This window comes from Coregonus clupeaformis, chromosome 6, assembly GCF_020615455.1.
Source record: "Coregonus clupeaformis isolate EN_2021a chromosome 6, ASM2061545v1, whole genome shotgun sequence".
Lineage (NCBI taxonomy): Eukaryota > Metazoa > Chordata > Actinopteri > Salmoniformes > Salmonidae > Coregonus > Coregonus clupeaformis.
This window is the reverse complement of record NC_059197.1, coordinates 5,583,388-5,638,419: the sequence shown is the minus strand read 5'-3', so window position 1 is coordinate 5,638,419 and position 55,032 is coordinate 5,583,388. Positions and strand designations below refer to the sequence as shown.

Below are 55,032 nucleotides of genomic sequence, written 5' to 3'. Positions count from 1 at the left end.
TACATACTCAGCTGATACATACGGCCTTTGTCCACCACTCACTGAAACATTCCTTCAAGTATTACTCCTAATAAACCATGACATTAAATTGGTAGGGTTTGTGGTAGTCAGCTGTTCATATAAATATATAATCAGGTATGTTTTTAATCAAGCAAGTCCTACTCCAATTGATCACCTCTAAGATGATTCCAGTCAGTCAGATCCACAGAATGGAGGGTGAAACAAAGAACAGGATGATGGATTAAATAAAGAGAACACAGATGAGTCAACCAGTTACTTTATTTTATGTTCAGGTAAAAACATGAACCTGATGCAGTAAATTATTGCAGATCTTAGAAACCAGCACATGAACGATTGGGCCAGGAGAGCATAGAGTGGGGCCCTCCCCTGGCCACAGACTGCAGGTGCACACCACGGTTTGTTCCAAGCCAGCAGCCAAAAAATAAACTACAGCAAGAAAAAAAATAGAAAATTAAAAAAGGTAAAGCAGACATCCCCACCTCAAACCGGGCGTGAAACTGCATATAAACTCTTATTCCATAAATGAACTTGAAACGCTATCTGGCCATGAAATGAGTCCAGCCAAATGTGTGCGCTCAGCTACAATAGGGATTTGGGGTGGCGGCTCCGAGCTAGGCCTAGCCAATCAGTCTGCCCAGAGCGCACTCCCTCAGCCTCCCTCAGGGTCCAGCTGAGACACACTACTACTCCATCAAAGTGAGGGCAAAAATAAAAGTTTACTTATCCAACACATTGGATAACTCTTATAATATTTGAGCTGAAGCTCTTTGTAATTGTAGGCCAGAACACAATTTCAACTTGGGAAAAATAAAAAAAGATTAGGTACTACGCTCTCATCACTACCCGCAGTCAAACAACTGCAACTCCCGTTTCCCAAAAATGTTTACGCAAAAACACACAGAGAGGGGGAAAAAGCAGAACCAAAATGCAACACAAACTGGGGCCGTATAATACAGGAGAACAGAATGCAAACAGACAAAGGGGAAAGGAGACATGAGAACAAAGAGCTATTCTATCAAATGTGTAGAATGAGCAAAGTCTGCAAATTTTTCTGTACAAATTATCTTTGGAGCTAAAGTGAACCTAGCTTGCTCAATTGACCTTCCCTCCCCACCACAGTGACGTCATTCACCACTCTGGAGAGGAAACATACCTTTAAATATCACACAGCAACACATTTAAAATGTCACCCACGTTTTTTTTCTTTTTAAACATTACTCTACTGATAATATTTTTGCAGTTTTATTTTTTTTAAAGTTCTGCGAGTCATGTAACACCTTTTTTTTGTAGGAGAGACAGGGGCAGCAAATATATATCTCAAGTCCTTTTTTAATTTCTGCAAGCTGCGTTCTCTAACAAGAAGGCTGTACACATTTTGCCTTGATGTAGGTGATTACAAAAAGAATAAACTAGAAGGAAGTCATGATTTCGTCAGTTTGCTGTAGAAGGCATTTTGAATGGGAGAGGGAGACCGCGAGATCAGGACAGGTGGAAGGACTGCTGGCCCTCGCGGGCCGCAATCAACAGTTTCTTGCGCATGATCTCAATGCTGGAGTAGTCGGGCAGCTTCAGGTAGTTGACGCAGGTCATAACCGACGGCAGGAAGTCGTCCGGGTTCTCCGTCGACTCAAAAGTCTTCCGCACGATGGTCAGCGGTGGGTTCAGACTACGGAAACCTGGAGGAGAGAGCAGTGGCATGCTCAGAATCTGATCAAAACTGAGCCATGGTTGGATTCGTCTGTCGACATACTTAACATGCCTTTGCCTCGTCCCATTCTCTGTACTTGAGGTCTACGGTCTTAATGTGTATTTGTGTGTAGGGTGAGCGGTGTCCCGTTCATTTCTTTACTAAGTGCATGAGGGCGCGACATGACTGCAGTTAAAGTGCATCGCACTCGGAAAACACGTCACCCAAAGTGTGGGTTGTTCAAACCTCAAATCTGAGAACGGGACCACGCAACTTTGAGGCACAACAATTCTTCAAGTGTGTATGGTGAGTGAGTGTGTATATGTATGTACAGTTGAAGTCGGAAGTTTACATACAGTGGGGGAAAAAAGTATTTAGTCATCCACCAATTGTGCAAGTTCTCCCACTTAAAAAGATGAGAGGCCTGTAATTTTCATCATAGGTACACGTCAACTATGACAGACAAATTGAGAATTTTTTTCTCCAAAAAATCACATTGTAGGATTTTTTATGAATTTATTTGCAAATTATGGTGGAAAATAAGTATTTGGTCAATAACAAAAGTTTCTCAATACTTTGTTGGCAATGACACGGGTCAAACGTTTTCTGTAAGTCTTCACAAGGTTTTCACACACTGTTGCTGGTATTTTGGCCCATTCCTCCATGCAGATCTCCTCTAGAGCAGTGATGTTTTGGGGCTGTCGCTGGGCAACACGGACTTTCAACTCCCTCCAAAGATTTTCTATGGGGTTGAGATCTGGAGACTGGCTAGGCCACTCCAGGACCTTGAAATGCTTCTTACGAAGCCACTCCTTCGTTGCCCGGGCGGTGTGTTTGGGATCATTGTCATGCTGAAAGACCCAGCCACGTTTCATCTTCAATGCCCTTGCTTCCCCTTGAGGTTTTCACTCAAAATCTCACGATACATGGCCCCATTCATTCTTTCCTTTACACGGATCAGTCGTCCTGGTCCCTTTGCAGAAAAGCAGCCCCAAAGCATGATGTTTCCACCCCCATGCTTCACAGTAGGTATGGTGTTCTTTGGATGCAACTCAGCATTCTTTGTCCTCCAAACACGACGAGTTGAGTTTTTACCAAAAAGTTCTATTTTGGTTTCATCTGACCATATGACATTCTCCCAATCCTCTTCTGGATCATCCAAATGCACTCTAGCAAACTTCAGACGGGCCTGGACATGTACTGGCTTAAGCAGGGGGACACGTCTGGCACTGCAGGATTTGAGTCCCTGGCGGCGTAGTGTGTTACTGATGGTAGGCTTTGTTACTTTGGTCCCAGCTCTCTGCAGGTCATTCACTAGGTCCCCCCCGTGTGGTTCTGGGATTTTTGCTCACCGTTCTTGTGATCATTTTGACCCCACGGGGTGAGATCTTGCGTGGAGCCCCAGATCGAGGGAGATTATCAGTGGTCTTGTATGTCTTCCATTTCCTAATAATTGCTCCCACAGTTGATTTCTTCAAACCAAGCTGCTTACCCATTGGAGATTCAGTCTTCCCAGCCTGGTGCAGGTCTACAATTTTGTTTCTGGTGTCCTTTGACAGGTCTTTGGTCTTGGCCATAGTGGAGTGTGACTGTGAGGTTGTGGACAGGTGTCTTTTATACTGATAACAAGTTCAAACAGGTGCCATTAATACAGGTAACGAGTGGAGGACAGAGGAGCCTTTTAAAGAAGAAGTTACAGGTCTGTGAGAGCCAGAAATCTTGCTTGTTTGTAGGTGACCAAATACTTATTTGCCACCATAATTTGCTAATAAATTCATTAAAAATCCTACAATGTGATTTTCTGGAAAAGAAAATCTCAATTTGTCTGTCATAGTTGACGTGTACCTATGATGAAAATTACAGGCCTCTCTCATTTTTTTAAGTGGGAGAACTTGCACAATTGGTGGCTGACTAAATACTTTTTTTCCCCACTGTACACCTTAGCCAAATACATTTAAACTCAGTTTTTCACAATTCCTGACATTAAATCCTAGTAAAAAGTATATCTTAGGTCAGTTAGGATCACCACTTTATTTTAAGAATGTGAAATGTCAGAATAATAGTAGAGAGAATGATTTAAGCTTTTATTTCTTTCATCACATTCCCAGTGGGTCAGACGTTTACATACACTCAATTAGTATTTGTAAGCATTGCCTTTAAAATTGTTTAACTTGGGTCAAACGTTTTGAGTAGCATTCCACAAGCTTCCCACAATAAGTTGGGTGAATTTTGGCCCATTCCTCCTGACAGAGCTGGTGTAACCGAGTCAGGTTTGTAGGCCTCCTTGCTCACACAATTTTTCAGTTCTGTCCACACATGTTCTATAGGATTGAGGTCAGGGCTTTGTGATGGCCACTCCAATACCTTGACTTTGTTGTCCTTAAGCCATTTTGCCACAACTTTGGAAGTATGTTTGGGGTCATTGTCCATTTGGAAGACCCATTTGCGACCAAGCTTTAACTTCCTGACTGATGTCTTAAGATGTTGCTTCAATATATCCACAATTTTCCTTCCTCATGATGCCATCTATTTTGTGAAGTGCACCAGTCCCCCCTGCAGCAAAGCACCCCCACAGCATGATGCTGCCACCCTCGTGCTTCACGGTTGGGATGGTGTTCTTCGGCTTGCAAGCCTTCCCCTTTTTCCTCCAAACATAACAATGGTCATTATGGCCAAACAGTTCTATTTTTGTTTAATCAGACCAGAGGACATTTCTCCAAAAAGTACAATCTTTGTCCCCATGTGCAGTTGCAAACCGTAGTCTGGCTTTTTTTATGGTGGTTTTGGAGCAGTGGCTTCTACCTTGCTGAGCGGCCTTTCAGGTTATGTCGATTTAGGACTCGTTTAACTGTGGATATAGATACTTCTGTACCCGTTTCCTCCAGCATCTACAGGCGTTTAGAAATTGCTCCCAAGGATGAACCAGACTTTTTCTGAGGTCTTGGCTGATTTCTTTTGATTTTCCCATGATGTCAAGCAAAGATGCACTGAGTTTGAAGGTAGGCCTTGAAATACATCCACAGGTACACCTCCAATTGACACAAATGATGTCAATCAGAAGCTTCTAAAGCCATGACATCATTTTCTGGAATTTTCCAAGCTGTTTAAAGGCACAGTCAACTTAGTGTATGTAAACTTCTGACCCATTGGAATTGTGACACAGTGAATTCTAATTGAAATAATCTGTCTGTAAACAATTGTTGGAAATATTACTTGTGTCATGCACAAAGTAGATGTCCTAACCAACTTGTCAAAACTATAGTTTGTTAACAAGAAATTTGTGGAGTGGTTGAAAAACGAGTTTTAATGACTCCAACCTAAGTGTATGTAAACTTCCGACTTCAACTGTTTGTATGTATGACAACTCACCTCCAACAGGCAGCCTGGGGCTTCCTGTGACAAACTGCAGGAAGAGTCTCTGCTGCTCTGCGTCAAAACTGCTGAGCACATCAAACAGGAACCTCACAGCACGACTGTGGAGAGAAACATAACATCAAACCACTGCACTCTGACAAGTCCTAAACATGACACTCAATGTAGGTCTGGTCAGAGCTCTTGGGGGTGGAGTAGCTCACCTGTCATGCGTGTAGCCGTGGTCGGGACGACAGCACTCCATCAGGGTCTTGACATCCCAGGTCTCGGACTTGCTGCCACAAAGCAGCTGATCCAACTACAGGCGGATGGGAGAGCACAGAGGGGGTTAGCAACGTGACATCCTGAAGACAAACAGAACAGCTAAATAAATAGTTGTTTCTTGGGATTAGCGATAAACAGTACTCACCTCTTCAGGGTAGAAATACTGCAAGTGATGCAGAGGGAAGACAGACTCGAACCCTTCCCTGAAAGACTCAAATTGCCGGGACACGCCTTCGTTCATCGTCCAGTAGACCACCAGCTGTGGAGAGAAGGGGACCAACGGTCAGCTCCATAAGAGGTGGACACTGGTGTGTGGAGAGTCTATATGTAGGAGCTCTGTGTGTTTGTCTGTAAAGTCCAACCCACCCTGAGGTACTCCTCCAGGTTGTAAATGGTGACGGGGATGTCCTTGCCCCCCTTCTTCAGCTCGATGTTGGGGAAACCGGGCAGGGTGAAGTCCAGGCCCAGGTCCTCCACAGAGCAGCCATTCATGTTGAGACTCTCCAGAGCCTGCTGCAGGTTCTCCCTCGTCTAGGAGACACACACAAGGAGGAAACAAGCCTTTTATTAATATGGGGAACGTAACATGGTGGAGCATCAATCTGAAAAGGTAGGGGACATAATGGTTGAACTCAGAAGTTAGGCTGGGTTTACACTCCAAGTACTATCCTTAGCAAATCATCACTGACACTTGGGTAAAGTTGTAAATTCTGACACGCATTATATTTCCGTGCGGACTGCGGAGTCCTTTGCGCAGTGCGTGGGGAGAGTCACAAAGCGGATGTCTAGTGGAGTGTAAATCAAGCCTTACTATAGATACCACTACGAACGCCATCGCTGAGAAAGATCTCCGTAAGAGCGTCCAAGTTCTCAACACCAAAGACAAATTGTAATGACTACGAGGTTAGATGCGTCTGGGGAGGTTGTGTATTGGGCTGACCTGGGAGCGGTCCTGCTCCAGCCTCTTCTTCTGGCGGATGATGTCCTCCAGGTGCTGGATGGACTTGGCCACACCCGGGTCGATGTTGACCAGGTCGTGGGAGCTGATGGACGTCTCGTGCCGCAGCATCCACTTGTAGAAGGGCAGCCCTAGGGGCAGGTCCAGCTGGGAGGGAGTGGAGAGGAGACAGAGGTGTTAGAGTAGCAGAGGGCTCCCTACTGAGAGGTTCAGGTGAATGTAAAACTATGCTTGAAAGGTGAGAGCATATAGGAGGGCTGTAGAAGAGGGGAGTTAAAATCACCCAACTTTATTCCTGCAAACCAAGCAAACGGGGCTTAAGTGAAGTAATGCAAGTGTAAAAACCGCTCCAAAAGGACTAAATAGAAAGGCTAGAAGCATTAGCATTGGAGACTACACAGAGACTGGTCCACTGGTCAGAGGTACAACAAAGTGTTAATGTTTACCAGTCTGAAGTCCATTATGGCCTTGGCCATCAGCTTGCCCAGGAAGCGGAACTTCATCTTGATTTTGGCGATGTGCGCCGGTTTGGTTGTCCTGCCGAAGGGAACGGCAAACAGCCCTCGGGAGCTGAACATGTACTTGGTCCCTTCTTGGCTTCCTGGGAGAGGGAAAACAAGATGGTGGAGAAGAGAGGAAATTTAGGGAGAGGAAGAGTTGTTCCAATATAGGTCTCAAAGACAAGTCCTCTTCAGGAATCCCTATCTCAGCATGATGTGACTAAACAGTTGCCACCCAGGCACATCTTGGAAAACTGTAGGAGTGCTTCTATATCTAAAATAAATCACATTTCTGTCCAAATAACGGTAGTTGATTTGTTGCAGAAATTGCTTCTAAAACGTTTTTAGGAGCTCCTATTTAGAGGCAAATCTGGGGAAGAGGGTTGGAGTAAAAAGTTACCTTTGGGGTTGGACAGGGTGACCTCCTCACCCCTCCACAGCCCGAGGTCGGCCCTCTGCAGCTCCTGGGAGACCAGGGCGTAGAACTCCAGGGTGGGACCCAGCCCTGTGCCCACCTGACAGAAGGACAGGGGGGAGGAAGGGAGAGAGCGAGACAGCGAGTAAGATGAGAGAGAAAAGGAAAAGAGGGAGGGAGAGAGAAAGAAATAGAGGGAGGAGAGATGAGCTTCTATCCAGATAAGTCTAGGGTCATGTTCAAAATCAACCCCCCCAGACGACTCCGGGTTCTGTGGTACCTTACTTTTTATGAGAGGGAAGAACTTAAAATAGAGGTGATTGAATAGTGCTCTGTAATGAGGGTGTGAATGCGTGTACTGTACCTCGTTCTCATACTGGATCTCCAGCATGGCTCTGGAGCTGCCTAGGTCCTGCATCACTGACTCCGCCTGCTTCAGCAGCTCCTCACGGTTTATCGTTCGCTAGAGACAGAGGGGGACGAGCAGAAAGGTGGAGTTAGTGAAAAGACAAACAGGAGTCGGTAGGGTACAAAAAGCAGATGAGCTGGCTGGATAATTAATTGGGGACGTCCACTCTTCTATTCCAGAAAGGCATTTGAAATGCATCCATTGACCTGATTATGTGACATTACACCAACATCATTCTAACATATTCAACACCTTTTTCCTGTCGAGGCGGGGCGCAACGCGGCTGTCCTGAGAATCTGATTGGTTGATCTCGGGGTTGGTGTCGAGGAGGCGCTGCATGGCCCGGTCGCGGTCAAACGCCGTTACATAGAAGAGCATCTGCCGTGTGTCGAACGGGAAGAAGAAGGGACTGGGGAGGAGGGAGAGGAGTGACAATAAAATAATTGGTCAAAATGCATGGCATATATACACTCACCGGACAGTTTATTAGGTACACCCATCTATACAGAACAAAAATATAAAATGCAACACGTAAAGTGTTGGTCCCATGTTTATGAGGTGAAAATTAAAAGATCCCAAAAAATTTCCGCATATCTGTATACCCAGTCATATTTAATCCATAGATTAAGGCCTAATTTATTTATTTAAATTGACTGATTTCCTTACATGAACTGTAACTAACTAAAAACGTTGTAATTGTTGCATGTTGCGTTTATATTTTTTATTCAGTGTAGTACCGGATCGGACCCCATTTTGCCTCCAGAACAGCCTGAATTCTGCGGGGCATTCTACAAGGTGTCGGAAACGTTCCACAGGGATGTTGGTCCACGCTGACATCACGCAGTTGCTGCAGATTGGACATTCATGCTGCAAACAGCCCGTTCCATCTCATCCTAAAGATGTTCTATTGGGTTGAGGTCTGGGGACTGCGCAGGCCACTCAAGAAAACTAAACTTGCTTTCATGTTCCAGGCTGTTTTTCTACCCCTCAATTGTCCAGTGTTGGTGATCGCGTGGCCACTGGAGCCACTTCTCGTTTTTAGCTGATAGGAGGGGAACACGGTGTGGTCGTCTGCTGCAATAGCCCATCTGTAACAAGGATCGACGAGTTGTGCATTCTGAGATGCCGTTCTGCACCGTTATTGGTCTGTTTGTGGCCCGCCTGTTAGTTTGCACGATTCTTGCCATTCTCCTTCGACCTTTCTCATCAGGTTTTCGCCCACATCCTGACTGGATGTTTTTTTGTTTGTCGCACCATTCTCGGTAAACCCTAGACACTGACGGGTGTGAAAAGCCTAGGAGTGCGGCAGTTTCTGAGATACTGGATCCGGCGTGCCTGGCACTGATGATCATACCACGCTCAGTCGCTTAGGTCACTAGTTTAGCCCATTCTAACATTCAATCGAACAGTAACTGAATGCCTCGATGCCTGCTTTACATAGCTAGCCACGTGACTCACTGTCTGTAGGAACGATCCATTTTCGTGGAAGGGGTGTTTTACCTAATAAAATAGTGTATATATTCAGTTGTTATTTTGTGGGGTTAATCTTGTGCCTATTAGAGAAAATTGGAATTGAAGTTTCAGTTTACTTCCTGAATTTAAATTGTCCCCAACCCTCGTCTAGACATGCAGTTTGAGGACATTACATTAGTGAATACTAGGCCAAATATTCAGAAAAACTAAAGCTAGGCAGGTTTTTGTGTGTTCTGAACCAATGGATGTTTATGAGCTGAAAAGTAGTCTGATGAGTTACCAGGTCTTGCCGAGCTCTGTGAGCCAGGTGGGGATGTTGCCGGTCATGATGACCAGAGGGTCCTGCAGCTGTCGGTTGGCCTTGGCTGTCAGCTTACTGTTGATGAACTCACTGGTGGGGATGATCTCCTTAGACACAGCATTCTGAAAATAACAACAACCTCAGTCTACTGGAACTACAACAACAACGGAGTGCCTCTGCCTCTCTGAAGCAAAGGGAGACAAAGACACAGGCGGCTAGGTTCTGTTTGAATGCAAAAAGGACAGTTATTTTGGGCAACTGTGTGCACTAACAGGGCTGTCTAGCTAGCAGACAGTTATAGTCATGGTACACTCTGGTTTACCTCCTACAAGCCCACAAAGACTATAAAGATATAATTAGCATTAAGTAGAACATGCATGACACAGACAGTGGAATATGTTGGAGGCAGACCTACAGGCTTGTGTCACAAATGGCAACTTATTCCCTACATGGTGCACTAGCTTTGACCAGAGTCGTATTGGCCCTGGTCAAAAGTAGTGCACTATAAAAGGTTATAGAGTGCTATGTGGGACTCAACCAGTATGTTGTTCAGTTAGTGAAGTTAGAGCCAGTATCTGCGAGGTGGAGAGAGGATAGGACAGGCTACTCACGTCGTAAAGGTAGAACCAGTAACTACTAATGGAGTGCAGCACCCTCAGCAGCAGGTTGACGTCCAGAGACGGGTCATCAAAGGTGATGCTCTCCGGGGGCTCCGACATGAGGTACATCTCCAAGGGGCTGGCCACGCTGGGACACACGCCGTCTGGGAGGGGAGAGACCGCAAGTCAGGGTCATATTCATTAGTGCACACGGTAGCAAAACAGTTTGTAACGTTTGTAAACATTTCTTATTGGACAAGGGCAGGTAGTCCCTTCCTGTTTCAATAATTTTCTCATGTTTTGTGCCCAATGAATACGACCCAGATATGTAGTAGCTAAACTGACATGGCAAAATGTATAGTATGAGATAAGGATGTGAATGGGCAGATTTAGTGTAGGTGATACAATGGTCAAATCTCCTATGGAGTGCACAACTTTCAAAGTAATACGGTGTGGAGAATAGGGTGACATTTAAGACTGTCAAAGCCCTTTGGCCAGGGGGTTGGTGCAAAAGCACTTTGGGACAACAGCTAATGTAAAAAAAGCTTTAGAAATACATTTGATTAATTGATTAGACAGCCAATATATGTGGGTTTGTTTTAACAGGTCATCTCAGGTCACATTCATTCAGATGGTCAAAAAAAAGCCAATTGACCATTCGATAATATTGTTTTGGGGAAATATTTAACCCCTTACTTTTGTTTCCACAAAACTACCTCCATACATTTGTAATGGTTTACCTTCAGATGAATGGGTTACCACCGCAGATGCGGAAGGCGGACATAGGCAGATATGGTGGATTGAGAGCCAACCCAGGCCAAAAAACATCTCTCTAGCTTAAACTGACGGATTTCGATGGGGATTTTTTAGATTGAAGTTACTTATATTGACGCACGGGTGAGTCAAAGACTTAAGGATCATTGTGAGGGGTTTTCTCCAGTGGTTTGAAAAAGGGGAATTGGGCTTCTCGCGAAAATGGTTGCAACAGTAACCAAGGGGGGCAGGGCTTAGCGAAAGGTCCACTAACAACTTGTTTCAAGCAGGAGAAGCAGGTCAGATCACTTCCTCTCCACTGTAATGAGTACTTTAGAGTTGCACTACAAAAGAAACAAGCAGAACTGGTCTTTCTCAGTCGCCAGGCTAGTAGACAACACAGACTCCCACCCATCTGATTCACTGGAACCAGCTGGCTACAACAAAACGGACGCTGTGGTCTGGCTAATCAACCTGAGCTAGGCCCATCTCCCGGCTATCTCCCGGCTATCTACCTCTCTATCAACCGGACGGGACCACATAGTATTGACACGGAGCCCCGCCGATCCTACACGACTGGTCTGCCGACGAAATCGTCTGATGTGGTTACGACGTAACCACGAAGATTCCATCCATCTGCTAGCCCTGGCCCGTTAGCACACGCTTACTCACTAAACTGAACTAGCTACTGGACTAGCTACTTGCTATTAGCCACAGCTAGCAGTGTTTCACGCAGAACATTTGATTTTTTATTTGATTTTTTAAAAAAAAATTTTCCGCGGGATTAATTTTTAATCACTGGACTTTGATCACCGGATATTCGTCCAGTCAGCACTGTGCGTTATCGACCCAGAACATATCAGTTTTTCCGCCGGAATCACTGGAACTTTAACTCCGGATTCTTCGCTACCAGCTGGCTACAACAAAACGGACGTAGCACACGCTAGCCGTAGCATCTTACTCACTAGCACTTCACCACCGGACCTTATGATAACTCAGCTATACAGCTGATATCTGCTGGACTGTTCCTTTTTACGGTACTACATCCTGTTTATGTTTAGCCTCAGCCCAAACATGGTTAGTTTATTGTTGTTTCGGTTATTTCTAATTGTACTATATCACTGTAGACCCCCCAGCCTAGCTAAACCTGCCTTAGTTAGCTCTTTTGTCCCTCCACCCATACACTCAGAAACCGACTCAATTGATGCCTCTAGAGATACTATCTCTTTCAGTGTTACCCAACGCTTAGGTTTACCTCCACTTTACTCATATCCTTCCATATCCTTGTCTGTACATAATGCCCTGAATCTTTTCTATAACACCCGGAAATCTGCCCCTTTATTCTATGTACCCAACGCACTAGAAGACCAGTTCTTAAAGCCTTTTAGCCGTATCCTTATTCTAGTCCTCCTCTGTTCCTCTGGTGATGTAGAGGCTAACCCAGGCCCTGTAGCCCCCAGTATCACTCCTACTCCCCAGGAGCTATCATTTGCTGACTTCTGTAATCGCAAAAGTCTTGGTTTCTTGCACATAAATATCAGAAGTCTACTTCCTAAGTTTGAGTTATTCACTGCTTTAGCACACTCTGCCAACCCTGATGTTCTAGCAGTGTCTGAATCCTGGCTCAGGAAGGCCACCAAAAATTCTGAAATTTCCATCCCCAACTATAACATTTTCCGTCTAGATAGAACTGCCAAAGGGGGTGGAGTTGCAATCTACTGTAGAGATAGCCTGCAGAGCTCTATCATACTATCCAGGTCTGTGCCCAAACAGTTTGAGCTTCTACTTCTAAAAATCCACCTTTCCAGAAATAAGTCTCTCACTGTTGCCGCTTGCTACAGACCCCCTCAGCCCCCAGCTGTGCCCTGGACACCATATGTGAATTGATTGCCCCCCATTTATCCTCTGAGTTTGTACTGCTTGGTGACCTAAATTGGGATATGCTTAATACCCCAGCCATCCTACAATCCAAGCTAGATGCCCTCAACCTCACGCAAATTATCAACGAACCTACCAGGTACAACCCTAAATCCTTAAACATGGGTACCCTCATAGATATCATCCTGACTAACATACCCTCTAAATACACCTCAGCTGTCTTCAACCAGGATCTCAGCGATCACTGCCTTATTGCCTGCGTCCGTAACGGGTCCGCGGTCAAACAACCACCCTCATCACTGTCAAACGCTCCCTAAAACACTTTAGCGAGGAGGCCTTCCTAATTGACCTGGCCCAGGTATCCTGGATGGATATAGATCTCATTCCGTCAGTAGAGGATGCCTGGTTGTTCCTTAAAAGTAATTTCCTCTCAATCTTAAATAAACATGCCCCATTCAAAAATACAGAACTAAGAACCGATATAGCCCCTGGTTCTCCTCAGACTTGACTGCCCTTGACCAGCACAAAAACATCCTGTGGCGTACAGCATTAGCATCAAATAGCCCCCGCGATATGCAACTTTTCAGGGAAGTTAGGAACCAATATACACAAGCAGTCAGGAAAGCAAAGGCTAACTTTTTCAAACAGAAATTTGCATCCTGTAGCACTAACTCCAAAAAGTTTTGGGACACAGTAAGGTCCATGGAGAATAAGAGCACTTCCTCCCAGCTGCCCACTGCACTGAGGCTAGGGAAACACTATCACCACCGATAAATCTACAATAATCGAGAATTTCAACAAGCATTTTGCTACAGCTGGCCATGCTTTCCATCTGGCTACCACTAACCCGGCCACCAACTCTGCACCCTCTGCCGCAACTTGCCCATGCCCCCCGCTTCTCCTTCACACAAATTCAGACAGCTGATGTTTTGAAAGCGCTGCAAAATCTGGACCCCTACAAATCAGCTGGGCTAGACAATCTGGACCCTTTCTTCCTAAAACTAGCCGCCGAAATTGTCGCAACCCCTATTACTAGTCTGTTCAACCTCTCTTTCATAACGTCTGAGATCCCCAGAGATTGAAAGCTGCCGCGGTCATCCCCCCTCTTCAAAGGGGGTGACACTCTAGATCCAAACTGCTACAGACCTATATCCATCCTGCCCTGCCTTTCGAAATTATTCGAAAGCCAAGTTAATAAACAGATCATCGACCATTTCGAATACCACCGTACCTTCTCTCGCTATGCAATCTGGTTTCCGAGCTGGTCACGGGTGCACTTCAGCCACGCTCAAGGTCCTAAACGATATTATAACCGCGATTGATAATAGACAGTACTGTGCAGCCGTCTTCATCGACCTGGCCAAGGCTTTCGACTCTGTCAACCACCGCATTCTTATTGGCAGACTAAATAGCCTTGGTTTCTCAAATGACTGCCTCGCCTGGTTCACCAACTACTTCTCAGATAGAGTTCAGTGTGTCAAATCGGAGGGCCTGTTGTCTGGACCTATGGCAGTCTCTATGGGGGTGCCACAGGGTTCAATTCTTGGGCCGACACTTTTCTCCGTGTATATCAATGATGTCGCTCTTGCTGCTGGTGACTCTCAGATCCACCTCTACGCAGACGACACCATTTTGTATACATCTGGCCCTTCATTGGACACTGTGTTAACAAACCTCCAAACGAGCTTCAATGCCATACAACAATCCTTCAGTAGCCTTCAACTGCTCTTAAACACTAGTAAAACTAAATGCATGCTTTTCAATCGAACGCTGCTAGCACCCGCCCACCCGACTAGAATCACCACTCTCGACGGGTCTGACCTAGAGTATGTGGACAACTACAAATATCTAGGTGTCTGGTTAGACTGTAAACTCAACTTCCAGACTCACATAAAGAATCTCCAATCCAAAGTCAAATCTAGAATCGGCTTCCTATTTCGCAACAAAGCCTCCTTCACTCATGCTGCCAAACATGCCCTCGTAAAACTGACTATCCTACCGATCCTTGACTTCGGCGATGTCATTTATAAAATAGCCTCCAACACTCTACTCAGCAAATTGGATGTAGTCTATCACAGTGCCATCCGTTTTGTCTCCAAAGCCCCATACACTACCCACCACTGTGACCTGTACGCTCTTGTTGGCTGGTCCTCACTACATGTTCGGTCGTCAAACCCACTGGCTCCAGGCCATCTATAAATCACTGCTAGGCAAATCCCCGCCTTATCTTAGCTCATTGGTCACCATAGCAGCTCCCACCCGTAGTCTGCGCTCCAGCAGGTATATCTCACTGGTCATTCCCAAAGCCAACACCTCCTTTGGCCGCCATTCCTTCCAGTTCTCTGCTGCCAATGACTGGAACGAATTGCAAAAATCTCTGAAGTTGGAGACACTTATCTCCCTCAATAACTTTAAGCATCAGTTGTCAGAGCACCTTACCGATCACTGCACCTGTACACAGCCCATCTGAAATTAGCCCACCCAACTACCTCATCCCTTGTTATTTAATTTGCTCTTTTGCACCCCAGTATCTCTATTTGCACATAATCTCTTGCACATCTAGCATTCCAGTGTTAATACTATTGTAATTATTTTGCACTATAGCCTATTTATTGCCTTACCTCCATAACTTGCTACATTTGCACACACTGTATATATATTTTCTGTTGTATCTCTGACTTTTTTTTTTTTTTACCCCATATGTAACTCTGTATTGTTTTTGTTGCACTACTTTGCTTTGTCTTGGCCAGGTCGCAGTTGTAAATGAGAACCTGTTCTCAACTGGCTTACCTGGTTAAATAAAGGTGAAATAAAAAAAAAAAAAAAAAATCTAGGCCCAGAAGTGGTGGTGGTGGTGGTTCCTACCGTGCCACAGCTCGTCCTGTTTCTTGGCATTGCGGGGCGAGGTCTTGGTGGGGGCGGTCTGTGCCCGGCCCCTCTTCCCTCCCACCGCATCCTTAGTGCCATCCTCATCCTCCCTCACTGGCTTATACCTGATGGGATAGAGAGAGAATGTGTCTGTGGAAATCATCTCGGGGAAAGTGACTACATTGCCATGTCAGTTAGTTGCATTTGCTCACCAACTCAGCCGTCGATGGACACGTGTGTGTGTGTGTGTGTGTCGCATCTCAGGGAAGGTTGCTACACTGCACAACCCTAACAGCCACCCACTACAAACATCAGTCCATTGTGTTTGTTAACCAGTCCAGCCTATTGAGACTGGTGTGTGTGGCCAGCCAGCGTAAAGGGGATACCATATGGTGTGGGTTTTGGTCCAGATGCCAGCCCGTCCGAGCGGGTTGGCCTCATCGTCCGTGGACTCTCTCTCCTCCTCGGCCTGCAGGCTGAACTGCCGCACCGCCTGATACACAGTCATGTTGTAGGGTAGCAGGTGGTCGCCGATGTAGAATTGTAGCCGGTGGCGCACGCTGCCAGAGTTCAGGAACTGGGCCGCCTGGACCGGGATAGACGGTCAAGTTATGGTGGTCAAGTTAGGGTTGGAGGTAACAGAATTAGTTACTGGTGGGGGTAGATGAAGTTATGATCTGATATGGAGGGTATTTTGAAAGGACATTGTAGACACGTACCAGAGATTCATCAATTTCATCGTCTGAACCATCATCATCGCTGTCCTCATCCTCCTCTCTGATTCGTCCGTAACCTGTAGAGACACATCAGCATGTTACCCATAAATGTCAGTAATACAAGGAGACATACTATTCTTCCAACAGAGAAGGAAGAACAGAAATACTATGGGAAGGAACTTGAGAAACCACCCCAGTTCGGTGAAGATTATTTGTGGGTGACCTATGCTCCTCACGGAGTGAAAAGCCTTAAGTCAGTGACTCAAAGCAAAGAGACATTTCCCAGTGCTCACCTCGGACCACCAGGTAGCGTTCAATGGCCTGTACCAAGGCCAGGGGGTCGATCTTCACCGGGCCCCCCTTCCACTGCTTCACATTGGTGCAGTCCGGGTGCCTCTGCAGCTGACACTTGAGTTGGTGTGTGTTGAAGAACTTCAGGGCCTGAGACCCTCTGAAGGAGACATACACACACCACCAGTCAACAGACAAAATCACAATGATACAGAGGTCAATACTGGCAAGTACCTTCCTTCACCTATACCCATATAGACTTCAATAGGGCCAATGGGCATCACTCATTAAGTAACCACACACTAGTGAATGGACTAGTGAATGACTGACATTAAAAAGAGGGTTTTTGGAACAAAAAAACGAAGAGACTGAAGGAAGAGATGGGACTGGGTAAATGAACTAACCTGCTCCCGTTGCCGTTGCCACTGGGGAAGTCATGCACCTTGACAGGGAACTGCTCCATCTGGCTAAGGCAGTTGTTCATCTTGTGCACCAGTGACAGCAGGGGCCCGTTCTCAGACGGCTCCAGGCGGCCTGCCGGCTCCATCCCCGGGATCTGAATGGGCAAAACACAGGAAGGACACGGTTCAAACAACATGCAAAGACTAGGGTCGCATTCATTAGGGCACATCGTATAAAAATGTTTTGCAACTGAAAATAAGCATTTATTGTTGGACAAGTTTAGGTAGTTCCTCCCTTTGTCATTTTTATTCCATTTGTTTCCTGCGAACTATAACCATCGTTGAACTTTGCCGTTGTTAAAAAAGAGCTGACAAAGCATGGTTTAGCAGTCAATTGTGTCACTGTATTTAGTGTTCAAAAGGTGCTGGCACTCAAAACCATGAAAAGGAATAACCCAAGGAGGCCGAAAAATACAAAAGGGTGAATGTGCAAGATGCTATAAAAATACACTGAACACATTTTCCATACACAAAAAGCTTGCTATCAAATGTTGTGCACAAATTTGTTTACATCCCTGTTAGTGAGCATTTCTCCTTTGACAAGATAATCCATCCACCTGACAGGTGTGGCATATCAAGGAGCTGATTAAACAGCATGATCATTACACAGGTGCACCTTGTGCTGGGGTAACTAAAAGGCCACAAAAAGGTGCAGTTGTCACAACACAATGCCACAGATGTCTCAAGTTGAGGGAGTGTGCAATTGGCATGCTGACTGTAGTAATGTCCAGAGCTGTTGCCAGAGAATTGAATGTGAATTTCTCTACCATAAGCCGCCTCCAACGTCGTTTTACAGAATTTGGCAGTACGTCCAACCGGCCTCATAACCGCAGACCACATGTATGGCGTCGTGTGGGCGAGCGGTTGGCTGATGTCAACATTGTGAATAGAGTGCCCCATGGTGGCGGTGGGGTTATGGTACGGGCAGGCAGGCATAAGCTACGGACAAATTGCCAATTTGAATGCACAGAGTTACCGTGACGAGATCCTGAGACCCATTGCCATGCCATTCATCCGCCGCCATCACCTTATGTTTCAGCATGATAATGCACAGCCCCATGTCGCAAGGATCTGTACACAATTCCTGGAAGCTAAAAATGTCCCAGTTCTTCCATGGCCTGCATAGTCAGACATCTCACCCATTGAGCATGTTTGGGATGCTCTGGATCGACGTGTACGACGACGTGTTCCAGTGTTTAGGTGAGGATAATGGCTGAGAACTCTGCTGACATCTGGTTTAGGTGAGGATACAGTTCCCGCCAATATCCAGCAACTTCACATAGCCATTAAAGAGGAGTGGGACAACATTCCACAGGCCACAATCAACTCTATGCGAAGGAGATGTCATGTTGCATGAGGCAAACAGTGGTCACTGGTTCTGATCCACGACCCTACTTTTTTTTTTTTAAAGGTATCTGTGACCAACAGATGCATATCTGTATTCCCAGTCATGTAAAATCCATAGATAATGCCTAATTAATTGATTTCAATTGAATTATTTCCTTATATGAACTGTAACTCCGTAAAATCGTTGAGTTTATATTTGTGTTCAGTATAAATAAAAAAGGAGCATAGGTTTCAGCCTTATGCCTTCATCTGTGCTGTACAAACAAATGGAGACATGTATTTAAGACACCTGCTGTGCATAACTGGCGCAAGCAGATATAGTTAATAAGATACTTGCGAATAGGAAGTAAATGTATATTAACAGGGAATATGTAGAAGAAAATCAAAAACAGACATTTCAAATGTCACATAATTGGATGAAAAAAAAACAACTGTCTAGGGAAGTGTTCCCCAACTCCAGTTCTCCACTACCCCCAACAGCACACATTTTTGTTGTAGCCCCGGACAAAAACACCTGACTCAACTTGTCAACTAATCATCAAGCCCTCAATGAGTTGGATCAGGTGTTTTTGTCTGGGGCAACAACAAAAATGTGCTGTTGTGGGTACTCGAGGACCGGAGTTGGGAAACACTGGTCTAGGCTACATAATATTATAAGCAATAGATAGATGCAATACTCAAGTAGGCCACAAAACTCAGAGGGCGGGGCTCGTTTGAGTGAGTACCTTTTGAACACTAGAGATTTGTTCTCGTACACACCAGCCGCCATTCATTCTAGCATGAGAGCAAACCCGCATACTGGCTTTATACTGTATTTAGAGCCATGAGTTGTATAGCCAATAACTAGGGCCTTGAGCTCCAGTCTCTGCCTAAATGGCCTTATAGACTGGAGTTGGCTACATTGTCAGTCACTGGATACTGAGAAAGGATGAAAGTCTTCATCTGGCGAAAGACGAGCTTCTGACCATGGAAATAGAATCTCATTCTAGTTCTGTGCTTCTGACCAGCCGAAAAGACTTACCGGGCAGCCGTAGAAGACATGCAGGAACCTCTTGAGGCGGATGTCACGGCTGACCAGGTCACGGTCACTGCTGGAGGTCAGGTAGAGCAGCAGCTGCTTGACCAGGCCGCTGTGCTGGATCTCGAACGACGACACGTCCGACTCTGACACGATGCTGCAGATCTCCACGAGGCACTCCACGCCACCGTCCATCTGGAGGGGTGTGTGACAGCGGTCAAGAATGTTATTATCATATCCCAAGTCACCCACTACCGTACCTTAATGACCTTGTCATTAGCTAGCAATGTAGATAGTACCATGTACCAGCAAAACAGCACAGCAAAACAAACTGCTGTTTTCGCAAATTAGTATTAGCGAACACGGTCTCCAAAGCAGTCTCCAAGATGTCAACTAATGACTACGTATTTACTTTCATCGTGTGCAACACTACAACATGGGAGACTTGTGGAGTACAGTACCTGCAGGCTGAGCTGTTCCGTGGCGGTGCAGAGTCTCTGGAGTACATTCAGTGCAGGGTTGCTGCCATCAATGTTTTCAGTGTTGAAGTAGCGCGCCACAAACTTACAGGCCTGCTCTTTGATCCAAGCCTTGATCTTTTCCCTGTACGGGGGGAAACCCCATCATCATTATCATCACCACCAACACTACCAACACCACTGATTCCGTAAGTCCCTCTCAAAGCAGAGGTCGTCTGAGGGGAGAGAGCTTAGATCCAGCAGGAATTGAAGATTTGACAGCCAGGGCACGATCAATTAAACCAGGGGTCAAACATACGGCCAAGGGCCGGATCCTCAAACCCATTCAATTTTAAGTGCAGCTCTCAGGCCCTTGGGGGAATGCCTAATGCGGGGCAAAATTTGTTTTGACACCCCAGGATTAAACACTTGCTACATTTCGTGACAGTTTACTGAACGACACCTTTCCCCAAAATGTTCAATGCTCTTGAACAGAGTTTGTGGTACATTTGTTCTGTGTGGAGGGGGGTAGCTTGAAGCAATGAGTGATGTATTTAAAATAGGCAGCAGAGCATTTTGAATCCTCATATTTGCACAACCCAACCCCTCCACGATTTCCAACTGATCTTTCAGAACAGCACCGTTTCCGTTTAAATGAACAATGCACACCATTTTTCGTAATGAACACAGCCCTAGTAACATTTTCTGAGCGAGCCAATGATAATCACCAACACTATTATTATAACCACCCAAACTACCAACTTAATCATCAGTACTACCAACACTGTTATAAAATCAACACTTTTGTCATCACCACCAGCATCTTCGTCGTACCTGTTGTTGGAGACTGAGTCCTTGGGAGGGGCGCGTGCCAGGCCGCTCACCCCGGCCGTGCGAGAGGGCTCAGAGTTGGTGCTGTTGGTCTGGGCGCCTAGCTTGCCCCAGGTCTTGGGGTTCAGACTGGCCAAGAAGGAGGATTTGGGGGACTGAGTGGTGGTAGGACTCTTGGCTGTAGAAACGGGAAAATGGTTAGTCACATGAAAGTTTGTGTCTCAAATGATACCCTATAGTTCAGCGTTTACCAAACTCAGTCCTGGGGACCCCAAAAGGGTGCACTTTTTGGTTGTTGTCCTAGCACTAGACAGCTGATTCAAATAATCAAAGCTTGATGATAAGTCGATTACATGAATCAGCTGTGTAGAGCTAGGGCAAAAACCAAAATGTGCACCCCTTAGGTCCCCAGGACCAAGTTTGGGAAACGCTGCTACAGAGGTTTGAAATAGACACCAGATTTTTAAAGAATAAAGTCATGCTGTATTTATTTAGGGTAAAGAAAATGAGGCGGCAGGTAGCTGTGGTTAAGAGCGTTGTGCCAGTAACTGAAAGGTCGCTGGTTCTAATCCCCGAGCCGACTAGGTGAAAAATCTGTCGATGTGCCCTTGAGCAAGGCACTTAACCCTAATTGCTCCCGTCTGCTAAATGACTAAAATGTAAAATCATAAGGTTTGCATTCTGCATAAATGTCTGTCGACAGATATACCAGGACTCCAGGCACAAAGAGGCATGGAGACCAACGATGCCATATGTCGAGTTGCTCTTGCACGGAGTAATGAACAGCGACTGGCTGCAGATACCATGCAGTGCTGAATACTGTTGATTTGAATGAACGCAAAACAATGTCATGGTAAAAAAAAAATACAGATGTTTATATATTACTGAACAAAAATATAAAGAAGTGCAACTATTTCAAAGATTTCACTGAGTTACAGTTCATATAAGGAAAATCAGTCTATTGAAATAAATTCATTAGGCCCTTAGGAGGGCATAGGGCCACCCACTGGGGAGCCAGGCCCAGCCAATCAGAATGAGTTTTCCCCACAAATGGGCTTTATTACAGACAGAAATACTCCTCAGCACCCCCTCAGACGATCCCGCAGGTGAAGAAGCCGGATGTGGAGGTCCTGGGCTGGCATCGTTACGCGTGGTCTGCGGTTGTGAGGCTTGTTGGATGTACTGCCACATGCTCTAAAACGATGTTGGAGGCGGCTTATGGTAGAGAAATGAACACAATTCTCCAGCAACAGCTCTGGTGGACATTCCTGTAGTCAGCATGCTAATTGCACACTCCCTCAAAACATCTGTGGTATTGTGTTGTGACAACTGCACATTTTAGAGTGGCCTTTTATTGTCCCCAGTACAAGGTACACCTCTAATGATCATGCTGTTTAATCAAATTCTTGATATGCCACACCTGGCAGGTGGATGAATTATCTTGGCAAAGGGGAAACGCTCACTAACAGAGATGTAAACATATCTGTGCTCAATTTGAGAGAAATAAGCTTGATTTATTTCAGCTCATGAAACATGGGACTAACACTTCACATGTTGCGTTCATATTTTTGTTCAGTACACACACACACACAATATATACACAAAAGTATTTGAAGGGGTGTCTACATTAGTGGATTTGGCCACTGCAGCCACACCTGTTGCTAACAGGTGTATAAAATCGAGCACACAGCCATGCAATCTCCATAGACAAACACTGGCAGTAGAATGGCCTTACTGAAGAGCTCAGTGACTTTCAACGTGGCACTGTCATAGGATGCCAACTTTCCAACAAGTCAATTCGTCAAATTTCTGCCCTGGTCAACTTTAAGTGGTATTATTGTGAAGTGGAAACGTCTAGGAGCAACAACGGCTCAGCCGTGAAGTGGTAGGCCACACAAGCTCACAGAATGGGACCGCAGAGTGCTGAAGCGCATAAAAATAGTCTGTCGGTTGCAAACTGCTTTTGGAAGCAACGTCAGCACAAGAACTGTTCGTCGGGAGCTTTACGAAATGGGTTCCCATGGCTGAGCAGCCGCACACAAGCCTAAGATCACCATGCGCAATGCCAAGCGTCGGCTGGAGTGGTGTAAAGCTCGCCGCCATTGGACTCTGGAGCAGTGGAAATGGGTTCTCTGGAGTGATGAACCACGCTTCACCATCTGGCAGTCCGGCGTACCAATCTGGGTTTGGTGGATGCCAGGAGAATGCTACCTGCCCCAATGCATAGTGCCAACTGTAAAGTTTGGCGGAGGAGGAATAATGGTCTGGGGCTGTTTTTCATGGTTCAGGCTAGGCTCCTTAATTCCAGTAAAGGGAAATCTTAAAGCTACAGCATACAATAACGTTCTAGATGATTCTGTGCTTCCAACTGTGTGGAAACAGTTTGGGGAAGGCCCTTTCCTGTTTCAGCATGACAACATCCTCATGCACAAAGAGAGGTCCATACAGAAATGGTTTGTCGAGATCGGTGTGGAAGAACTTGACTGGCCTGCACAGAACCCTTACCTCAACCCCATCAAACACCTTTGGGATGAATTGGAACGCCGACTGTGAGCCAGGCCTAATCGCCCAACATCAGTGCCTGACCTCACTAATGCTCGTGGCTGACAGTCCCCGCAGCAATATTCCAACATCTAGTGGAAATCCTTCTCAAAAGAGTGGAGGCTGTTATAGCAGCAAAGGGCGGACCAACTCCATATTAATGCCCATGATTTTGGAACGAGATGTTCGGCAGGTGTCCACATACTTTTGGTAATGTAGTGTATATTCCACAAGGAATTTTACATTTAGTACTACAAATGTATCATTGACATTTAGCATTACTTGTATCACCTGTGAGAACCATTTGCATCCATTCTTAGAGATTGTATATGAGAGTTCCAATAACAATTACCCTGATTGTCTACTTTGTCGTCGTCCCTGGGAGGAGAATACTTGGGCCTTCTGGGCCCTCTCTTAGGCAGACGTTTTCTCTTCAGCACATCACTTAACCGTCTAGGAGAGAGGGAGAGATAAATGTTGTTCTATGGAGGAGTGTGTGTGAGTGTACTTGTGTGTGGTATCTGACCTCTCATACGTGCACATTCACGGTATTTAGTATTCGTGCTCTCACCCCTGTGGGCTGAGGTCTAGTGAGTCGTCCATGCTGTGCTGGAAGCTAGGTGAGCCCAGGTCTGGGGTGGCGTTGGTGGCCACAGTAGTGGTCGCAGTGCTGATGGTGGTGGTACACAGGCTAGCCGTGCCGCTGGTGCACGCCTTTGGGGGACTGGTGAGGAAGGCCTCAGACTCAGCCAGGTTCTTCACCTGGTGCATCACACCTGGAGAGAGGAGGGGGGGCAGAGGTGAGGGGAGATGGAATACATTGAAATTCCCCTTTTCCCAATTATCTGATATTGACGAGGATGGTGTCAGAAATTGTGATTCAATATATCAGGGGAAATCTATTACATTTAGCTTGATAAACAGCTTTCTGTGGTCCATGACATAAGTACATTGTGGTGTGACATCTGACTTTTATGACCTCAGTGTTATGACTTTGCTAAAATACATCGAAGCTCAAATAGCAGTGGAGGATCCATCATAACAGGTCATCTGAACAGCAGCTCCTGGTGCTAGAAAAGAGCTGCGTTTCAGCTGGGTGTTTTGGATCATTACAGGTCAGCTGCTCTGGGGAGGTGACGCAGACAGGCTCAGGCAGGATCCATTACCTTCTCTTCTGAAGAAGACACTGAATACGTCGGGCAGCTTCTGCATGAGGATCTCAGCCATCTGCAGAGAGCCCACTACAATCTTCAGGTCCTGGCTGGACAGCATGGAGGCAATGTGACTGGGAGAAGGAAACAAAAAAACACTGAGGTTAAGCTGTAGTATAAAAGACACATGCCATACTGGCTATTTATTTTTGTCCATGGAGGCAGCCATCTTGACTCAAGAGCCCCCCAACGTTGTGCGTAAAAGTTCACCTGGACACAGCGTGGTTCCTCAGCACATCCTTGAGGAGCTCGGCATCGGCAAAGAAGATGATCCTGAGAATGGCTCGGAGGCACTTATGTCTGACGGCTGGGCCCGCCGACGAGCTGTACACTTCGTACAGCACCCCGAACAGGGTCTTGATGAAGCACTTGGCCAGCTCAGGGTCCTCCTTCATCAGCTGGGCCCGTGCATCCTCCCGCCTCACCTCCTGGAGACCCCCTGGGGGACAGACAGATGGGAAAACTCATGTAAGATTTGATAGTTATTTTGACTCAAAGGAGAAATTGGATTCCATCAGCTGGTGCAGAAGACACAAAGCAGCCTGTTCAATTTCACAAGAGTTTACAAAGAGATGCTTCAAGAGCTACCTCTCTTGAGCATGTCTCCATTGGGAAAGAGGTAATCTGCCCTCAATGGGACTACTTGGTTCAAAAAGGTTCAATAAAAAATAACCAATAACTTGGGGCAGTGACCCCTTCTCCACTGTGTCTATAGCGCCATATATAGATGCATCTTTGCAGGTGAATAGAGCTAGTCTCAGAACCAATCAGGGCATCATACTACATCAACTGACATGAGACACATACAACGGACACCAGTTTGGGGATAGTCTATGACTAGAGGTAATGGTGGTGTGTCTCTCACCAGTAGTGGGGTTGGCTAAGGGGTTGGGTTTCCTCTGGATACCCCGTGCTGTGCCAGTGTCCTCGTTGATCTGCTGCATAGAGTTGAAGTCGATGGTGTAGACGCGGCCCAGGGTGGACAGGCTGATCTCGTCCTCTCCGTTCTGGTGGGCCGTCTGGAGAGGAAGAGAGAACCAGACACCCCCAGACGTTAGTGTAACACTGGGCTACGCAGGGGATTCACACAGCTCATAACATATGAAGACAGTCTACTTTGTTGTAGTATAGGTAGGGCCAAGAGTTTTTCCTGACCGCCTGAAGAGGAAAAACTCTGGGCCCCAAGTCTGGTTGAAAAGAAAGTCCCTATAATGGAGCGGAGCGGCATGTCTGTTCTTTACCTCAATGATGCGACTGTCGATGCGGTTGTAGGGGTGCCACAGGCCCCGGTCGTCCCTCCACTGCCAGATGGCCCCCTCTGTGGCCTGGGCACTGCCCTTCTTCAGCATGAGGTCCACAGCAAAGATGCCCTCTCTGGGCAGGCAGGGCATCAGCTCGCTGGTGGGGGGGAGGACAACAGAAAGACAGTTAGCAAAGTGCATCAGTGCACTTCACAAACAAGGCATCTGTGGTGCGTGCATGGAGGCCGCCATCTTTATGCACGTCCACCATTTAGGTAGAAAAGGTTGTTAAGGTTGAGAGCAGCAGCAGAGGGGGTGGTTCATTACCAGATGAGTGAGGTGAGTTCGTAGAGCTCCTGGGGGCTCCGGGGCACTAGGTCAATCTGCTCCTGGCAGCTACCGTTGGCCGCTCCGCACAGAAGGAAACGCAGAGTCTCTGCGATATCTGAACAAAGACAACGTCCTTAGTTTTCACTCTTTCCACAGGCTATTGGCTTAGACACAGTCAGGGACTTTAGCCTTGGAGGCATTTAGACTGTCTTTATACATTTAACTTTCCCAAGATTTTGTAAGCTGCATTGTTAGGCTTTATTCAAGTGTGCAGTGTAAATACGTACCGATAAAAAGCGTGTGTGTGTGTGTGTGTGTGCGCGTGTCGGTCTGTGTGAGCCACTCACTCTGCTTCATGAGCTGCACGGCCAGACAGGGGCAGTTGGAGCACATGAGGGAGAACATGCGCACCACCATGATGAACATGCCCGAGCTGAGCACGGGCGGGGTGACCACCAGCAGCTGCTGGATGTTGGTCAACAGGTCCCGCGTGGCCACCTGCTGCAGCAGGTTCTGTGGACAGCAGTCACACAGAGGTCAAGGGTCAGTCATTGTGATGATGTCATCACGGGTCTGCTCAGGAGGGTGAGCGATGTTAGAGCCATAGAAATGTGTTGAGTACAACCGCTTCACTCACCTCCTCATGTTGAAAGTTATCCACCAGTCTGGCAAAACAGAGACAAGTGCTTTCGACGGATTTCTTATCCTGTACGTGGGGGGAGAATAACCACAAACAATTGACATCTTCACAGGTAACATGCCACAGACAACACCAACCTCACTTGCAATATAGCAGAGCATGTAAAAGGTGAATGAGTGTGTACCTGGTGTGTGAGTCTCTGGGTCAGCAGTGGCAGAGAGTCAGAGACAAAGTGGAACTCGTCAGGGGTGATGCTCTGGCAGCAGTTGGCGGCAATGGCCAGAGCGTTCCTCTGGGCGTTGATGCTGAAGAACTCCAGGTACAGCAGACAGTCAGCCAGGCCACCCTGCACGACACAGGAAACACCACACAGTTATACACAAGGATAGGGATAGATGGCACATATGGGGACAGATCTACCTTTCAAAATAGAGTGCTCCAACAACTGTTCGTCGGGAGCTTCATGAAATGGGTTTCCATGGACGAGCAGCCGCACACAAGCCTAAGAGCACCATGCGCAACGGCAAGCGTCGGCTGAAATGGTGTAAAGCTCGCCGCCATTGGACTCGGTGGAGCATCGGAAACGCATTCTCTGGAGTGATGAATTGCGCTTCACCATCTGGCAGTCCGACGGACTAATCTGGGTTTGGCGGATGCCAAGCGAATGCTACCTGCCCCAATGCATAGCACCACTGTAAGGTTTGGTGGAGGAGGAATAATGGTCTGGTCAGTATTTCATGGTTCGGGCTAGGCCCCTTAATTCCAGTGAAGGGAAATCTTAACGCTACAGCATTCAATGACAATCAATTCAAATCAATGTTTATTTGTCACATGCACCGAATACAACAGGTGTAGACTTTACAGTGAAATGCTTACTTACAAGCGCTTAACCAACAATGCAGTTAAGAAAAATAAGTGTTAAGTAAAAAAATAGATAAGTAAAAAATAAATAATTAAAGCGCAGCAGTAAAATAACAGTAGCGAAGCTATATACAGGGGGAACCGGTACAGAGTCAGTGTGTGGGGGCACAGGTTAGTCGTGGTAATTTAGGTAATATGTACACTACCGGTCAAAGGTTTTAGAACACCTAGTCATTCAAGGGTTTTTCTATTTTTAAACTATTTCCTACATTATAGAATAATAGTGAAGACATCAAAACTATGAAATAACACATATGGAATCATGTAGTATTGAAAAAAAGTGTTAAACAAATCTAAATATATTTTATACTTCAAATAGCCACCCTTTGCCTTGATGACAGCTTTGCAGAATCTTGACATTTTCTCAACCAGCTTCACCTGGAATGATATTCCAACAGTCTTGACGGAGTTCCCACATATGCTGAGCAGTTGTTGGCTGCTTTTCCTTCACTCTGTGGTCCGACTCATGCCAAACCATCTGAATTTGTTTGAGGTCGGGGGACTGTGGAGGCCAGGTCATCTGATGCAGCACTCCATCACTCTCCTTGGTAAAATAGCCCTTACACAGCCTGGAGGTGTGTTGGGTCATTGTCCTGTTGAAAAACAAATGATAGTCCCACTAAGCCCAATCCAGATGGGATGGCGTATCGCTGCAGAATGCTGTGGTAGCCATGCTGGTTAAGTGTGCCTTGAATTCTAAATAAATCACAGTGTCACCAGCAAAGCACCACTACACCATAACACCACCTCCTCCATGCTTTACGGTGGGAAATACACATGCGGAGATCATCCGTTCACCCACACCATGTCTCACAAAGAAACGGCGGTTGGAACCAAAAATCTCCAATTTGGACTCCAGAACAAAGGACACATTTCCAACAGTCTAAATGTCAATTTCTCGTATTTCTTGGCCCAAGCAAGTCTTCTTATTGGTGTCCTTTAGTAGTAGTTAAGTTGCAGCAATTCGACCATGAAGGCCTGATTCACATAGTCTCCTCTGAACAGTTGATGTGGAGATGTGTCTATTACTTGAACTCTGAAGCATTTATTTGGGCTGCAATTTCTGAGGCTGTAAACTAATGACCTTATCCTCTGCAGCAGAGGTAACTCTGGGTCTTCCATTCCTGTGGCGGTCCTCAGAGCCAGTTTCATCATAGCGCTTGATGATTTTTGCGACTGCAGTTGAAGAAACGTTCAAAGTTCTTGAAATGTTCCGTATTGACTGACCTTCATGTCTTAAAGTAATGATGGACTGTTGTTTCTCTTTGCTTATTTGAGCTGTTCTTGCCATAACATGGACTTGGTCTTTTACCAAATAGGGCTATCTTCTGTGTACCCCCCTTACCTTGTCACAACACAACTGATTGGCTCAAACGCATTAAGAAGGAAAGAAATACCACAAATGAACTTAAGGCACACCTGTTAATTGAAATGCATTCCAGGTGACTACCTCATGAAGCTGGTTGAGATAATGCCAAGAGTGTGCAAAGCTGTCAAGGCAAAGGGTGGCTATTTGAAGAATCTCAAAGATATTGATTTGTTTAACACTTTTTTGGTTGCTACATGATTCCATGTGTTATTTCATAGTTTTGATGTCTTCACTATTATTCTACAATGTAGAAAACAGTACAAATAAAGAAAAACCCTTGAATGAGTAGGTGTTCTAAAACTTTGGACCGGTAGTGTACATGTAGGTAGAGTTAAAGTGACTATGCATAGATGATAATCTGAGAGTAGCAGCAGCAGCATAAAAGAGGGGGTGGTGGGGGGGACAATGCAAATAGTCCAGGTAGCCATTTGATTAGCTGTTCAGGAGTCTTATGGCTTGGGGATAGTAGTTGTTAAGAAGCATTTTGGACCTAGACTTGGCACTCTGGTACAGCTTGCCGTAGCAGGGAGAACAGTCTGACTAGGGTGGCTGGAGTCTTTGACAATTTTTAGGGCCTTCCTCTGACAACGCCTGGTATAGAGGTCCTGGATGGCAGGAAGCTTGGCCCCAGTGATGTACTGGGCCGTACGCACTACCTTCTGTAGTGCCTTGCGGTCGGAGGCCGAGCAGTTTCCATACCAGGCAGTGATGCAACCAGTCAGGATGCTTTCAAAGGTCACGTTGAGGGAGAGATTGTTATCCTGGCACCACACGGCCAGGTCTCTGACCTCCTCCCTATAGGCTGTCTCATCGTTGTCGGTGATCAGGCCTACCACTTGTGTCGTCTGCAAACTTAGTGATGGTGTTGGAGTCGTGCCTGCCCATGCAGTCATGGGTGAATAGGGAGTACAGGAGGGGACTGAGCACACACCCCTGAGGGGCCCACATGTTGAGGATCAGCGTTGCAGATGTGTTACCTACCCTTACCACCTGGGGGCGGCCCGTCAGGAAGTCTAGGATCCAGTTGCAGAGGGAGGTGTTTAGTCCCAGGGTCCTTAGCTTAGTGATGAGCTTTGAGGGCACTATGGGGTTGAACGCTGAGCTGTAGTCAATGAAGAGCATTCTCAACAATTCTGTGCTTCCATCTTTGTGGCAACAGTTCAGGGAATGCCCTTTCCTGTTTCAGCATGACAATGCCCCCGTCCACAAAGCGAGGTCCATACAGAAATGGTTTGTCGAGATTGGTGTGGAAGAACTTGACTGGCCTGCACAGAGCCCTGACCTCAACCCCATCAAACACCTTTGGGATGAATTGGAACGCCGACTACGAGCCAGGCCTAATCACCCAACATCAGTGCCCGACATCACTAATGCTCGTGGCTGAATTGAAGCAAGTCCCTGCAGCAATGTTCCAACATCTAGTGGAAAGCCTTCCCAGAAGAGTAGAGGCTATTATAGCAGCAAAGGGGGGAAATCAACTCCATATTAATGCCCATGATATTGGAATGAGATGGTTGACGAGCAGGTGTCCACATACTCATGTAGTGGGCGGCAGGTAGCTTAGTGGTTAAGAGCGTTGTGCCAGTAACCGAAAGGTCGCTGGTTCTAATCCCCGAGCCGACTAGGTGGAAAATCTGTCGATGTGCCCTTGAGCAAGGCACTTAACCCTAATTGCTCATGTAAGTCGCTCTGGATAAGACCGTCTGCTAAATGAAGTGTACGTCACCAGTAGTAAACGTACCGTTAATCCTGGTAATTTGGTTACATACATTTCCGTTACTGCATATATTGATTCTGAAGGTCGAAACTTCTATCTTTTAAACTTGTCGAATAAAACGACATAGTTTTAATGGCGAGCAAGCGTTGTGCCTTTTCCTGTCCAATGATGTGTACACATTTTCATATTCAAGTTGGTTGAGCACATTCTACTTCTTTCCAAATGCATGTATTACAGTCATTTACCATTCTCATTCTCCTCACAGCAAGCTATTAGAAAAATCTTTCCAACAATCTCCAGTGTGAAAGAGCAATGGAAGTTACAGGTCTACTGCTGCGTTGGCCTATAGACTATGAGTTCCAATGCCCTCATTTCTTTAGCCGACTATGGATCACGGTGTATCAATGTGTCCATAGGGTAGAGGCTGGTGATCTCGCATTAGTTGACTTTAATGATTAATTCAGATTTTTATGAGTAACCATGTGACAATGATTGAGAAACAACAAATATTATTTAAATGACTGTTCCACAAAAATGAGCATATGAAAATCGTAACTGGCATGCAGAACGGTAGAAATGGAAGGATACATTTTAAGCTTCCCCAAACTTAACTCACACAACGCCTATGAAGTCTTTATAAAAGAATTGCCTCCACGTTTTCATGGTCGGATTTTGGCTATAGGCTACTTTGAAGCAAGGTAAGGCATGCCTCATAATATTAAATAAAACATTCAGGTTTCAAACAATGAATTATGTTCTCAAAATGCATACTGCCTCCAGCTCACATTGTAAAGTGGTGTGTGATGCGCTGATAGCCTATTGCCTGCACTTGAACGGTGAATGGGAGGTGTGCATCAATTACAAGTTGAGAAATCAAAATAGCTATTTTTAGATTGTGCACCAAAACTGTTAACAAGCGATTGCATTTAGAAGTGTTGCACAATGGGCTTATAAAAGCATGTTTTACTCCAGCAGCAACCAGCTGAGGAGTTGCAGGAGAAATCCCTCTCAAAATAGGCTGATTGCAGTGCGCGTGTGATAGACGAAAATACAGGCCAATTTAATAAAAAAGTATGCTAATTAACCTATAGACTGATAAGCATGATGGTCAAATGTATTTCCATCGACTGGTATTTTAATCAATGAATAAAAAAGCATTATTTTGCTTATCCCAGTCTTTTTGGCCAGCAACATTTTTATTTATCAACTATTATTTATTATTGTTTTCAAAAGCAGTCTATTTCCAGCTAACAGAAACCCTGCTGCACATCTATCATACAGCCACTACCATCAACACTTATTTTAAGGTGAGCCCATGAGAGCCTGGTAGGGAGCAGAGATGACATGAGAGAGAGGCAGAGCTGAGCCACAAGTGGGAGAGAGGGAGCAACACTTACAGCCTGCAGGATGGCTTTGCTGTGTCGCCTTGACAACATCTCCAAGGCAGTCAGGGCCTGCTCCGCCACGTCAATGAATTGGATCACCTGAAGCTGCAGGCAAAGAGAGGAGAGAGAGAGATAAACCGGTGGTGGATATGCTAATGGATCTATGAAGTAAAATGAACGTGAGAGAATGACAGAAATGGAAGACAAAATCAGAACAACGTGTGGGCTAGAAATACTTGGGTTGCATTCAGTAGGCATGAATTGGTGGGACATGTTTTCAAAAGACTAGGTAGTACTTAAACTTTAATGAGAAGGTTTCCATTTCAAAGCGTGTGTTTAGTGCCTACTGAACCTGAGCAGAGGGGGTCATCCTACCTTTTCCAGGAAGACGGGGATGGCGTCCACGACCACAGCAGAGGACCGAGGCAGCGCCTCCATCATGTAAGTGAGAGCACGTGAGGCGTGGTTCATCTGAGCAGAGGCACGGGGTAAGATAGTTTTCACAAGCATAACCACAAGGCAACCATGTTGGCTGGAACCATACAGTTAAAACACTGTGCCGAGGTACAGTTTCTTGCAACAAAAATATAACTAGGAGACGGACTGCAGTGTTTCACATTCAATGCGAAACATTTCAGCACCTGCACTGTAGGGCTAATGCCATGGTGAAAATAAATTACTGGGTTCCCCCCCAAAGATATAAGCTCAGGATACTCACAATGTCAAAGTTATGCTCCATCTGCAACAATGTGATCTGTGAGGAAGATAAGAGGGGATTAAGAGACTTGGCAAATCAAGACACTGTGTAAAATGACTTAAGACAAAAAGGTGAACAAAGCATTGAGTGACTCACCAGAGCGGGCACCACGCTCTTCACAGGGAAGCCTCCTAGCGTCTCCTCGTTGCCCATCACCAGCAGCTGGCACATCTCGATGGCGGCCTGGAGCTGCTGGGACTCGTCGCCGGTGGCCTGCAGGCCCTGCAGCAGCTGCTGAGCCTTGGAGCCTGGGAGGAGAGGAGGGATAAAGCAGGTCAGAGTAGAGACTAAACAGCAGGGCCAGTATTCGCAAGAGTAGGAGTGCTGATATAGAATCAGTTTAGCCTTTAAGATCAAACTGAATGAGATTATATGGCGAGGGGGATCAGCACTCCTCCTCGGAGAAACGTTTTTAATATGTTCCCTGCCAGGAATACAGTGAGCATACACTTGGATTACAGTTGAGTGAATAGCGGGTTAGAAGAATATAGACAGACATAAGTGAACTCTTCATGCCTCCCCTGAGAGAGAATGGAAAGACCCTGCTCACAGATGTTAAGAGCTAATTAAATGGATTCTGGACATAGACAGTGTAGTACTCACTGGCTCCACTGCCTATGGTTCTGTGAAACAGCTGGGACATGCGGGGTCCCAAGGGCCCAAAGAGGTGTGGGGGTAGACCCCTGGCCTCCAGCAGGGCTGTGGGGAGAAAACAGATAGGTTAGACAACAACCAAAGACCCCACAACACCAACAAGGGCTGACAGGGAACTATTTTTAGACAGGGACATTGGCACCTGTATCTAAGGAAAGCTGTGATCTTCATACCTTGGAGTCTGCCCATTTCAGAGTCATCCGACTCGCTCTCACCGGATGTGGTCATCCCTACAGCTCCGGCCACTGAGCTAGAAGCTGGAGAAAAAAAACAAAACACAAGGACAGTTAAACCGCCATTTTCATCATCAAAATGACAACCGATTTCTCTCAGATAAGGTAAAGGGTATACAAACCCAGGCTGGCCTAGGAATAAAGTCCATGATATTTTAGTGAACACACACAATCCAAGCAGAGGCTACACCAAGCTTTGGCTGGCTCCTATGCGTTTAGACCAAACACATACCAGAAATTATTGGGATAGTCCAAATGTTTTGATCCACTAAGGGCCAAGGGGAGAGAATCTCTGCTACCACAAGCAGGTAGCGTACCATTATAGGCGTAGCACTGAGTTTTTCCTGACCATGCGAACTGAGAAGGAAAAACTCTGTGCCCTGGCAGCAGTAGGTACCTGTACCTGAAGCCCCCTGCGGGGCCTCGTCAGTGCGGGCGGCCGAGGAGTTGGCCCCGTCCTGGTTGTTGTCCGAGTCGGCCATCTTCTCCTGTCGGCGAGCTTCGGCTGCCCCACGCTTGCCCAGGCCTGAGCCTCGCCGACTGCACAGACAGGGGGGGAGAAAAGGGCAGAGGGGGACAGTGAGTGACTGCGCAGCAAACAACTAGACCACACAGAGCCCACAGTCAAACACGAGACAGCACACAACTGACATTCCTGGTCATAAGGCACCTCTGACTCACACTTCACAATGTGAACGCATGTTCACACACACACGCGAGCAGACATGTGCTGCTAACGACAACAATCATGTTCACATTCCTGAATGGTTAAACTGTCCAGTGAAAATCTCTATTTTGAAAGTTATATACAGTTGAAGTCGTAGTTTACATACACTTAGGTTAGAGTCATTAAAACTTGTTTTTCAACCACTCCACAAATGTCTTGTTAACAAACTATAGTTTTGGCAAGTTGGTTAGGACATCTGCTTTGGGCATGCCAAGTAATTTTTCCAACAATTGTTTACAGACAGATTATTTCACTTATTATTCACTGTATCACAATTCCAGTGGGTCAGAAGTTTACATACACTAAGTTGACTGTGCCTTTAAACAGCTTGGAAAATTCCAGAAAATGACATCATTGCTTTAGAAGCTTCTGATAGGCTAATTGTACCTGTGGATGTATTTCAAGGCCTACCTTCAAACTCAGTGCCTCTTTGCTTGACATCATGGGAAAATCAAAAGAAATCAGCCAAGACCTCAGAATTTCTTTTTGCATACCTTCACAAGTCTGGTTCATCCTTGGGAGCAATTTACAAACGCCTGAAGGTACCACGTTCATTTGTACAAATAGTACGCAAGTATAAACATCATGGGACCACGCAGCCGTCATACCGCTCAGGAAGGACACTCGTTCTGTCTCCTAGAGATTAACGTACTTTGGTGCGAAAGGTGCAAATCAATCCCAAAACAACAGCAAAGTACCCTGTGAAGATGCTGGAGGAAACAGGTACAAAAGTATCTATATCCACAGTGAAACGAGTCCTATATCGACATAACCTGAAAGGCCGCTCAGCAAGGAAGAAGCCACTGCTCCAAAACCGCCATAACAAAGACCGACTACGGTTAGCAACTGCACACGGGGACAAAGATCGTGCTGTTTGGCCATAATGACCATCGTTATGTTTGGAGGAAAAAAGGGGTTTTGTTTTGCAAGCCGAAGAACACCATCCCAACCGTGAAGCACGGGGGTGGCAGCATCATGCTGTGGGGGTGCTTTGCTGCAGGAGGGACTGGTGCACTTCACAAAATAGATGGCATCATGAGGAAGGAAAATTATGTGGATATATTGAAGCAACATCTCGAGACATCAGTCAGGAAGTTAAAGCTTGGTCGCAAATGGGTCTTCCAAATGGACAATGACCCCAAGCATACTTCCAAAGTTGTGGAAAAATGGCTTAAGGACAACAAAGTCAAGGTATTGGAGTGGCCATCACAAAGCCCTGCCCTGTGGGCAGAACTGAAAAAGTGTGTGCGAGCAAGGAGGCCTACAAACCTGACTCAGTTACACCAGCTCTGTCAGGAGGAATGGGCCAAAATTCACCCAACTTATTGTGGGAAGCTACCTGAAACGTTTGACCCAAGTTAAACGATTTAAAGGCAATGCTACCAAATACTAATTGAGGGTATGTAAACTTCTGACCCACTGGGAATGTGATGAAAGAAATAAAAGCTTAAATAAATCACTCTACTATTATTCTGACATTACACATTCTTAAAATAAAAGTGGTGATCCTAACTGACCTAAGACAGGGAATTTATACTAGGATTAAATGTCAGGAATTGTGAAAAACTGAGTTTAAATGTATTTGGCTAAGGTGTATGTCAAACTTCATACCAAAATAATGTTGTCGACTCGTCCTATACTCATGTGGCCACAGAATAAATTGGAAAAATATATAAAAATTCACTTAAAAAACTATTTGGAAGGAAAACTATCACTCATATTGGAATTATAGGTCATATCTCTTAGAAATCTGGAAACACTGGAAATGTACTTTGAAGGAATAATCCACCCAAAACCACTAATTCCTTTTTACAGCGTTAACACTAATATGTGAGAACAATATTTTTAGTGAATACATTTTCCTTTGTCATTATAATAAGGTTGGTAGAAACGTGTGAAAATTGTAGTGGAAATCTGTTGCACTCAAGTCGACTACAAAACCCACAATGCAACGCGCTCTCTCTTGGCTGGCTAGGTAGCTAGCAAATGTAGCTACACACAATAATACCAAAGTCAATATTAGCATGTGAAGTAGCTAGCCCGCTGTAAAATCCACAAACTGCACTCTTACCATGTTCAACCTGCAGATCGTCTGCCTCAAGGAGGGGGGGCTGACGTTGTAATGCAACGGCACTTTTCCATACATGCGGTGAAGAGGTCAATGGAACGCAGAACGGGGGAAAGCGCAAAGATGTCGTCATCGGCGGCCATTCAAAGACTTTGATCTAACAAAGTGGATATTCTTCATGATTTAGGAGTTCTAATAGGCTCAATGTGGCTACAACATTTTGCTGGATAATATTTAGTCCTTTTCGGGTTTGGAAAAATGTCTGCTAAATGCTAACTCCCATTTGCATAAGCTGGTAGCATAGCAAGCCATATCGAAATAGGTGGTGGTAGTTGAAGACGTTTTAAGTGTGATGCCGTTGATTGGTGATGACGTTAACATGTATTGGTGTTAACATCCATTCAAGATTTTTACCCCAACATTGTGTAAAATACACAAACAATAGCCTAAAAGTAGGCTAATTTTGAAGGGCAACAATAAGGGGATTCTGAATCTTTCCCCCACGAGGACGTGTGCGTGGTGTTTCCATAGAACTTCCATTGTTTTGGTCGAATTCCATAGATCTCTTTACCGAATCTATGCTTTCCCACAGACATAGGCAAGGGCGAGTAGGGAGAGGCGAAACGTGCATTGCATGCTGTTAAGTTCAAGATATATCTTTTTTTACCAGGTAAGTTGACTGAGAACACATTCTCATTTACAGCAACGACCTGGGGAATAGTTACAGGGGAGAGATTGTCGCAACCCCTATTACTAGCCTGTTCAACCTCTCTTTCGTAACGTCTGAGATCCCCAGAGATTGGAAAGCTGCCGCGGTCATCCCCCTCTTCAAAGGGGGTGACACTAGATCCAAACTGTTACAGACCCATATCCATCCTGCCCTGCCTTTCAAAAGTTTTTGAAAGCCAAGTCAACAAACAGATCACCGACCATTTCGAATCCCACCGTACCTTCTCCGCTATGCAATCCGGTTTCCGAGCTGGTCATGGGTGCACTTCAGCCACGCTCAAGGTCCTAAACGATATTATAACCGCGATCGATAATAGACAGTACTGTGCAGCCGTTTTCATTGACCTGGCCAAGGCTTTCGACTCTGTCAACCACCGCATTCTTATTGGCAGACTAAATAGCCTTGGTTTCTCAAATGACTGCCTCGCCTGGTTCACCAACTACTTCTCAGATAGAGTTCAATGTGCAAATCGGAGGGCCTGTTGTCTGGACCTATGGCAGTCTATGGGGGTGCCACAGGGTTCAATTCTTGGGCCGACTCTTTTCTCTGTGTATATCAATGACGTCGCTCTTGCTGCTGGTGACTCTCAGATCCACCTCTATGCAGACGACACCATTTTGTATACATCTGGCCCTTCATTGGACACTGTGTTAACAAACCTCCAAACGAGCTTCAATGCCATACAACACTCCTTCAGTAGCCTCCAACTGCTCTTAAACACTAGTAAAACTAAATACATGCTCTTCAACCGAACGGTGCTTGCACCCGCCCACCCGACTAGAATCACTACTCTCGACGGTTCTGACCCAGAGTATGTGGACAACTACAAATATCTAGGTGTCTGGTTAGACTGTAAACTCTCCTTCCAGACTCACATTAAGAATCTCCAATCCAAAGTTAAATCTAGAATCGGTTTCCTATTTCGCAACAAAGCCTCCTTCACTCATGCTGCCAAACATGCCCTCGTAAAACTGACTATCCTACCGATCCTTGACTTCGGCGATGTCATTTACAAAATAGCCTCCAACACTCTACTCAGCAAATTGGATGTAGTCTATCACAGTGCCATCCGTTTTGTCTCCAAAGCCCCATTTACTACCCACCACTGTGACCTGTACGCTCTTGTTGGCTGGTCCTCACTACATATTCGTCGCCAAACCCACTGGCTCCAGGCCATCTATAAATCACTGCTAGGCAAATCCCCGCCTTATCTTAGCTCATTGGTCACCATAGCAACACCCACCCGTAGTCTGCGCTCCAGCAGGTATATCTCACTGGTCATCCCCAAAGCCAACACCTCCTTTGGCTGCCATTCCTTCCAGTTCTCTGCTGCCAATGACTGGAACAAATTGCAAAAATCTCTGAAGCTGGAGACACTTATCTCCCTCACTAACTTTAAGCATCAGTTGTCAGAGCACCTTACCGATCACTGCACCTGTACACAGCCCATCTGAAATTAGCCCGCCCAACTACCTCATCCCTATATTGTTATTTATTTTGCTCATTTGTACCCCAGTATCTCTATTTGCACATCATCTCTTGCACATCTATCATTCCAGTGTTAATACTAATTGTAATTATTTTGCACTATAGCCTATTTATTGCCTTACCTCCATAACTTGCTACATTTGCACACACTGTATATATATTTATTTCTGTTGTATTTTTGACTTTGTTTTGTTTTACCCCATATGTAACTCTGTGTTGTTGTTTTTAAATCGCACTGCTTTGCTTTATCTTGGCCAGGTCGCAGTTGTAAATGAGAACTTGTTCTCAACTGGTTTACCTGGTTAAATAAAGGTGAAATAAAAAAATAAAAAAAATTTAAAAAAGAGGGGGGATGAATGAGCCTATTAGAGGCTGGGGATGATTAGGTGGCCATGGAATTTAGCCAGGACAACGGGGTTAACATCACTACTCTTACAACAAGTGCCATGGGATTTTTTGTGACCACTGAGTCAAGACATACGTTTAAACGTTCCATCCGAAAGACGGCACCCTACACAGGGCAATGTCCCAAATCACTGCCCTGGTGCATTGGAAAACTGAGCGGAGTAATTTGGTCCACTGTTTAGTTTGAGCACATCTAAGGGAAATATATATTTTGTCATGACGATAGACAGATTGAGGCCGGTACCATCTATTGGCTGATTTGGCAATTTGGAGCGCAGGTCATTGTTTTAAAAGCGGTATGAAATGTGATAGTGTGTTATTCCCCATCTCCAGTAACAAGAACCTTATCATGATGATGCGTTACAACACGATTTCCTGATTTCACAGACAGTCAACTTAGAAGTTAAATCATGGTGAAAATAGTTATTTTACCCACTCACAGAACAGACTATAACCCATGTCTGGAGTGGATTTTCTCCTTTAAAACATGTTATGGCTGACAACACACTTTCGTATGCACTGAAAGACCGACTTCTCAGGGACAATTTCATTATGTATTGCCAAGGAAGCCACCCCCTGCCATAAAATATTGGATGTATTGTTTAATACTTTTGGTGCACACAGAAATACAACCGACTACAATTGACTTGGGGCTTTAGACTGGAGAAGTTGAGACGACATTGAGAGCAATGGGAGGCTGTAGTACCTGGTGCTGGCGCAGGAGCCCGTGGTCTTCTGCCGTGTGCTCCGCCGAAAGCTGGGGAGCTCTGCTGGAGGAGACTCGCTGCGCTTCTTAGTGGACTTCCTCAAACCTGATGAGCAGAACAAGGAGCCAATGAGTAAACAACAGCCAAGGCAAAAGACAGGACAAACCACAGTGATAGTAGACCACTAGAAACGTATTAGATTGCTCTATAAGGGTAACCAGTTCATCCATTTCCATCACTTAAGAGGAATTATATGTTTGCAAATGATTGAGCTACGCAGAGATGCACCTTTCTATATTGTTAGTACTGGTTGTAGACTAAACCAACTAGCCAAATGGTGGCTTAGATTTTCCACCCAATCCAAACTGTTTGGGCAGTGATAACCAGTGTTTTTCCAGTAGAAAAACTGGAATTTTAGCCCAACCCTGGTTTTAACTGAAGCCAGCCACCTTGGCTAAGTACAGTAGTAGTTAGGGGTTAACAAGTGTCATAGCGGTGAAGAGCAAGGACTGGTTCAGAGTGGACCAGCACCAGTCACTCATAACAGTAACAGCCACACAGGGTAGAGTGTCACACACAGACAGCTCTGGTGTTTTTCTCAGTGGAGAGCCCAGTGCCACAGACACTGGGAGAGGGTATAAATAGGCCATCTCTCACTAGTACAGACCTAGAACAGAACAACCTTCATGCTAAACCTGAGGGTCTCAACACAGTGCAAAAATATGACGCCGACTAACTTTTCCCAACACACACACAATACAGGGTCTGTCAGCAGACAAGTAGTCACAAACAGAAGAATCAAAATGGCATTGTATTGTCGCTACAGCAGAAAGCCTGTTGCACGCTATCACAGCGTGTCCCACCATGCAATCTGGCTTACTCACCATTACAGCGGCAGAGTCGACAGAGACTGAGAATAGATGTTGAGTGTGAGTGTGACAGTGTGCACAAGAAGTGACAATCTGTGCCCCTCCCCCTTAATAAAAGTGGGTGAATCACTCGCTTCGCTCCCCTCCCTCCTCAGTGAGAAAATGATGCCTGCTTGTTAGCAGGCAGGGTGGGCCGGTCTGGTCAGGCCCTCTCAGAGTGAGCACGTTTGGAGCTGGGCGTGCCCAGCCTTGGTTACCATCTTACAATCCCCTACCCCAACCCAGAACACACTGACCCGTCGCTGAACCACTGATCATCTTCCCATCGCCCGCATGCACTACATTCGTGACACCTCCCACCTACGAGCTTTAAACTCAAATGGTATGAGACTTTGGACATTTGGAGCTGTGCTGTCATTCACTTCTTCAAAACACGCCACAGCCGCAGTCTTACCTTCATCCTACACTACAACTCCCATAATGCATCGCTGTGGTGTGACCTCCGTAACCTCATGGCTGATTGTGACTGATCTGTTAGCACGAGCCCTTCACTACCTACCCAACACCTGAGCGGCTGTAGTGAATCAGTCTGTCCTTCCACAGTCCAACAGGCTACAGTTGAGCCACCAGACCGATTATTTATATCTTCCAGTTTGAGGCTGGCCTGGTACTGAAACAAGCTGAAATCTGAACAAGTCACCCAGCTCCTTGAGAAGCCAGATATTTGTAGATCTTTAAGGCATAAGCAATATGGTTTACCACTACACTGTTATACTAATCCAGACCCTCCAGATCTGTAAACATGGAAGGGTTAGGGCCAAAGGGAACAAAGAAGCGAAGTGGGACTGCCTATATCAGTTACACGTGTGTGTCTGTGGGAGTTTATCTACAAGGTTCGCTCTCTGTTTGTATGTCCATGCATGTTTATCAGCACCGACTGTCTGTGCAGGGTTAATCCCCACTTGGAGTGTGCTTGGCGTGAGAAGCAGTCACCCCAGCAGCAGCAGGTCCCAGTGCAGAGTGAGTTTCTGTAACTTAAGCCGCAACACAGGTCCTGTGACATTTAAACCCGGCGAGTAACCTCTATCCTGAGCCCCTACAGAGCACCACGCCGACCCTCCAAAGGCTGCTACTCACACAGCCCTGCAACCTTCGAACCTGAGGGCAGCAACCCTTTGACCCTGGCTGGCTGCCCATTACAAATATTAGCACCCCAAACCCCCCTTGGTTGATGAGAAATATGAAATGGTACACACAGGTATAAGGAGAGGGCGGGACAGACTCACTTGCTAGTTTGGCTTGTAGTCCTGAGGGCCCAGGTTTGGAGGTGGTCTCTGTCTTGGAGGAGCCAGGTAGGGACAGTTTGGGCTTTGGCAGGTTGACTTTGGGGCTGAAGCGGGCCGCCCACTCAAACTTGGACGAGACGGCGGCTTTGGCCTGCTCCTTGTCGCGGGTGCTTCGGCGTGGGGAGGGGCTAGAGGCAGAGCGGGAGCGACGTGCCTTGTTCTGGTCTTTGCCCTGCTTGAGCCTGGCACCCTGCGTGGCGGTGGCACTGTTGGCGCCGGTGGAGGAGGAGGACGAGGTGGAGGCAGAAGAGGAGGAGTCAGTCACGGTGCTACACCCAGCTTTGGCTGAGGCGGCCGATTTCGACGCCAGCTTGGTGGGTTTTGCAGATCTGCCGTCGGTACGGTTGGGGAGGGACCCAGCAGTGCTGCTCAGACCGGGGAGGGAGTCAGCCTTCTTCCGTTTCTGGGACGGTGAGGCCCCAGAGGCCCCGCTCTTCCTGCTCTGGCCGCGGCCTGTGGGCGCGGGCGGTTCTGGAGCCAGGGGTCTCTTCTTGGAGGACTTGGCAGGGCCTTTCTTGGCCTCAGTGGTATGGTCTCTGGGTGGGGGGTGGGATTTGGACTTCTTGGCTGGGGTGGGGGTGTATGTGTTGTTGAGGTCAGGTGCAGAACTTCTCTTCAACCCTCGGGTAGTGCCTTCACTCTTGGATTGGTGGCCTGTTGGCTCTCGCTCTGATGTCCCTGCGGCCTCTGGGTCGTCTTGCAGCACAAATGAAGCCACAGACAGTGACAGACTGCTACTGCCAGAGTGGTGGAGGAGAGGAGAAAGAGAACCTTTTAGCACAGTTTCCAAACTGGAAAGACAAAGCGATCAAGTACAATGCTTCCATTCAGATAATTTAGGCCTACAGTGAATAGCCAAGGGCACAATAGATTGAAAACAAACAATAGTTAATACATTTTTATCTAAGCGCGATAGTCTAAAGTAGACCCCACAAACACACAGTGAGTGCTAAGGAGAGAGGAGGGGTACCTTCTTGAGCTGTGCCCTTTGGACTGGCCAGAGGCTGAGCTGGGTGCAGCTTTGGAAGCCTTAGATTTAGGTCTTCTACTTTCAGGAGGGGAATTTGCTTTATGTTTTACCTGCTCTGACTGCAACCTGTAAGGTTGGGAATTAAAGAGCAGGTGACAGTATGGGTTTTGCGTAATCACTCCATATCATGAATAAAAGACTTCATCAAGTCATTCACCGATCATTATCCACCCATCCTGTACTGCTCCTAGGAATGCCTCAGTAGAACACCATGCAAAAACAACCTAAATGTACTTGTACTGGTAGATTAATATAAAATACACCCACACAATGCTTTTCCTTCAACTAAAACACATTGGAAATAAAAAATTTAAACAGCATGAAAGTCATTAACTCCACCTCTGATAGGGTTTAGGCCCTTATTAAAATTCTAATATCAATGAATAATTGTAGCCATTTTGAGAAAAGCAGAGAACAGCTTCAAGCATGCCCTCAGATGTTCAAACAAAAATACAGACAGACTCCAAGACATAAAAAAAAATAAAAAAAACACACAAACAGGTGAGAACACATAACATGTGCTGGGGGACTTACCTTCCCGCGACTGTATGGTCTTGTGGCTGGGCCGCAGCAGTGTTCCTCTGTGAACGGCGCAGTGACCCCCCTGGATTGGAATTAGGCCGGTTGGACATTGGCACCTCTCTCCTGAAGGGACATACCCTTTCTAGACACTACCATTCACTAGACAGAGGAGAGATAAGAAAAACACATCAGATCATGGGTGAGACATCAGGACGCGTCCTTGTGAGTGACGTTCCCAAACAAAGTAAAATCCAACGAACAGATGTGTTGGTGGTAGCTGTTGATGCCATCAATGATGCAGTTGGAATAAAAAAAAAGTAGCCCCTCAACCCCACTCTAAATTATCACTCTCAGGACCACGTTGGATGCGTTTATACAGGCAGCACAACTAATCTTTTTTTCATTCATTTTGGATCAACCAGATCAGCTCAGAAAAAGAGCTGAAGTGAAAAGATCTAATGTGATTGGTCAAAAGACCAATTAGTGGAAAAAATATAATTGGGCTGCCTGTTGGTAAATTATGTGATGATACAAGCCCCTGCCTAACAAACAGATCAGTTGTATTACTCACATTACCATTTGTTTGGAGGCAGCACAGGGCAGCCTGCGAGATCAATGAGCCTCAGCCAAACGCATCACACGGCTACATACAGCTCTGAATCTGATCAGCCCAAAGATAGAGGGCGGATTGATCCAATCAGAGAGACAATGACGACAGGCCCAAAATGACTGTCCACAACAAACTTAAAACAAAGAAGCAGATAGATTTAAAATCACAAGATCACATAAGCAAACACATCTAGGCTAAGTGTCATCCTGGGCACATGAAAACAGACCTACACTGAACAAAAATATAAAACGCAGCATGTAAAGTGCTGGTCCCATGTTTCATGAGCTCAAATAAAAGATCCCAGAAATGTTCTGTAAGCACAAACAGCTTATTTCTCAAATATCCTGTCAAGATAATCCAGACAGGTGTGACATATAAAGAAGCTGATTAAAAAGCATGATCATTAAACAGGTGCACGTTGCGCTGGGGACAATAAAAGGCCACTAAAATGTGCAGTTGTGTCACACAACACAATGTCACAGATGTCTTTAATGGAGCGTGCAACTGGCATGCTGACTGCAGGAATGTCCACCAGAGCTGTTGCCAGAGAATTTAATGTTCATTTCTCTACCATAAGACGCCTCCGTTATTTTAGAGAATTGGGAAGTACGTCCAACCGGCATGACAACCGCAAACCATGTGTAACTACGGTAGCTCAGGACCTCCACATCCGGCTCCTACAACAGTGGGTTCGTTTGGGGGGGGGGGGAACTCATTCCAATTGACTGGGCCTGGCTCCCAAGTGGGTGGGCCTATGCCCTCCCAGGCCCAACCATTGCTGCGCAACTGCCCAGTCATGTGAAATCCATAGATTAGAGCCTAATTTATTTATTTAAATTGACTGATTTCCTTATAAGAACTGTAACGCAGCAAAATCTTTATAATTTTTGAATGTTGCGTTTATTTTTTTGTTCAGTATAGATTAGAACGGCCATGCCGAGAAGAGAGAACTGCCACCAATTTTGCTTAGTCTACATCGTCTCCAGTTCACTGTGGGTAACCCATTACTAAGAGTCTGCGGGTATGCTTGTCATAGCCAATCAATCACTGGAGAAAGCATACATTAAGTCTTCGGAGAACCAACTCAGAGGGGGTGTTCCATGCACCTACTGCCACCATTTGCATTCTTGACAAAAGTGGGGTGGGGGGGGGGATCATGAAATACGGGGTAACAATACACAATGGAGTGTGAGCGTATAAAATTACACTAATACCATTACACAAAATACTTCACTAATTAAGCACACTTTCACTCCCCCCTGCGGGAGTGGTGAATATGACCAGCCAGACCAGCTGTAGACGTGTTGCCTGACAGCGTCATGAAAATGACGCGCATCGATGGGGCAGAAGGCTGTGTTTTATGATTGAACGGTCATATACAGTGAGGGAAAAAAGTATTTGATCCCCTGCTGATTTTGTACGTTTGCCCACTGACAAAGACATGATCAGTCTATAATTTTAATGGTAGGTTTATTTGAACAGTGAGAGACAGAATAACAACAAAAAAATCCAGAAAAACAAATGTCAAAAATGTTATAAATTGATTTGCATTTTAATGAGGGAAATAAGTATTTGACCCCTCTGCAAAACATGACTTAGTACTTGGTGGCAAAACCCTTGTTGGCAATCACAGAGGTCAGACGTTTCTTGTAGTTGGCCACCAGGTTTGCACACATCTCAGGAGGGATTTTGTTCCACTCCTGTTTGCAGATCTTCTCCAAGTCATTAAGGTTGAGGCTGATGTTTGGCAACTCGAACCTTCAGCTTCCTCCACAGATTTTCTATGGGATTAAGGTCTGGAGACTGGCTAGGCCACTCTAGGACCTTAATGTGCTTCTTCTTGAGCCACTCCTTTGTTGCCTTGGCCGTGTGTTTTGGGTCATTGTCATGCTGGAATACCCCTCCACTACCCATGTTCAATGCCCTGGCTGAGGGAAGGAGGTTCTCACCCAAGATTTGACAGTACATGGCCCCGTCCATTGTCCCTTTGATGCGGTGAAGTTGTCCTGTCCCCTTAGCAGAAAAACACCCCCAAAGCGAAATGTTTCCACCTCCATGTTTGACCGTGGTGATGGTGTTCTTGGGGTCATTGGCAGCATTCCTCCTCCTCCAAACACGGCTAGTTGAGTTGATGCCAAAGAGCTCGATTTTGGTCTCATCTGACCACAACACTTTCACCCAGTTCTCCTCTGAATCATTCAGATGGTCATTGGCAAACTTCAGACGGGCCTGTATATGTGCTTTCTTGAGTAGGGGGACCTTGCGGGCGCTGCAGGATTTCAGTCCTTCACGGCGTAGTGTGTTACCAATTGTTTTCTTGGTGACTATGGTCCCAGCTGCCTTGAGATCATTGACAATATCCTCCCGTGTAGTTCTGGGCGGATTCCTCACCGTTCTCATGATCATTGCAACTCCACGAGGTGAGATCTTGCATGGAGCCCCAGGACGAGGGAGATTGACAGTTATTTTGTGTTTCTTCCATTTGCGAATAATCGCACTAACTGTTGTCACCTTCTCACCAAGCTGCTTGGCGATGGTCTTGTCGCCCATTCCAGCCTTGTGTAGGTCTACAATCTTGTCCCTGACATTCTTGGAGAGCTCTTTGGTATTGGCCATGGTGGAGAGTTTGGAATCTGATTGATTGATTGCTTCTGTGGACAGGTGTATTTTATACAGGTAACAAACTGAGATTAGGAGCACTCCCTTTAAGAGTGTGCTCCTAATCTCAGCTCGTTACCTGTATAAAATACACCTGGGAGCCAGAAATCTTTCTGATTGAGAAGGGGTCAAAATACTTATTTCCCTCATTAAAATGCAAATCAATTTATAACATTTTTGACATGCGTTTTTCTGGATTTTGTTGTTGTTATTCTGTCTCCCACTGTTCAAATAAACCTACCATTAAAATTATAGACTGATCATTTCTTTGTCAGTGGGCAAACGTACAAAATCAGCAGGGGATCAAATACTTTTTTCCCCTCACTGTAGCTGGAAACAATGGCAAGAATCTGCCATGTGGGGAAACGTGGTAGTTCATGTCAATAATCCTTTGGAGTTGACAGTTGTTTGCCCAAAAGATGTGAACGCATCGGTTTTGTTGCTAAACAACCCACGCGTCTATAGCCAAGTTATATTGGAGGAGAATGATTGTGATATCGTACAGGCCATGAATTCAAATCATGGGTAGGATAATTGACAGTTCCCTCCAACCTTGATATTATTGAGATACCAATGTCGTGCTGTTCTTTGTTGCGCAAGACTTGATTCAACCCTGAATTGAATTGCTAAATTTAAAAACGCTAGATTTCACAAAATAAATGCTGCAGTTCGAAATGAATCAATTCACCAAATGAAATTATTTTGAATACGAGATATTCCCATTTGTCTTCTACCTGACAGAATGGAGGTGCGCATTTCTCCTTTGCCAAGATAATCCATCCACCTGACAGATGTGGCATATCAAGAAGCGGATTAAACAGCATGATCATTACACAAGTGCACCTTGTGCTGGGGACAATAAAAAGCCACTAAAATGTGCACTTTTGCCACACAACGCCACAGATGTCTCAAGTTGAGGGAGCGTGCAATTGGCATACTGACTGAAGGAATGTCCACCAGAGCAGTTGCCAGAGAACTGAATGTTCATTTCTCTACCATAAGCTGCCTCCAATGTCGTTTTAGAGTATTTGGCAGTGTCCAACCGGCCTCACAACCGCAGACCACGTATAACGAAGCCAACCCAGGACCTCCACATCCGGCTTCTTCACCTGTGGGATTGTCTGAGTCCAGCCGATGAAACTGTGGGTTTGCACAACCGAAGAATTTCTGCACAAACTGTCAGAAACCATCTCATCTGCCCAGTTTCAACTGTCCCGGGCAGATGCAGACAGCGTGTATGGCGTCGTGTGGGCGAGTGGTTTGCTGATGTTGTGAACAGATTGCCCCATAGTGGCAGTGGGGTTATGGTATGGGCAGGCATAAGCTACGGACAACAAACAATTGCATTTTATTGATGGCAATTTGAACGCACCTAGTTAGCGTGACGAGATCCTGAGGCCCATTGTCGTGCCATTCATGTCGCAAGGATCTGTACACAATTCACTTAAGCTGAAAATGTCCCAGTTCTTCCATGGCCTGCATACTCAGACATTTAACCCATTGAGCATGTTTGGGATGCTCTGGATTGACGTGTATGACAGTTCCAGTTCCTGCCAATATCCAGCAACTTCGCACAGACATTGAAGAGGAGTGGGACAACATTACAGAGGCCACAATCAACAGCATGCGAAGAAGAGGTGGCACACTGCGTGAGGCAAATGGTGGTCACACCACATACTGACTGGTTTTCTGATCCACACCCGTACATTTTTCTATAGGTAAAGACCAGTCATTTGAAATCCATAGATTAGGGCCTAATGAATTTATTTCTATTGACTGATTTCCTTATATGAACTGTAACTCTGTAGAATCTTTAAAATTAATGCATGTTGTGATTATATTTTTGTAAAGTGTATTTTATCAAACAAATAGGCTATGTAGTGAAATAAGTTAAAGGCAGCAAAAAATATGCAGGACAAATTACATAGAGATATTATTTGAGATATATATATATATATATATATATATATATGGTATAGTTTTGACAATGTCACATTATTAATTTTAGCGCTTGTTTGCTGTACCTGCACCAAAACCCCAGTATTTTCCCCTCATAGCTTGTTCTCCATCTTGTTTATTTATTCATTTTTAAATAGGGAGCCAATTTGTTTTCAGCACTTATTTCCATGACTGATCAAAACTCGTTCTCTCATGTATCTCGCCACTCTGCAGCAGACATATGGTGAGCAATATTTTTGTAACATCAACTCGCAATCAAATCTCAGTACCGAATCGCAATACATATAGAATTGTGAGAACCACAATACATATCGTATCAGCATCTAAGTATCATATCGTGAGGTCCGTGGCAATTCCCAGTCCTAGAGTCAACACAGTAAAATGGTAGGTAGACAAACAAGATGATTTGCAAAGAACTCTACATTTCTGCTGCCATTAATTAGCTATGCATTTCTTAAAGCAAAAATATCACCATCAATGAGTCACTAAAGTTCGTGCAAATCCACTTCAGCAATATCCAGTGAAATATGGCACAACGACAAATGAATATTTCAGGCCTAGCATTCAAAACACAGCAAGTCAAAAATCATAGGCTACATCACAGTAAAGGGCCTTCACCATGTAACGTTACAGTAGCTCATCTATAATAAACACGCGAGTTTAATTAAATATGAGTCCGATATGTATGATCATATAGCTATGCATGATCAAGAGGTATGATCTTTAATTACCCATTGCAAAAATGCTCATGTTAAGAGTCGAGGGGACTCAAAGGTGGAATTTGAAAATATTTTTTTCGGGAGTTCATTATGATGCACGTGTTAAAACACTTAATCTGATAAACTAGCTACATATTCTTCACGCCATCACTCATGTTAAGACCCAATGAACTGCAATATTGATCACAAAATAAGAACAATTGGCAAGCTTGCAAGGCCATTTTAGCCAGGCCTTCTCTGACTGTACATCCTAGTCTTTGTTTATTTATTCGTCCAACTCTGACAATTGGTGTTTTACCATGTTCCACTGTAGTCCTGTACAATCGACAGTTCACTACTTCGGTTAATATAATAGCTTTCATTATAACAAGCTTTTATTAGCCTACACTAATTTATTTCAAGTTCGTTTTACAAAGAGGCCTTCATTCTGACGTAGTTAGCACCAGCTAGGTGGTTAGCAAACAGCCCGGTCCCGTAATTTCAATGTGACAGTAACGTTAGCTAGCTAGCTACCAATAGACAAAGAGCCTAGTATGGTACCTTTCAGATTGTAAAACGATAACGTATGACTTAGCTAAAATGTCTGATTATTAATGTAAAAATACAGACTAGTCCGCAAATAATATCTTAGCTAGCGATGTATGAATGTAACGTTAGCTATGTGACATGAAAATGCGTAGTTGGTGGACTGTTGTCCTAAAAACGTTCAGCTAACGTAATCAAGACAACAGCACAAAAATGTGTACCTAAATAAAACCTTTTGCATGGAATCCACCTCATTAATCAAAGGGAATGGCTGGCAAATGTCATCTAAATAACAATTACCGGAGCTTACCATCGAAAACGGCAGCATCGGACTGACTATTATTAACTTCGCACCAGAGGATTCAGCTGTGCCAGCTAGCAAGCTTGCTAACGTTAGCTAGCTAGCTTTCTTGTTAGGACAGGATGGCTACGTTAATTTAATAGTGTCGTTCAAAGGGAATGTCAGATAAACTCCATCCAACGACATTCACACTGCATTATCCCATCTGGTAGCTAGCTAACAGTAGCTAAATACAAAACTACCACAATCTAGCTAGACAGCTAACGGCAGTTCGCTGGCTAGTTTTGTTTATTATTGCATCGCCTCAGTAATTTACAAGCTGTCGACATGTAATAAACGCAAGAGTTAAGAAAGTAATGTTAGCTATGTAGCTAACTAAACAAATGTTTACTTGATTAGCTATGGCTAGCCAAATGGGAAGCTAACGTTTTTCTTGCTGCTAGTTAGCATTGTTAAGTTAGCTAGCTGCTTACAGCACTCTCTAGCCTGACGTGATGAATTACTTACCTAACTAGCTAACGTTAGCTGGTTGGCTAACATTGTTGGCAAACAAACATAGCTAGCTAACGTTAGCTTTATTAATGGGAATGCCATATTAAAATTACACAATATCTTAACTTTAACACACAAGTTGTAAGAGGTGGTAGCCTGCTAACGTTAACTATAGTTGCGTCTTTTTAATATTCTGACTGTTAGATATTAGCTAGGTAGCTAACGTTACATGTTGACCTTAACCCGAACCATGTCGGGTTAGGTAGCTAAAGTTAGTGTTAACCGGCTAACACATGTTGCTAACTGAAAACATTCTGCCAAGATACTTGCTACATAGCTACATAGCGAGCTAGCTAACGTTAGCTAGCTGGTAGCCAACTAACTAACTAAAAGGTTTGTTTCGCCGACTGGCTAACTGTATGCGATTTCCAATTCAAGTGAGTTATTGTTTGGTTAGCGAGCTTATTTTGTTGCGCTACCTTCTGTACGTTTATGGCAAAGCAAGTTGCAAAACGAAATGGCCTCTGAACCTTTTTTGCTGCTTGCATCACACAGACACAGGAAAGCAGGAACATGATTCGAGAGATGACAATTGGAAACCATATTTTTTCGCGAGACGGATTCTCCATTCACAAGTATTTCAGTATTACATTCTCAATAAGCACCCCCCCCAAACTATTGAATAAGATGCCACTGAACGATATATATAAATTATGTTATTACCTATTTGTTCCAGTGTTGTAGTTGTAACAGACAGTGCACCAGCTCCACTCTCTCAGCCTTCACATCAGCTGAGGGACCTGCAACTGCAATATACCTCCGCTCTAAAGTGCCCATTCTTCCGCTAGGAACTACTTTCGATTTAGATGATAAAGTCGACATTGAACCGAACCTGAGCCAAATAAATACATGTATTCAATAACGATTTAGCGAATGTATTTACTATTGTCAACAGTTGTGTTCAGAAAATGTTAAAGTATATATCTCACAGTAGGATAGCTGCTAAATATTAATCCGCTGGGTCGTGACCCCCTATTCCAACAACAGTTTTTTCGAAAAATATAGATGACATTGTGGGTTGATAATAATTTTATTTATATACTTAAATTATTAGCAATCACTCAATGTATACAATTGCGAACAGAATTCGCTTTCATTATCACAAAATATTTCGCTGTTCTCTCCGTTGTCATGGTAACTCTTTAGCGTCTAAAAATGGCATCTCTACTTGGGAAGAAAGTGTTTGAAATAAATGGGCAGGGTCCCCCTCCTACAAAAGATTTTTTTCAGCTTACTGTCACTAAAACGGAGGTAAATTCTTATATTTGATCATCCATCTGATATGTATCTTGGGATTGCAGAGACTTAAAAACAGATCGTTTACTTTATCTGCACAATGCTGGACTGTGGCTGTGGATAAAGGCTACACATCAGGACAGCAGGCATGGTAGACAGCACTGGATTTTGTACTTTTAAGTGCTACATATCAACCTCATATATCTGACATTTGTTTCTACAAGTAACTTTTCTGTTTCAACATGCTTTGAACTTAGATTAATTACAAGACTCTGATGATAGGAGAGAACTGAGTTGTATAACAGGCCTATGTATTTTTGAATTTCTCTTCAGGTGATATGGAGATCGTGGAAGATTTCTTTGCGGATTGAATTCAAGGGTGCTGCACCTGGAGAAAATAGGATGACCCACGATGACTATTTGCATAATGCCCGCATGCAGCGTAAGGTTTCCATTACAAGTCTCTGGCATTAAATATTAAGCCTACATCACCTACTGTATTTGTTGGTGTCTTGAAAAGTGCACTGCCCTGAGTAGGTGTGTACTCCCCATCTCTAGAACAGGTAGGTGTGGTGTTTGGCCAGCAGATCCTACAGTACACCCAAGCACTGTGCCAAGGGAACTTTGACTACCTGGAGCGCCTGCCCAATGACCTCCTGCTCCAAATCCTGGCCTTCCTGGAACTGAAAGACGTAGCACAGCTGGCACAGACCACAAAGAGGTTCCACAAGGTGAGCCTGGGCTTTACAAACCCAAAGGGCCAGTTTCCCAGATACAAATAAAATCTACTCCTGGACTAAAAAGTGTAATCTAAGGAGAATTTCCATTGAAATTGCTTTTAAGTCCAGGACTAGGCTTAATATGTGTCCAGAAAACCAGTCCATAGTGTGTACCCAAAACAATTTACAAAAGCACATTTTACTTTCACATGCACATTATTTCATTAAGGGCCCTGAGTTTTTACTGACCATGTGAACGGACAAGGAAAACCTCAGGGCCCTAGTTGGGCTATAACACGGTCAGGAAAATATAATCTGGGTTTAGTTAGTGAGCTAGTGTTTCTCTGTATGTCTGTGTGTGTGTTGTATTTCAATATGGAATGGGATATCCCAGCTCTGCAACTCTCCAGAGTTCTGGGAACAGACTGTGAGGGGTCGCTGTGATGAGCTCACACCTGAGATGGAGGCCCTAGCCAATGCCATGGGCTGGAGGAAGATATTCTTTGCCTTCTTCAACACCAAAGAGCACCAGCAATATGTACAGGGAGGTAGCTAGACACTTAAACAAGACAGTGTTACTCCTCTCATAATAAAGATTTGAGGAAATGTCACTTTCTCTGCCAGTAGCACAAGGGAGTTATTTATTTGAATGGTGTGTTGTCTCTCTTTGTGTTTAAAATGCACTATTGATTGATCTATGTTATGTGAATGTGTATGTCAGGGCTTTTTTATTCTCTCTGCAAAAACAAAAAGTGCCAAATGCTGTAGGCTACCTTTGAACAAATAACATTCAAGTATTTAGTCTTGGTTTCTGTCATCGCATTTGATTTCTAATCCAGTATGTTGTATGCACTATTTACAAGTAAAGCCATACTATTACTGAATTAATGCATATTGCAAAGGAATTGTTGAGGTGTTTATTAAATTAGAGTTTATTTGACCAACATAAGTAGTATCAGTGTGCTACTCTCTGGGTGTGACTGGATGGTGTTCTTCAGTTGAAATAATACTTGGTAGTGTCCAACCATGATCACACTCAATAACAGTAAGAACACAAATTGGTATGGTGTTTTAAATTGTATTAAACATATTGTTACATGCATGCCTATTATAATAAAGAGTAGGCCTAAAACAAATTCAGCTACTTATGAGATCATGGGTCAGAGGTAATGCTAGAGATGTATTTCCTGTTTGAGAGGACAATTTAGCATTCTTACACCCTCTGCTGAAAACCAGCTGTACTGAAGGCGCTGTGTGAGGAGGGGAGTCTTGATAGAAACCCTGTTACCAGCAGAGGGAGCAAAGTGGCAGAGAAATGCAGATCCTTTCGTCAGGAGGTGGATCGAATAAAACAAAGTCCACGTGTGCAAAACAAGTGCTATCAGTCAGACAAGCTTAATCCTACTGTTGAACTGTAACCACACTGGCATGAGTTTGAATGTCATCAAAGGTAGGCCTACTTAGCATATGTGTCACAGAAAAAGGTGTGAACCCTCTGAGTGCAAGGTAAGGTTGTCTGGTCAAAGGGGATTTTTTTAAACAGCAAACATTTTAGTAGTATAATCAGAAAGATATGCCACATAACCCCACTTAATTTGTTTAAATAAACTAACTCATACTCGCCCTTTACATTATAAGGGGAGAGTAATGTAAAACAGAGAACATGTTTATTGATTTTAAAATGTCTCTTTACATTGCAACGTTACAAAGGAGATGATGGAGTTTTTAATGCATGTATTGTTGTTTCAAAACGTGTCTTTAAGTCTCCCTCACACACACGGCCCTGAATGGTACTGAGCTCTATTATCAGCCTGAGTCAGTCACTAAACACCGCCTCCTCAGCTGGGTCTGGGAGGAAAAATATTCATTACGTAACTATAAAAGTTCGGTCTCTGGCTCCACTTCCTGAATACCACAGTGGCTAGGCCTGCGACAGTGGACCAGCCCGGAAGCCTCACTCTCTCTCTGTGTGTTTGGGCAGAGCACACTGTCTTTCATTTATCCCTCGCAACACATTCCCACCACCCCTCCTCCTCCTCATCTCTTCTTTGTGGATCAGTGATGCAGCAGGAGTGACGCAGCAGTGTCAGCGCCTCAACAGCTTCCAGACAGGCAGTGTCTCAGGAGTGGACTGGAGAGAGAATCTATGTGCCCAGGCTGGGCCTAGACACACACAGGCAGCCAGCCACCAGGCAACAGAGGAGGAGAAAGCGGAAGGTAAATTCTATGACTAGGCCCAGAG

The 55,032-nt window shown here is 45.1% G+C and overlaps 2 protein-coding genes across 15 annotated transcripts; one reads left to right on the top strand and one right to left on the bottom strand.

The window, feature by feature from the left end:
* Positions 1-261: 261 nt before the first annotated feature.
* LOC121567553 (E3 ubiquitin-protein ligase TRIP12) lies at positions 262-51,583 on the bottom strand. 13 transcript variants are annotated; one of them, XM_041877684.2, is made up of 42 exons: positions 51,499-51,583; positions 43,524-43,670; positions 42,930-43,055; positions 41,900-42,696; positions 39,744-39,849; positions 34,017-34,168; positions 33,560-33,643; positions 33,336-33,431; positions 32,829-32,980; positions 32,694-32,729; positions 32,351-32,446; positions 31,988-32,080; positions 26,768-26,929; positions 26,581-26,649; positions 26,291-26,456; positions 25,941-26,058; positions 25,614-25,770; positions 25,238-25,391; positions 24,583-24,811; positions 24,328-24,446; positions 23,733-23,937; positions 23,514-23,614; positions 20,624-20,798; positions 19,793-19,934; positions 19,335-19,526; positions 16,910-17,061; positions 16,508-16,665; positions 16,218-16,291; positions 15,885-16,084; positions 15,496-15,623; positions 10,012-10,163; positions 9,380-9,522; positions 7,879-8,035; positions 7,582-7,680; positions 7,203-7,317; positions 6,749-6,903; positions 6,285-6,449; positions 5,711-5,875; positions 5,490-5,603; positions 5,284-5,378; positions 5,078-5,181; positions 262-1,697 (listed from the first exon to the last, which is right to left on the bottom strand). In XM_041877684.2, the coding sequence occupies exons 2-42, from the start codon at positions 43,619-43,621 to the stop codon at positions 1,501-1,503; spliced, it is 6,198 nt and encodes a 2,065-aa protein (XP_041733618.1). In that variant the 5' UTR covers positions 43,622-43,670; positions 51,499-51,583; the 3' UTR covers positions 262-1,500. The 13 variants fall into 13 exon arrangements, with proteins under 13 accessions (XP_041733618.1, XP_041733623.1, XP_041733620.1 ...); XM_041877689.2 differs by having other exon boundaries at positions 25,238-25,379; XM_041877686.2 differs by having other exon boundaries at positions 34,023-34,168.
* Positions 51,584-51,952: 369 nt separating this feature from the next.
* On the top strand, positions 51,953-53,416 carry fbxo36a (F-box protein 36a). 2 transcript variants are annotated; one of them, XM_041878839.1, is made up of 4 exons: positions 51,953-52,086; positions 52,405-52,513; positions 52,630-52,802; positions 53,185-53,416. In XM_041878839.1, exons 1-4 carry the CDS (start codon positions 51,991-51,993, stop codon positions 53,344-53,346), a joined length of 540 nt encoding a protein of 179 aa, XP_041734773.1. In that variant the 5' UTR covers positions 51,953-51,990; the 3' UTR covers positions 53,347-53,416. The 2 variants fall into 2 exon arrangements, with proteins under 2 accessions (XP_041734773.1, XP_041734774.1); XM_041878840.2 differs by lacking the exon at positions 51,953-52,086 and adding an exon at positions 52,108-52,222.
* Positions 53,417-55,032: the final 1,616 nt, after the last annotated feature.

Bases quoted from the DNA above. Each gene is read 5' to 3' on its own strand.
- LOC121567553 (XM_041877684.2), bottom strand. From the start codon at position 43,621: ATGTCCAACCGGCCTAATTCCAATCCAGGGGGGTCACTGCGCCGTTCA. The intron at 26,059-26,290 runs GTGAGTGGCTCA...GTCTTTGTTCAG, and splicing joins CGTGCAGCTCATGAAGCAGA to ATATCGCAGAGACTCTGCGT. The intron at 25,771-25,940 runs GTAATGAACCAC...CCCCCCCACCAG, and splicing joins GAACTCACCTCACTCATCTG to CGAGCTGATGCCCTGCCTGC.
- fbxo36a (XM_041878839.1), top strand. From the start codon at position 51,991: ATGGCATCTCTACTTGGGAAGAAAGTGTTTGAAATAAATGGGCAGGGT. The intron at 52,087-52,404 runs GTAAATTCTTAT...ATTTCTCTTCAG, and splicing joins TTACTGTCACTAAAACGGAG to GTGATATGGAGATCGTGGAA. The intron at 52,514-52,629 runs GTAAGGTTTCCA...CCCCATCTCTAG, and splicing joins GCATAATGCCCGCATGCAGC to AACAGGTAGGTGTGGTGTTT.